This window comes from Quercus lobata, chromosome 8 (assembly GCF_001633185.2).
Source record: "Quercus lobata isolate SW786 chromosome 8, ValleyOak3.0 Primary Assembly, whole genome shotgun sequence".
NCBI classification, from domain to species: domain Eukaryota; kingdom Viridiplantae; phylum Streptophyta; class Magnoliopsida; order Fagales; family Fagaceae; genus Quercus; species Quercus lobata.
Genome location: NC_044911.1, coordinates 22273442 through 22345530, shown reverse-complemented (window position 1 = coordinate 22345530; position 72089 = coordinate 22273442). Strand labels below are relative to the sequence as shown.

General features: G+C 34.8%; 2 protein-coding genes and 1 pseudogene across 2 annotated transcripts; all 3 read left to right on the top strand.

The window, feature by feature from the left end:
* Positions 1 to 12386: 12386 nt before the first annotated feature.
* LOC115958162 (3-hydroxybutyryl-CoA dehydrogenase) lies at positions 12387 to 16204 on the top strand. The gene is made up of 4 exons (XM_031076549.1): positions 12387 to 12604; positions 14465 to 14686; positions 14852 to 14964; positions 15466 to 16204. The coding sequence occupies exons 1-4, from the start codon at positions 12419 to 12421 to the stop codon at positions 15815 to 15817; spliced, it is 873 nt and encodes a 290-aa protein (XP_030932409.1). The 5' UTR covers positions 12387 to 12418; the 3' UTR covers positions 15818 to 16204.
* Positions 16205 to 36365: 20161 nt separating this feature from the next.
* LOC115957315 (protein DETOXIFICATION 19-like) lies at positions 36366 to 41949 on the top strand. The gene is made up of 7 exons (XM_031075537.1): positions 36366 to 36838; positions 39428 to 39972; positions 40418 to 40504; positions 40593 to 40649; positions 40988 to 41226; positions 41322 to 41440; positions 41599 to 41949. The coding sequence occupies exons 1-7, from the start codon at positions 36542 to 36544 to the stop codon at positions 41728 to 41730; spliced, it is 1476 nt and encodes a 491-aa protein (XP_030931397.1). The 5' UTR covers positions 36366 to 36541; the 3' UTR covers positions 41731 to 41949.
* Positions 41950 to 51528: 9579 nt separating this feature from the next.
* On the top strand, positions 51529 to 62209 carry LOC115956612 (annotated as a pseudogene).
* The last annotated feature ends 9880 nt before the right edge of the window (positions 62210 to 72089 follow it).

Below are 72089 nucleotides of genomic sequence, written 5' to 3'. Positions count from 1 at the left end.
CTTTAGTGATTTTACCAAGGTTTCCTCTCATTTCTTTCAACGTGCCATGTGCTTTTCTGCGTCCCTTTAAAAGTCAGAAGGGCAAGCAGGTGATTCTCCCACAATGGCTGAGGCGGTAACCTAGGTTTAGGAGGAAGCCCTGCTGTAGAGAACTAGTATTTAATCTTCATCATTTTCTTTTCTTTCTTTCCCCTTTCTTGTGCCTTTCCTTGCTTCATGATCCCATTAACCTTACAGATGTTGATACGGGCACCAAGGAGCCCAAGCTTGTGACTACTGAAGAAAACAAAGGACCCCTCCCCACTACTCAAGCCGTTGAGGTTCAAATTGAGATCCCCCAAACCACTTCATCGCTCGGTCGCCTTTCACTTCTTGAGGAGGACACAGCAATGGAGGAAACCCTAGAGATGACTATTTCAGATCTTGGCGCAGGGATCCCTGCCTTCCTGACCTGTTTTGATTCCCTAGAGTTCAACAACCTTCTTATAAGTCACTTTCATCGCTTCGGGCCACCTTGTGCCAACTTCCTTCGATTCTTTGTGCTTGCTGAATGTTTGCCTCTCTTAGAAGGGTTGCTTAGAGTTCACAGAGACTTCACCAGTAGGTTTAGAGGAGATGTGTTCTTGGGAAATATTCTAATGAAACTTCTCTGTGTTGTGCTAGTTTCCTTGAAGAGCACCTCTCTTGATTCTTTATTTGAGGAGAGACTTCTGGAATGGAGGTGGGTGGTATAGGACCTCATGAAGGCAAAGCTCAATCTCTCCTTCTTGCTAGAGTACCTCAGGTCTATGGCCCCTGCTCTTTTTCAAAGGAATATTTTCAAGGGCCTTAATGTGGAGATTGTTGTTATTGAAAAGGCTCTAACTCATGCTCATAAGGTGCTACAAGATCTGAAGATTAGAAAGCAGCAGGCCTTCTCCTCTCTAGCTACTTCCTCTACTTTTGCAGTTTCTCAAGAGGGCCTTTTACTGGTTGGTCTTATGCCTTAATTTCTTCTTCTTCTTCTTTTGGAACATGTGAACTTTAATGGCTTCTTACTTCCAGTAACATGTACTTCTTTTCCTTTTCTGTATGCTACCTTTCTTACCTTTGTTTTTTTTGAAACTAAGTCCTGGAACATAGTTCTTAAGGATTTATTTTGTGGCAGGTCATGGGCTAGGTACTTAGTGTTTATGCTCCTACATAGGTCTTGGGCTAGGTACTTTGGATACTTATCCTCATCCAAGTCCTAGGTCATGGACTAGGCGAGCTTTTTTGTGACAAGTCCTGGGCTAGGTACTTAGGAGGCTTGTTGTCCATCCCCAGTCCTAGGCCATGCACTTGGATCGACTCTGGGGCAAGTCTTGGGCCATGTACTAGAAGAAGATTTAAAAAAAAAAAAAAAAAAAATTAAGTATTGGCCCAAGTACTCAGCTAGGGTCTTGGCCGAACTCAGGCCGTATTGAATAGTATATGTAGGATTATTAAGCATAATTGTAGAAATGCATGTGATGGGTGCCTAAAACACGATCATGACTTACTAAAAAAAAAAAATTCAAAAGAAGATTTCTTTGGAATTCATCATAATGACTTAAAGACATTGAAAAGAAGTGGGCCTACCATAGGGCGACCTTTTCACATAGATTATAAAAAGGGGTACTAAATAAGGTACTTGGCAAAACAAGCATAGGACAAAAGATATTGAGTGATAATAACATAAAGGGTGATGGAAACACTTAGCGAGATGAAGGATGACAAAAAATCCCTGGTGTACCCCGAACTTCACTTGTAGTATTGCTTTAACCATTTTCCATTTATGGGATGTGTTATGGAGGTCCCATCCACCTTTGCTAGGTAATAATATCCATTGTCATAGGTGTCTTTAACAACGTAGGGGCATTCTAACTTTGGAGTGAACTTTGAGGGTCCTGGGATATTCTTCCTTACGTGTTATACTACCCTCAATACTAGTTGCCCTTCTACGAAGATCCTTGGGTATACTGCTTGTTCATATGCCTTGGTCATTTTCTGCTGGTACCTCTAGCTTATCCTCCTTGCAACTTCTCGTTTCTTCTCTAGTCCTTCCAAGTCTACCAGACTTTACCTGGCGTGTGTGTCATCTGTATCTCCCTAGATCTCCTCAAGTATGACTCCTGGCATGTGTGTCATCTGTATCTCCCTAGATCTCCTCAAGTATGACTCCTGGCGTGGGAACAATTAACTCTACTAGGCTGATGACCTCCGTCCCATAAATAAGGGAAAACAATGAAAATCCTGTAGCTATCTTTAGGGAGCTTCTGCATGCCCAGAGTGTATCTGTTAGGTGGAAGCTCCATTTTCCCCCATACTCATATTTATTTATTTATTTATTTATTTTCAGGATCTTTAATATCACCCTATTAGTAGCCTCAGCTTGGCTATTTCCCTATGGATAATAAGGCGTGGATCTCCTGTGTTTAGTTTGGTATCCCTCCAATAAGCTCCTCACATCCTTGTTTACGAATGGGGAACCATTGTCATTGATCAGCCTCCTAGAGATCCCAAATTGCGTGATGATTTGCTCACGAATGAAGTTTGAAACTGCTGCTTTGGTGGCCTTCTTTAAAAGGATGGCTTCTACCCATTTTGTAAAGTGTTTAGTGGCTACTAGGATCCATATGTGGCCATTGGAAGGTGGGTTTATGGGCCCTATGAGGTCAAGTCTCCAAGTATGGAAAGGCCACGGGGTAGTCATATCTTGTAACGTGTTTGGGTGAGTGTGTATGGCATCCCCTAGTACTTGACATTCATGACATATTTTAACTAGCTCCTTAGAATTTTTCTTCATCATGGGCTAGTAATATCCCAATTGCAGAAGCTATTTATGAAGCCTCCTCTTTCTTCGGTGACTCCCACATTCTCCCGAGTGAACTTCCTTCACTGTTTCCCTGGCCTCCCTGGGCCCTAGGCATCTCAGGAGATCCTCGTTGTACCCTCTTTTGAACAAGATCCCATTCTGCAAAAAATATCGGGCAACTAGCTTCTTGAGTTGGTAAGCCAGCTTCCTGTCAGTTGGCAGGATCCCTTGAGTCAGGTATCCCACGAATGGGGTTCTCTAATCTTCTGCAACAAATATTTCATAACTTTCTTTTTTGTCCACTGAGAGTTGGCAATTTTGACACTTTTCCTGTACAATGACAGCGTCTTTGCTCATGTTAGGCTAGTAGTACCCCATGCGCTGCATTCTCTTGTATAGACTGACTTTTTCCCGACCCCATAGGCCTGGTTGTGTAATTCCTCTAGTTTCAACTTTCCTTCCTTCTCACTGATGCATCTGGACAAGATCCCTCCAGGCAGCCTTCTGTACTACTCCCCTTCTATCAAAATGTAATCTCTCAACTCTTTAATACTTCCCCTATGCTCTAACTTTCCCATTTCTCTCTTCATCTCACTCCTTCAATCTTCTTTATTTGGTTTCTTTGAGAACATCCTTTTGAGAGTTTCTATCAAGGAAGTCAATACCGTATCGAAGGCTGTACCGGTTTGGCCAGCTGTACGATATATTTTGGGTACTGATCAATACCAGTGTACCGTTTTGGGTTTACCGCTATTTTTTACCATTTTCTACAATATACAAAGTTATAATGATTTTTTTTTTTATAAACATTTAGTTATAATGATTATTTGGTTATTTTTTGAGAAAAAAAAAAAGTAAATAAAGAATACTCTTCAAGAAAAGTGTCTACTCTAAAATCTGAATCAACAAAAATAAAAATATAAAATTCTCAACTCATTAAAATCAAATGTCTACTCACTGTCACGTCATCTAGTTCAAGTCTTAGCATTGACTTTTTAAAATTAAAGGTAATTTAAATAAATAATGAAAGAAGCCAACTCATTTCCCACTAAAATTACGGTTTCTAAGCAATCTGATATATTTTTCCAATCAATCTAATAAACTTCTTTCCAGTCCTTTACTTTTTCTTCCTAACCCACTTCTCAATTTTCGTCTCTTCCTCTCCCCACTTCCCTGTCTGTGTCTTCCCTAGTTCTTCAAAAATCTGTAACAACAAAGTCTCTCTTTTACAGGTTTGGTCTTTCATTCACTCTACCTCTTTCTCTCTCCCAAAAGTGGAATTTCTGGTTTTGTAAGTTTAAAAAACCAAAGTGTTCACCGGTTACCTTTTGCATTTTTCTTTCATTTTTCTCCTTCTTTCTGCTAGGTTTTCTTGGCTTACTTAGATTTGCATTTCATGTTTCGGCTCGGTATCCATTTACCGGCCGAAACAATAGGAATTCGCCGGTATGGTCGGTATTTTTTTGGGTACAAAATAGGGGGTGTACCTATACTGGTGCACTAGCTGGTACGGTATATACCGGCCATACCCACCAGTACGGTACGATATTGACTTCCTTGGTTTCTATGATGGAGCTTTGCTGCTTGCATACCCTTATTAGGGTTCTTTCTTCCTTAAAAGGCACCTAGGATCCCAGGGTGGCCAGTGCGTCAGCGAACCAGTTTTCATTTTTCTGGGTGTACTTCACACTAAAGGTCTGGAATTTCCCTTCTACCTTCTGTGCCCAAGTTTGATAAGATGCCAGGCTTTATTCCCTTAATGCAAAGTCTCCTTTGACTTGAGAAACTACATGGTTAGAATCTCCCAGCACTCTCATATGCTTGATCCCCATACCAAGTGTTATGGCTAGCCCAGTCAAGTACGCCCCATACTCAGCGGCATTATTTGGGCAAGGGAACTCAATTTTGAAGGATAATGGCACGGTGTCCTCATTTTCATAGCTCAGCACAACTCCTATGCCATTTGAGGCTGCCATTGCTGACCCATCAAACCTCATAGTCCACTTCCTTTCTAGGAGCTCTATCACTACCACTTCTCCTAGGATTTCCTCGTTTAACAGGTATTCTTCTTCTCCAAGGAACTAGACTAGCAGATCTACTATAGCCTAGCTCTTGATAGCCTTGGGGGTCCTTAAGCCAATATCATATTGAGATAGCAGCACAAGCCATTGTGCTACCCTTTTGATCAACAAGGGCTGATGGAGGAGTGCCTTTATAGGATAAGACTTTGTTACTATGAGGATTTGATGGGCTAAAAAGTAACGTTTCAACCTTTGAGATGCATAAATAACCACCAAACATGCCCTCTTTATCTTGGGATACCTTGTTTCCATATCTTTTAAGGCCCTGCTCACATAGTAAATAGGCTCTTCATTTCCTTTGTCATCTTTTTAGGCCAGCAATGCCCTTATGGCTTGAGAGTTAGATGCTAAATATAACAGCAGAGGCCGCCCACATATTGGCACTTGTAGGGTAGATGATTCATGATCTGCTGGATCCTTTGGAAGGCTTCCTGTTGTTCAGGCCCTCAGGTGAACTTAGCTCCCTTTTTTAACAGTTTGGTTAGTTCACTTATGACCGAGGCTAGACCTGGTACAAACCTTCTGATGTAGGAGATCCTTCTTAAGAAACTTTTGAGCTCCCTAATTGTTGTGGGCTTCTTCATGGTTGCTATGGCAGTGGCTTTGGCTAGATCTACACTTATGCCTCTGTGATGTACCAGGAATCCGAGGAACTTTCCAGCAGATACCCCAAAGGCACATTTTAGGGGGTTCATGAGCAGCTTGTACATCTTGCATCTTTCAAAAACTTGTTTGAGGACTTGGAAGTGTCCTGCCTTGGTCTTTGATTTCACAACAATATCATCTACATAATGTTCCATCTCTTGATGCATCATATTATGAAAGATGGCTATCACAGTACGCTGGTACGTGGCTACTGCATTTTTAAGGCCAAAAGGCATCATAGTATAATAGAAGTTTCCAATCGGGGCCCTGAATGCTGTTTTCTCGGTATCTTTAGTAGCCATCCAGATTTGATTATATCCACTATACCCATCCATGAATAAGAACATAGAACTTCCTGTAGCTAAGTCTACGAGGAGATTAATGTTAGGTAAAGGAAATTTATCCTTTGGACATGCTTTGTTTAGGTTGCGAAAATCCACGCAACATCAGATTTGGCCATTCTTTTTCTTCACAGGAACTATGTTGGAAAGCCACTTAGGATGTTGGATAGGCTTAATGAACCCTGCCGCCAGCAACTTATTGGGTGATTTGAGCTTCTATCTCGGTATGGAAGACTCTGGTTGGTTAGATTATTGGCTTAGTCCCTGGATCTACATTGAGGGAATGGACCACCAGCTTGGGATCTAGGCAAGACATCTCATCATATGTCCATACAAACACATCTACATATCTTTTCAGTAATCCCACTACTTGCTTATTTTCCCTTACTGATAACTGGTTGCTGATAAAAACAGGTCTTGGAGGTCCTGGGTTAGCCCTCAGGTTTACTTCTTCTAACTCCTCTTTGGGTTGAATCTGTGCTTCCTTCTCCACATTCTCTAGGATCTCCTTTTGAGCCATCATGTAGTCTGGTGATCTGGGACCCTCCTGCAGAATGCATTCAAGTCCTACGTATTTTCATAAGCGATATATCAACCTACCTTCAGGTTCTTGAACTAATACACATTCCAGGATCTTGAGGAACTATCTTCCTTCTTTTGCCTTTTCCTATCTAGGAGGTTCCTTAGGTCATGGGTACCCCCTTCTTCTTCCAAAACAGGTGTGCGGGATACTCATCATCTGGTGCTAACTCATTATAAAACATTGTTTCTACGAAGTTCACTTCTCCTTGATTAAAGAGATTTTAGTTGGCAGGGATCCTTATGGGTCTCCCATTCAGTCTCTCTTTGACACATTGATGGCACGTTGAAGGGATGAGGCAGTGCTTGTGGAACCAAGGTCGCCCCAACAAAATGTGATAAGAAACTTTTGAGTTGATCACATAAAACCGAGTCAGAGCTACTATTAGGCCTACCTTTAAGGCCAATTGCACGTACTCTTCAGTGGATTCTACAGCTCCTCCAAATCCCGTTAACTCCATTGGAGCCCCCAGGATCCTCTTGCCAGGCATGCCAACAGCCTCTAGGGTACTCAAGACGATGAGGTTGAGTGAAGCCCCTGTGTTTATCAGTACTCTCCTGATCTAAACACCATTTATGGTGGCTATCAAATAAAGGGGTCTTCGATGATCCATGTACTCAACCTTCATATCTTCATCTGTGAAAGTTATTGCATTAGTTGTTTCCAGGAAAGCCTGACTCGTATGAGATTTTGCAGTGAAACACTCCACCCCTGAGTCTGCTGCTATGAGGGACTCTGTCGCAATCCTTCTTGCTTCTGGTCCAAATCCTAGTTGGTAGAATAAGGACTTGAACTTGGGATTCTTTTGGAGGGTTCTGATTGTGTTTGGATGGAAGGACCCTTCTGACTTTTCCGTCTCTGCATCAGTCAGGTTCCCATGAATTACTATAGCCACTACCCCCTTTCCCTTGTGATTGGGCAAAGGGTTTATTTGCACCTCTGGTTCCCGTTAGGTATGGTCCAGGGTCCCCTCCTTGAGCTTCTTGTAAAAATTTCTTCAGACGATCCAGGAATCCTTGGTGGAATGCTTGACATAGTTGTGGATCCTGTAAAACAAGGGGTTCTTTCTATCCTCTTCAGTAGGTGGCCTTGACATGGTGATTGGCTTGACAACTCCATCTCCAATCCTCTTATCTAGGACATGGTTCAGCTCCTCCATAGTACATGGGATCACAGATGGTTCCGTAGTCACTTTTCCTTTAGGCTTTTTCCTCTTTTCTCCTACCAAAGCTGCCTTGGCTTAGGAAACTGATACCCTTTTTGTTTTTATGGTTAATGTTGTCCTTATGTTTCTTTGTAGCAAGTCAGTAAATTGGGTTATGCATAAGTTCTTCAGATTAAGTCTGTAAACAAAGAGCATGTTGGATATACAGGTCTCCACGAGCTCTTTTTCTTCATGGTTTCCATAACAGTCTAGGGAGACATTTCGAATCTTTCAAAAAATTGGATATGATCCTCCCCAGGCCTTTGCTTTACCATCTAAAGGTTTTGAAAAGTGACTTTATCCTCACCTGGGTAGTACTTTGCATAGAATCTCTCCATCATCTCATCCCAAGTCTTGATGGACCTAGGCCTCAAGGTGGTGTACCACGTATATGCTTTGTCCACTAGGGACTTAGTGAATATCCTTAAACATAGTTCTTTATCCCTTACATAAGGATCCATGGTATGAATAAATCTACTCATGTGCTTTATAGCACTCCCATTCCTCCCATCAAATGAGTGGAATTTTGGGAGTTTATATCCTTTGGAGTAAGGCTTGCCGAGGAGTTTTACTGGGAATGAGGGATCCCGAGAAAATTACTTGGGGACCCTCGAGAGCTTCTCCCTTTCTTGTTCAAGAAAGGCATTTACATCTACTAAAGTGAGATATTAGGGACTGGTTCCCCCTCCTATTGCTAACCCTCATTCTGGTTGGACCCTTTCCTGGTTGACCAAGGGAAGGGCATTGTCTCTAATCTCCTGGGTTCTTCCTTCTTTAAGGAGAATGATCTACTGCTGGAGGTCCTTCATCATCTCTGCCATTCAGACCATGGGATCTGACTCTCGCATCTCGCACCTTTGCCTTAAGACAACTTCGTGTTCTACTAGGGTTACCTCATTCCTCTACCTAGAAGCCACTTCATTTTCTCCCATAGGCTTTGATGCCGTAGGTGGCAGGTTAGTACCCTTACTGTTCCGTGGCCTTGGAGCCATGCTTTGTGAAGTAACTACTTCTTCCTTCTTCTTTGCCCAGTCTCCAGTGGAGTCACCTTAAAATGTGGGTTCTTATTTTGGACAATACCTAGGCCCAAGTGGAATCAAGGATCTTGGGCCCCCAAAGAGTTTTGTAATTGTTGTTTGATGGACTAGGCTTGGTTCACCGCAACTATATTGGGCTGATTACGAACAAAGTTATGCACAAAACGTGGATCTTACAACACATACATATTCACACATACAAATATATGCGTATTGTAAAGTAAATGGCCGAGGAATAGTAAATAAATAAAGAAAAAGCAAGTAAAGATGTCATGGATCCTCAGAAAATAGAGTGATATTTCATTATATTGAGTTTTAGTACATTGGACCCTTCTTTCCACTAGGATGTGTCACAAGGTTCAAATAAGTTCAAAAGTCACAAACTTAGATAACTCTCTATAGGCTTCCAAGACTTGTGAGATTTAAATCCCTTTGAATCTAAGTGTATTCTCTTGTGCCTGTCTCAGGATCCCTCACAGTATTTTTCCATTTTTTCTATTTTTTTGAGATTTAAAGGAGTTTTCCAGAGGGTCTTTATGTTTTGATTCCTTATTGCTGAATGAATTTTGTTGATGGCTTGATCTCCTTTTATAGTACCTTCCTAGAGTTTTTCGTGTACCATTGATTCCCTTTATTTGCTGCCTTGGGTACCAGAACCAATGTTGTGTCAACAACATTGGCGGCTAGTCCCTTCCTTATTTTCTCACTACATTCTTCTTTTAAGGTTTCTCCCCAAAAAGTCCCCAATTGACCTTCCTCTTTTGGGGGGTCCTATGGGTTGACTTTCAATCTTCTTTTCCCAAAACTTCTAGATGGACCTTTTCAGACCCCACCTTTTGGCTGCTTCACCTTTTGTTATTTTCTCTAAATGGGTAGATTCCTTCCTGTCAAGCTGAAAGATCCTCAGCCACCTTCCCTCATGGTTCACCCTCCAGCGTTCCCCGAGGTACCAGACTTCTTTTTATCAAAAGTTGATTCCTAAGTCATCAGCTTTTTTTTTTTTTTACTTATAGGCGGCTGATGGGACATGCCTATCTTCATTCCTTGTGTCCATGAGCATGTTCCATTAAGCTGTCAAAATCCCAGCTGATCCTTTCCTACATTTCCTAAGGATCTCCCTAGTTCTAGCAGTCCCAAAGTATTCCCTTTTTGGGCTCCCCAGAGAACTCTCCTCACAAAGGCTGGGTTAAGCTTCCTTTTTTCCTTTTTCTAAGGCCCCAAAGCTTGCCCATTCATGAGTTTGGGCTTCCTCTTGCTCATTTTAGTTGGTAGATTGGACCTTGCCTATCTTTGAGGGCCCCTTTAGTTTTAGATTTGAACAAATTGGGCATTTTAGGTACTTGTATATCCTCGTTTGTCCTTTTTGAGGTTTTTCACATACCTTTATTGAGTTGGATGCACTTGTTATGGTTTTGTTGTCTCTACTCTATCCAAAGTTCATTCCACTTAGTCCCTTGTGGATAATTACAAATTTCTAATATGAATGATCCACTTACGCACAGGTCAAGCATGTATTCACTATTCAGGAAAGCAAACAAGTGTATGTAGGGTCGTCCATCCCACTTACTCGTACCCACTCTGCTACAACCTAATCCGATTGCTCCGGCAGTCGAACGCAGGTCTCGAGCTCCAAGACCCGACGCCGGTGGGTTGGTTTCGAGTCCCTTCCTTTAAAACCAGTTAAACCCGACCCTCCCAAAGAGAGAAAGATACCTGCGAATTCTCAAGCTTTTTGACGAGTTTTCTAGCATGATTTGGCCGATTTCGGCAATCAAAACAATTAGATCCGGTATAGATACACCAAATTCGGTGATTCTGGGCACGATTTAGGGGAAAAATCATCGGATTTGACGAAATCTCTGCTAGATCTAGCTAAATCTGATTGGATCTTGGACGAATCAGGCAAGATCTCGCCAATTTTTGGCTTTTTTCAGTGGTTTCCGGTGGGTTTCGGCTTCATCTAAATCCGATGCTCACCCGACTGGAAACTGACCCGTGAAACTCGACCCTTTTACGGGTCGGTTGCGGGTTGGGCACCTGCCTACCTGATCTTCAGCAGGTCGGTTGTGGGTTGGGCACAAACTTGACCCGCTCGACTCGTGGACAGTCCTAGGTGAATGGCTACCTTGGTTGATCTAGGGAGATGACACAGACCGAGGATTTTGTTTTGTTTGAAACTCCCTTACTTTTATTTGTTGTACTATGTTTTTAATAATTTAGAGGACACTAGTCTCAATCTTATTCTTGTTACTTCATAGTTCATGTATCTCCTTAGTCACCAATATTAATGTACATGGAAAATTTTAAAATAAACATAATTAGACTCATACTTTGTAATGATAATTTGTTTTATACTTGTGTGAGCTTAATTATGAATTATATATTTATATGTAATTAACGTAAATATTTCAATATAATAATTACAATCAAATCATAAAATAGGTAATATCTTCTCAAAAAAAAAAAAAAAAAAAAAAAAAAAAAAAAAAAAAAGAGAAAAAATTAGTCGGAGTTACATGAGGAATACACAAGGTGTAATCTAAGGTATTATGAAATACTAAAGATTAAAATAGATAAAATAAAATTTAAAATAAATAGTAAAAATACTTTTAAATACTTCTAAACTCTCAGTTTTTTTTTTTTTTTTTAATTTTATTTTACAATTGGAATAGTATTTATTTATTTATTTTAAATATTGACAACAGAGTTTTAGTTTTAGTTTTTTCTTAAGAATCAAAGAGTTTTAGTTAAAGTATAACATGTTAATAGTTTTAATATGCATAAAATGAGTCATGGGGTGATTTTATGCCTACAACTTGTACAATACTACTTATGTTTAGGCACATTGGGCCATTTTTATTATTTAAAAAAATAATTACAACATATTATTAAAATATTAATAAAAATTATTTTAAATTACTAAAAAGTTCTAGCAACTTAAAATTGTTTTTGAACTACTTTTCAAAGGGTATCAATTAGCTAAATTGGTATAAATCTTATTATTGGAGATATTTTGGTTCAAATCCTGTCATCAACTTAATGTGCATTTGAGAATGACTTTTAAGCCGGAGTATAGCTTATTACGTGCACTATTTGCAAGTCCCATATGAGTTCTCTAAGAAAAAAATTTATTTTAAGCTTCAATTAATTTTTTCTATCATTACTACAAGTCCCATTTAGCTTGTTTATGGTAAAAAAAAAAGTTGCTATTTTTCAAGCACCACTTCTTGATGCAAACAATACAATAAGTTTATTTTATTTAACTTTTAAGTTTTTAATTTTTATCCACACTACTTTTAACAAAAATATAGATACACTGAATAGACACTATTAATAGTATCTAAAAATTACCCAAAAAGATAAGAAACAGAATAAGAAAAAAAAATGTACAAAGCAAACTCCGATCGGTATATGGACATGTTTGGATAAGTAATTCTTAAGTACTCTCACATCATGAAAATAATATTTTCTTCATTCACATTTATAATAGCGTCCATCCTTTAAATTTATGTTGAAATTTATCATAAATATGAGATAAAGAGTGAATATCGTTTGATCTTATCTAAGAAGTTTGCCGTAAGACAATTAATAGACACACTAGTGGGTACTGGGTAGTGGCCTAGTTGGGTAGTTCAAGGTTAGGCCCATACATTTTTGTATATATCCTTTTCCTATATACAATTACAAACCGATATGGACACGTATGCTTTGAGAGATGGCGGAGATGAAGAGCATGGGAGTGGTGGGCAGCGGTCAAATGGGCTCCGGAATAGCCCAGCTCGGCGCCGTTCACGGCCTCGACGTTTGGCTTATTGACTCTGATCCTCTTGCTCTTTCCAGAGCCTCCAAATCCATCTCTTCCTCTATCCAACGCTTAGTCTCTAAAGCCCAACTCTCTCAGGTTCTCTCTCTCTCTCTCTCTTTAAATTCCTAAGTAAGAAGATTTTTTTTTTTTTTTTTTTTAAGGGTTAACATAATTAATGGGCATGAGTTGAGTCCACATGGAAGACCTATTTTAACTAGGCTGCTCATGCGTTTCTGAAATTGGGTCCTGCTGAATGGAGTTCTTAACATGGCCTTCGATCATAATTTTGTAATGGGTTCCTTTATACTGTGAGTGATCCTCGGTGTTTTCAGGATTTTCAAATAAGACTAATATCAATATGGCATTCAATGATTCAAAATTTTGGGGTCATATGCTGATTTTACATTTACTAGAAAGCATAGTAGCATTTACTTGATACTGAAATTTCACCAGGGCTTTTTGGAAATGTTTACTGGCTTAGTGCCAGGGGAACTTAGAATCCTGACCTTAGTTCCTTTATATGGTTGATGAACCTGACCATATATGAGCTTCTTTAAGAGATTCATTAAATAGGACATCCGGTCTAAAAGTACAAGGGAATGTTCCTTGACTTTGAGTCACTTTTGTTCCAAATTAATTTGGGGGCAGTCCTGCACTACTAACTACTAATGGTACATACCGCTTTTGAAAATTGAAAACAGAAAACTAAAAATACTATAGAAAAATAATTTTTAAATGTGTAAATATTACTATGAAAGATTTGTTAAAAAAAAAAAGTTTGTGGGTTCGTAAACAGTACATAGGACCTAATGAACAGTGTATAAACAGTAAAAACTGACTTCTCAAAAAAAGCTAAAAACTGGGATGAACAGTGTATAAACAGTGAAAACTGACTTCTCAAAAAAAAAAAAAAAAAAAAAAAGGCTAAAAACTGGGATTTTAGGCTGTATCCAAATGGGAATTAAGTGTGAGCTTTTTTTTCTCCCATTGTCTTGAACCAGATAATAAATGTAAGCTTACTTGCACATTTAACCATAGAGGATGTGCCAGGCCGTTGTCGAATATAAAAAAAAGGGTTAAGCTTGTGTCCCATGCATTAGTGCCATTGGACACATTGGGGTTCGGACAAATTGGACGTGTCCAAATCTCAACGTTACTGCACTGGACACAAGCCGTGCCCAAAAAAAAAAAAAAGATGTGCAAGGCCTTTGTTGCTTGTTTATATGCCAAATATGATAATATATGGATACATGGGAATTATTCTTTAGAAGTTGCTCATTTTACTTCCCACCCTTCCCTTGGAGCCAAAAATTTATAAGGAAAAGAAAAATTGTTCATTGTATTTTCTGTTGAGGATACCAAATGCAGGTCCCCATCACATGGTTGGATGATGGACGCCTGCTGCCAGCTGGGTCTAATTGATTTATTTGATCTTATTTAATTTAGAGACTTAGTTTTATTTTCTGTTTGAAACTTTTAGAATAGACCATTCTGCTGACAAATTGAGTTTGAGGTTGCATTGTGGCAGTGACTTCCTTGCAAATCCTTGATGTTTTACCAATATGGATGCTGCACCCAACCCTAACTTACTCTCGTTTAGATTGCAAATCCCATTGAGCTTGTTTCTTTTTAGGATTAGAGGGATTAAACCATCTTCTTGGCTCAGCTGTCTTTGCATTTTACAAGATTGTAAGGACAGAATCACGTTTATATGATAAAACAAAAAGGGGGAAGTTCCAATGGTTGGTTGTAGATTCATGCAAGTTTATGCTGTTAAAAAATTACAATTTTGACAAAACTTGTTAAGAACAAAATTTGTGGGGATCGAGGGATATCTAGGTGGTTCCAGCACTTCTTGTGGTGATTCGGCATGGTGGTTTGAACCCAAAAAAAATTGTTACCAAGATTTTTCAATTCTATTCATCAATAAAAAAACATTTTGATTCTACTTAACAGGCAGCAGGTACAAGTGCCTTGAGACGATTGCAGTGTACAACAAACTTGGAAGAGCTTTGTTCAGCTGATGTTATCATTGAAGCTATTGTGGAATCTGAAGATGTGAAAAAGAAGTTATTTCTTGAACTAGATAAGATTGCAAAAAGTTCAGCTATTTTGGCATCTAATACAAGTTCCATCTCCATTACTCGTCTAGCATCTGTGACTAGCAGACCCCACCAGGTTATACTCAGAATATGTTTCCTTGGGCTGAATTATGATTAAATATCTGATAATAATTGACTTGCTTAAGTTCAAGCAGAGTGTTCTCTTTCTTTAACTGTTTATACTTATTTTACTACACAAGAAATCTGATTAGTTCAAACCAACATATTATTGCCTTTGCAGGTGATTGGCATGCATTTCATGAATCCTCCTCCTATTATGAAACTGGTTGAGATTGTGCGGGGTGCAGACACATCAGATGAAACATTTAATGCAGCAAAAGCCTTGGCCGAGAGGTGATTGACCGAAATTTCATGTAATGCAAAAAATATTATTATTTTTGTTCACCTAGCAGATTGTCTTCTCCAGCTGCCCCTAATTCCCATAGGGTCAACTGACCCTGGTCCTGTCTACCTAAGTAATACAGAAAATAAACTTCAATCTCTCTCTCTCTCTCTCTCTCTCTCTCTCTCACACACACACACACCACAAATTCTGGCATGGTTAGCATGTTCATGTGCGTACATCTGCTCACCTGATATGGCTGCTAAAAATTGTCTCTGTGAATTGACAATAAAAATAATTCGATTGTGGCATATGTCCCTTCTTTCCTATGTTTTTATGTAGCTCTACCTACTAGTTATTTATCCTCTTTTTTCCCCTCCTATTCAAAGCATATTTATTTTTCCCCTAGGAAGAGCGGGTTGTTTATAAATGTTAATAGATATTTATTAATGGTGATAGATTATTATAGTCTTGTTCTGTTGATAATTGTCTGGTGATTGTGACTATTGCAGGTTTGGCAAGACAGTTATATGCTCTCAGGATTATTCTGGCTTCATTGTAAACCGGATCTTAATGCCTATGATAAACGAGGCATTTTTCACTCTCTATACTGGTGTAGCAACGAAGGAAGACATTGATACTGGTATGAAGCTAGGAACAAACCATCCAATGGGTCCTCTGCAGCTTGCAGATTTCATCGGTTTGGATGTCTGCTTGTCAATAATGAAAGTTCTTCATGCTGGTCTTGGGGACAGTAAATATGCTCCCTGTCCTCTTCTTGTGCAATATGTTGATGCAGGTCGACTTGGAAGAAAATGTGGTATTGGGTTGTATGACTACCGTAAACGATCACCTCGACTTTGAGCAGTTCTCATTTTGAGAATGATAAAGTTCTCGGTGTCTGTCCATGGCTTACCCTAGTCAAGTTGATTGGGTGACAGATTCCTGCAGATGATTATCAGTATGCCTACTCATTCCTGAACAATTTGGGCTCTAAGTCATGTGGCATATCAAATAATGGACCTCTTAGCCACTGCTTCTCTGTCCATATTACATAATGTATTAGATTCCTTTTGGTTTAGAGAAATGCTACTCCTACAACCATTTAAAAAAAGAAATAGAAAATGGTACTCCTACAATCATTTTAGTTTGTCTCAAAAGACTCCAACGGTGGGATTCATAATGGGTCTCAGAGATAAGACAAATTATTTTGTTTATAATGTATCATATTGGGGGGGCAACTTCTATCTATCTCCTTTCCCATCCCTCACTTTCAATTGAGCACTTGGAAGGGCTGGGTCCTAAGTAGCGGTTCTCTTTTTTACTAAATCTTATTTAGAAAAAAAAAAAAAAAAAAAAAAAATACCCTGCTTTGTTTACCTCTGTTGTTGTCTAAATCCCAGATTGCAAAAGGAATACCAGCTGTGTCCTAGGCTCGCCATAGATACTATAATCAAGAAGAACAAACAACAAAGAAAGTCAATAACTGGTCATAAAACAGATTACGATTACAGATCATCACAAAACTAAACAATTAGCTATCTACAAATCCATGTGATGTTCATGGAAAATTTGAAAGCCATGGACACTTGGCTCTGTTTTGTTGAGAGGACGACAAATTGGGTGGATGGAAAGTGTTGGGAGAATAGAAATGTGAGAACCTCATGAATCATGATAATAGCAAACTTTAGTAAAGCTGTATTTCGTCTTTTGTGAATGGTATGCAGATTCTTTTTCATATTCTGGTATTAAAAAAAAAAGGATTTTATTTTATTTTATTTGTTAAGTTGTAAATTTCTTGTATTTGTGTTAGTTTTATTCCTTATCAATTTCTTTGTAATTCAAGCTTAAATTTTTTGTATTTGTTGGCTTTGTTTGTAATTGGGTTGGACTTGTGTTCAAGATGGTGTTGTTGATGTGCAACTTTGCACCCCACGAGTTGGAGTTTTGGCAACGTTACAAGCATTTGAAAAGTTGCTCGGACACAATTCGCGAGAGTGGGTCACTTGAATTTCACAACTGAGAATTGAACTGGAGAAAAATTTAGATAGATCACTTGTTGTACCTTTCCCCTTCCCACTATAAATACTTTCATTTCCCACAAATTTAACTCTATGCACCCACTTGAGAGTTGAGAGAATTGTATCCATTGTTGAGAGAGCCAAACACTATCAATTCTCTACACTTTCCCTCTCCCTATAGCCAAACCTTGGGAGGAGATTATCCCAATCACAATTATCACCATCTATTAAGTGTTGTGAGGGAATTGGATTGTTGGGAACCACTGGAGCTTGCCAATTTTCAGCCTTGGAGACTTGAATATGCAACCGGACTAGGTTATTGGAGCCAATAGCTAGATTGAAGAATGGAATCGGTGTAATCGGTTGTGAGCAAGAGTTTTGAGGGCTTGAGTATATAGATAGCATTAGGCTTGGAGGGTTTTGTGTGGTTTGCTTCTTGGACTAGTAAATCATTTCAATGGTGGTACCGTAGAGAGATTTTTACATTGTTTTTCCTCTTTGAAAACACGCCCAATGTTTTCATGTGGTTTGCTTCTCTTTACTTCTTTATAGCTTATTTAATTTGCTTATATGCTTACCTATGCAATTGTTGGTATTCATGCTTAGTGATTGCTTAATCACATACACTTGGCTTTAATTGATAGATTAACCTTAATTGACTTAGTCATAATTTTAAATTTGGGGTCTAAACCATTACTTTTTAAAATTAGGCAATATCTCAATATTGATAACGTTGCTTTAGGTATGAGAATAGGGATTTAGTTGTCAACATCACGTTTGTACAATATGATTTACCTAAGGAATTAAGTGCACAATGTAGATTTATCTAGAGGGCAAAACTTAGTGATAAAAGTTTGAATGTATAAAAATGTGTAGAAAATATACAAGTGACAGTTTATTTATATAGATAGGATATGTGTGTTGTACAAGTAATATGAGTGAACTTCAAAAAAACCTAGTACATTAGTGCATTGGGCCTAAGCGTGTTAAGCTTATATTCTAACAATTAGTTTGTTAATATACTATTATAGTTGAATTTGATTGAGAGATTTAAGATATATAATCTTAAAAACGGTATATAAATTGTGTCTATTTCTAAAATCCCTCTTCGTATATTTTAGAATACAAGCCTAACGGAATTTAGGTCTACTGTACTTTACTTGTATTGCACTATTATTGCTTGTACAACAGTCTTATATAAAAGCAATCCCAACAATATTACGTAGTATAATATAATAATGCATAAATCTTTTAACAAAGTTAGCGACCTTGTAGAAGTCACTAACTTGGTTTTTCCTTCGTTATATATTAGAATACAAGCCCAACGAACTTTAGGTTCATTGTACTTACCGCACTCATATTGTCTGTACAGCACTTCTATATAAAAGCAGTCCCTACGATATCACACGGTATAATATAATAGGACAAAACTTAGATACAATATTTAAGTGCTATTTTTTAGGTTTATATCTTAAGATTTTGTCATGTGAATTTTTTCTGAGATAGAAGTGTATTTTTAAGTTAAGTAGCTATATGGCTGAATCTTGAGAAAGGAACATAAAAAATAATATCTAAGGTACTGTACTTAAGTTTTATTCAATATAATAATACATTGTGTTTTTTTTTAGACAATATAATACATTGTGTTTAACAGTATATACCTCAAAATTCATAATCAAAAGTCACAACCAAACGTGACTCTTCCGCAAAGTGAATTGAAAATGGTGTCACCATAATGAATCTGGTAGATTGATATCACATGGTAGTCCAACCACAATACAAAAGCGGGGCTGGCTTGCAATCTATTGAGGTTCTACCTTTTTCCGAAAAACGACAACAGAAAATGAATTTAAAAACAAAAGAATTGCCCCCAACATGATAATTATTTCAATCATGGCATTATTAAAATAACCATCGAATTGATGTAGCTACCAAGTGTTACTTCCACATTGGATGGCTAAATATTATGGTCTCTCGAAGATATGTTTTAGTATTACTAACCCATAAACCAAAAGTTTTAAATGTAAATGTTCTTATACTAAAAACAAAAATGCAAATCATTAATCCCTTGGACCCTTGGTAATGTAGAGATAGAAAATGGAAAAGACATATAACGTGAAGTCTTATTGCTTGACAGCTTGTGTGAGACAGAAGAAATCAAAAGTAGCCCCTCTTTTGATATGTACATAGCTAAACATGACCCACATTTAAAGGAGCAATGTATGTATAAACTTCAATGTTCAACTTGGGTAGCCCCACCACCCGTCCTTCACACCCTAAAAGCTGGCATTATTACGGAAGCACCTTTCTCTATTGATAGAGACTGAAATGGAATCCGATGAATTAATAAAGGTAAGAAAATGTACAACATTATTAGATAAGAAAGAAGATAAAAAGAGAGAGAGCAAAGTTGAACTAAAAAAAAAAAAAATTATAGCGAAGGTGTTTTGGAACAATTTGAAGGTGTGAGGAAAGGCGAAAGCGATGAAGTTCTTGTTCCAGTGCCCATGTTGCTCGTGTTTCTGCTTCATGAAGCCCAAGAGGGGCAAGGCAAAGGTGAAGGAAGTGGCCAAGGAAGCGGCCAAGGAAGCCAAGGAAGATAAGAAAGAGTGACAAATGCATCTCAATTGAGCAATGTTGACTAGTAAATTATCCTTTTTAGTATGCACAAGCAACTAAAATGCGTATCTACTTCCTTCCTCCAAGTTCATATCTTGATATCAATTTGAAAATGTGTGATGCCTCTACTAATAATTATTATTCATGGGAAATAATATAAAAATGTTACATTATCATCATTTTGTTTTAGTTGCTTGCAATGTATGCGAACATCTGCATTTGACATCAGTGCTTATATAGCTGGTATTTAAATATGTCCATTTCTTGCAAATTTGATACTAGTAGATCTGTTAAGACTTATCCTGGTCATCATCAATTGTTAGAAGGTAGGATTTAATTTCACATGGTCCATCCTCTATGGCAACTGCATTTCTATGTGTAGCTTTAAAAGATTGTTGCAGAGGTTTAGTCAAATTCATCAATTCTGGTTGTTGAGTACTGAAGATTTAAACATTACATGAAACTTGTGTGCGCTCACATAAGTGTTGTTGGAAAGTGACAGTGTGTGTGTGTGTGTGTTCATGTCTATGTCAGAGAGAGGGAAAGATCTTGTTGAGGCAATCCCTCCACACCACCCACTCACTCAGGATACAGTAGAATTTAGAAACTGAAGTAACTTTACATAAACTACATGCTCCAATTTCGCTGCACGTATAATTGAAAGCAATTGAAGTTCCATCTGCATTTTCTCTCTAGGGAATCAGGTTTTGATAAGCAAGAAAAGTGGATAGTTGAGCGGTACTATCTATTTCTACCTAGGGGAAACGGAAAATTTCTTGTTTCATTACGGGACGTGTAGGAATTTGGGCACAAACACTTGGATAAGTGACCAATCACTCAATTTCAATTTCAGACCACTGAAACTTCTCCTTGGTTGAAAGCTGAAACATTGTTCCAAAAATTGCTATAAAAAAAAATAAACATTGTTCCAAGAAAGAATTTCTTTCTCATTACTCAAATCATAAGAAATTAGTTTTACGGTTAGAGTTTTAGGAATATTACATTTGGACTACAAGTAGAGTCAATTTGGTTCTTAAACTTTCCATTTGAAGTTTTGAACCGTTGAAAAATCTAAACAACCAATGGATGAACGGTTCTGAGCCTTCTGACCCCTAAATTGGTTTTCTACTAAATTTTAATTGGTTGACCAATTAAACCCAATTTAATGGTTAGCCAATTACATATTGCATGGATAATCACAAAACACAAAAAATCTCTAACTCACACATCCAATATAGTAGCTTATCAGATAATTTTTGTACCAAGTAAATTTATTCCCGATATAACCTAAGTCAAGAAAACCACATTCATCCAAAGCATTGCGAAAACCTTGCATCTGTTGAAACTGCGTCAGACGACCTCCAGCCTTTTCATGAGATTTAAAATCTTATTGAAGTCAACTGCACAAAGCCATGGCAGGGAGAATTTCTTATGAAGATATCTCAATAAGCTCCATGACTTGTGACATTTAAAAGTTTCAGGCACTCCGTAAAAGCTAGTGAAGCACCAAGAACTATCCTTGCCCTTATTCATTATAGCATCAAAGGTGAAGAAGTTTCAACATAAACAGCACAATTGTGTTTCCAAAATAAATCTAACCCTCCACCACAGTTAACTTGGGACACACCAAAATAACCTCCAAAATTCAATTTATCACGGATTCCAATTAGCCTAGTTTCATCCAAACATGTTTTAGCTAAGAACACAATTGCAAGATTTTGTGCCCGTACTAAATCAATGAGCTCATGTGAGGAATTTGGAAAGGGCCTGTGGAGCAAGTAAGTTGCGATGATCATCTCCCAAAGAGAAAGGGTCTTTGGAGCCAGTAATATTAACCAAAGTAGAGTCCAAGTTACTAATCCCACGAGAGACACATTTTCGAAGCATGTGATCTGGGGCGGAGGCATGTAGAAACTTCGGGGGCCATGAACTTTTAAATCTCTTTGTAATATTATATAAAAATAAGTTGTGCTCATCTATATCTATATTTTATATATATCTAAAAATTAAAGTATAGTATTTATTGTTGTTACGTTTTTATTGAGCCACATCAGCAGCCACATCATTTACATATTTTCTACATTTTCTTTTCTCTATTTAAACTTTTCTCCCCCCCCCCCTATTCTCCAATATATATATATATATATATATATATATATATCCCTATTAGTTTACACCTACTATTACACTTCTTCCACTTTTTCCCTTCCTTTTTGTCTCTTTGTCTTCTCACTACTCTTTACTTTACTGTTACACTTTTTTCCTCTTTCTTATATTTTGACTTTTCTTCTCCTATTTTATTTTGTATAAATTTGATATCATTTTTCCAGTTAGTCCATATTTTTCTCTCACAAAACCGTGAGTATATCATTTTTCCGGTTAGTCCATATTTTTCTCTCACAAAACCGTGAGTCTCTCTCTCTCTCTCTCTCTCTCTCTCTCTCTCTCTCTCTCTCTCTCTCTCTCTCTCTCTCTCTCTCTCTCTCTCTCTCTCGGTGGATTTTTGTTCTTTCTTATATCTCCAATTAAAGTTGATGGTTCTTTTTTCTTTCTTTTTTAATATGTGTTTTGGTTTAGAAAGTATTCTCTTTCCCCTTTATAACTTTGGTTGAATTTCAGTTTAGCTTAATACTTAATTTCTTTTGGAAATAGGAATTTGAATACATCTACCAATTGTTTGAGTAATAAATTATTATAAAGTCTTTTTTTTTATTCTTTAATTTCATTTTAATTTTGGCTGACACTGACACAACATTGTAGTTTTGTGATAAGTTTTGATTATTATGATAATTTCCTTATTCCTTAAGAGATAAGAAATTTGAATGATAAATTTTAAACTTATAAAGTTTAGCTGTATACACTATAATAGAAGTTAGAAGGATATGGTTCACCTTTAAAAAATATTAATTAAATACACATAAAATAATAAAATGATATATTTGTAGAGATAAAAAGATTTTAAAAAAAATACTTGTAGAATTTAAAAAAAAAAAAATACTTAAAGTAATTGTTACTTTTTATATATTACATATCATTACATAATATTTATATTCCCACACAACACGTGAGTCTAGTGTACATATAATGATTGGCGCCTCCAAAAATGATTTTACTTGCCCAATTCCTATTAGTTTTTATGCTTTTTTCTTTTGAAATCTCTCACTGGCTTTATGATTCGACTCTATTAATTTCTCAAGTGTGCTTCACAAAAAAAAAAAAAAGACTTAGTAGAGGCTAATAAATTCAAACTACATTTCTTTATTTCTCTCTTCTATTATCATAATTTTTTGGCAACAAAATTGATATTTTTCTCAACATCCCCATTTTCCCCCTCAAAGTTATATATTTTTCTAAAATTTATCACCATCAGCTTTTTTTTTTTTTTTTGGAAGAGAATTTGATTTGTTTCAAGAAAGAAAGATTGGGTTGCAATGGATTTATGGTACATTTTTCTTCGAAGATTTGAAAAAGGAAATTGCTAAGAAGTTCCATGTGGAAATGATAATAAATAAAATTTATTATATGAAGAATCACTGTCGAGCATAAGTTTGATGAGAGATGTTAAATTATGTCTTTTATATTTTGTTACATGTTTATAGTAAATTAGACAATTTTATATACTTATTTGAGTTTATAATATGTTAAATTTGATATATATATATATATATATATATATATATATATATTACTTATGATGTATAATTAACCTATGAATACATAATTTGGCCCCCCAAGTTAAAAATCCTGGCTATGCCCCTGCATGTGAGGAATTTAAAGTTTGCACATGGACTGAGCTTGAGATATCAAAAAGAATATTTGGAGGAGTGTAGGGAATCACAAAGTGATGAACTAACTCATGTGTTGGTAAAGAGTCCGAATAAACATGGATAGCTTTGTTATGATTATCCATAGAAGGAAAAATAAAACCAACCTTACTCTAAGTAGTGGTGGCTCCGGAAATTTTTTTTTTCTTTTTCTAGAAGGGTCAATAAGAAGATGAATCTTGAGTAGGAGATGAATTTTGTGGTCTATATAGTTTTGTCACAAATTTTTCCATAGTACTAAGAAGGTAATAAAAGATAACCTATAAATTCATTTCATATATTGTTTCTTCATATAATTAACATACTAATTATGATTGCTGAGATTAAATTTTGGAAATAATTTATTGTTTCTAAATAAAATACCACTACGCATCATTGGCGTGATGGTCACTTCGTAAGTGCTAGTTCTTGTGGGGTGGGGGGCAAGGGTCGGGATTCAACTCTCTAGGAGGGAATTTTATACACATATACACTTAGATTTGTCTAGAGTGAGATTTCTATCTCAAATTAAAAAAAAAAATACAATAAACATATTAATTATTGTTGTCAAGTGAACTTTAATTATTATTACTTAGAATATTTTTATCAATTAGTTTACATCTTTACTCTATACAATTTTTCTATTTAACAATTCAACTCAACTTTGGCAAACTATTGGAGAAATTATAGAGTCCTTTGATGGACCACGTCATTTGTTCACCATTCCACTAAAAAACTTTCACTTGTTTAAAATTACTGAGTCAGTAATTAATTTATGTTTAAAAAAATTTCTAACTAACAATTTTAAACAGATGGAAGTTTTTTAGTAGAATGGTAGACCACATCACTTGTCCACCATATGGATCTTATAATTTCTCCAACTATTGGTCTTTGTAATTCTATTAAGAAAATTTTTGTTGTGTGTTAGGGTACTTTTTTTTTTACACCCAATTTTATTTGAGTACCCTATTTATTTTCAAATACCACTAATAAGTTATTGGGTTTTCCCAAATATTTTTTGCTCTATTATTATGTTAATCACAAATGTTTCATATCTCATTATCTAAATTGGAACATGATATAAACTATCACAGAATGCCAAAAAACTCAAATCTTATCTAGTTTTATTATCATTATTTAACTAAGCCCAATTCTCATTAGCAATATTAAAAACCCAAGCTAATTACTTAGCACTATTTTGTGAAAAAGCCCAAAGTTATCAATACTTGGCAAAATACTATCTCATAAGTATTTCACTTAAAATCCAATGATAAACAATACTTTAAGTTCTTAGAACCTATTACTACGATATTACAAACCTATGAAATCTATCTTATAAAATTCATGGTAACCATTTATGTTATGTGACACTATTCATTTTTCCAAAACCCATGGCAAACATATATTAAGCCCATGGAGAATTATGAATTTGTGTTACTAATATAAAAACCCATGGAAAGTTATAATTTATCTTATACTCATAATAATTATTTATTTCAACCATAATATAAACCCATGGAATTTATATAAGGACCCATGGTCACTATTTGTATCACAACATTCATAATATTTATTTACAAAACTCATGGTGATTATTCTCCTTACAAACCCATTATGATTATTTATAGAAAAACCCATGAGAATATCACATTGTTCCACTATAATGGTTGTTACCATATTTTATTTGAAACCCATGGATATTGCCTCTATTTAAAACCTATGATAAATATTATTCTCAAAAAATATTGGAGGTCATTATTTAAAAGCCCTAAAGAAAATATAATTTACAAAATAATCTATAGCAAAATTATGAGAAACTATAAAAGTTGTTATTTAAAGCCCATGGAAATTAATACCCAAAACCTATCATAAATATTTATTAAAACTCATGGATTCATTTTATTTCTACTAACAACTAAAGCCCATGTGGAATAAAAATTTATGGCAATATATGCTAACTTTGTCGATTTTGTAGGGCTCACAATGAGAAAGTAAATGGATAGGCCCAAGTGGAGAGAACCATTAAGTCAGAGGCCCACCAAAATACTTAGCCCTCATGGCCAAGCCCAACATGAAATCTCAATCAAAACAGCTCATGTGCGCGAACTGACTCCGTTGGAGAACTCCATTCAATTCTGCCTTCCGCTGGAGGTCACCTCAAGAAGCAACCAAGCTCCCAAACCAAATTAGGAGCTGACCACCTATCCCACTGCCAACTCTGACATGAACAGTACCAGAGGCTAATACCTAAAAAGACTAATGGTCAATAAATACACTTCTTCCCTAAGTTTTGGTCACAACTCAAGGAAACCATAACTAAGACCTCCAAGCTCATGAAATCCTCAACCAAATAGTTTATTTTATTATTAGTCACAACTCAAGGAAGCCATAACTAAGACCTCCAAGCTCATGAAATCCTCAACCAAATAGTTTATTTTATTATTACTAAAAATTTATGTAATTGGTTCATGAACCAAGCCCATGAATCCTAAAGGAGAAAATTAGGGAACATGTGGTTTGGAAGGCATAAAGGAATCTCCAGCAGAACCCTCTGAAGTGGACTTAAACTTTGACATTTGACTTGGGGTGTTGAATCCTACTTCCTAGGGTCCAAATCTCAGTTGCAGCACTAGAATTCCTCCTTAATACTTGCCTCAATCCCATTGGCTGAATACAATCTAAGAATTCTTAGCATTTAATACAAGATTATGCTGATTTTTACCCATGTGTGACATTGCCCAAAGAAGCAAAACAGCCCCAAAAGCAAATCTCACATTTTAGGCCAAATCCTAGGATAATTGAGTTTGTTGTCCTGCCCCTGATCAATCCTACATTTTTGGAATTTTGCTAATCAATCCCTTAAGCTTCACTGTAAAAGGGAGCTACCATCAACTCATGGAGGACAACAAAATCTTATCATAAAATTTCTCACCCATCATGATATTTTTAGCCCATAAGTCAATCCCTTAGTTCAGAAACTAGCCTTTAGTCCATAAATGCCCATATACACTTACTCATAAACATCACATTCCATCTTCTCAGAAAATTTCAGCACCTTAAAATATACACCAACACCCTCTGAAATTTCTGATTTGCTTGCCATTTTGCTTGTGGTTTTACTCTCCCTAAGCTCATAATTCATTCCCCTTAGCCCACACTCACTTAGCCTCAGACATTCCCTTTCTTTTTCTGCATATTCATAGCCCATAAATGCTTCCTAATTAGTCATGAACAACCCTTTACCCATTAAATACTTAGCTTCAGCATTAACTCTATCATACCATCACAAGCTAACATATCCACTCACTCAAAACAGTCTATACTACCCTATTCATGCCCCACATACATATTCCCTAAGAATCTTAGTACAACATTTGTTGCACTGAGCTGGAATCTCTCTCTTCCTTCATTCCATCCTATTTTTTTCTCTTTTACTTGTAATTACAAAGCCTTTAATCCTTATTTATTGTTATTATAATGAAAGCCCTAATGTTTTGGATACTATGGAAGTTTTCTCTTATGTTGACTTAATAATAATAAGGAAAACATATGATTTTTACCATGTAAACACACTTATTAATCTGTCAGCATCTACCACTGGAAGTTTGTCATATTCACTGCTAGACCATTTTTCCTCTTGTGTACTTGTTATAATGGGCCAACTTTTATATTAACCAACAAAGGAGGAAATGCATAATTTTTACTATGCAAATACATTTATTGATTTTTCAAACATTTACCATTGGACGTTTCTCTTACTTACCACTAGACTACTATTTAAACACTTGTTGTGGTGGGCCATCCTTTGTGCTAGCTTATCTTTGCAAAATGTATTTTTGGGGCCTTACTATAATCTTTGTTAGATGCAACTGAGACCTTGAGCAAAGTGGGCCTTTCACACTTCACCGATAGCCTTTCCATGTTCCAAGCCTAAAGTCAAGTCTCAGTCTTGACTCCCCTAACATCATGTGGGCAACAAATAAAAAACACCCCCAACATTGTGTTAATATTTGTTTTTGTCTTCACTCAATCACTCCCCTATCCCCCCCCCCCACCCCGCGTCTTTTTTTTTTTTTTTTTAGAATCATCCATTGTCTAATTGTTTAATTTTTTTTAGTGTTAACATTTACTAACAACTGATTAACTATCTGGCCCATGCCCCAATCCCCACTTAACAAGTAACAAATTAAAAATAGATTCAAATTCAACCATTCCAATCGCAGATTTGTTCAAAAGTATAAATCAATTGTAACTTTATTTAACAATTTAACTTAACTTTGACAACTATATTGTAATTTTATTAAGAAAATTTTTGTTGTGTTAACATTTATTTTGTCTTCACTCAATCACTCTCATGTCCTACGCCCTTTGTCTAATTTTTAAGAAAAAAAAAACAGAATCACTACTTGTCTAATTGTTTAAATATCTTTTAGTGTTAAGATTTATTAATTAGTGATTGACTAACTGGCACATGCATGTCCCAACCCCCACTTACAAATAACAAATTAAAAATACATTCAAATTCAGCTACTCCACTTGCAGATTCAATCAAAAGTTTTAATTAATTGTAACTTTATTTGCAAGAGTAGATTGTTAAGGGGATCATATTCAAGTTTTATTTCAGTTGGACTTGGACTTAAAAAAGATCTTGGTCACAAGGCCATCATATGGGCAGTTCGATGTTCTGCCTTTTGGAGAAAATAAAACACTGTCGGCTTGATCTTATCAACTAGAGTCAAGCAACTTTTGGGAATACTCGTACAAGGCTAGACCAAAAACAACATGAGCTAGCGAAGCTCACCAGTGGTAGCTATGCCTTAAAATTGGACAGAATCATTGATTTGAAAAAGGACATAAACGAGTTGTTGCACCATGAAGACAAGAACACTAAGTTCTTTCACCAAAGAGCAAGCCATAGATGTCGCATGAATCATATTGAGGGAGGGATTGCAAGATGACCACAGTGCATGGAAGACCGATGAGAATAGAATTGCTATTATTGCTGAGGACTTTTATCAAGAGCTTTTTACCACTTCCAACCTAAGACACATGGACAATGTCCTAAGCTCAATTGCCCGAGTTGTTACAGATGGAATGAATGAAACCTTAACACAGCCATACACTAAAGATGAAGTCCGCAAAGCACTGTTTCAGATGCACCCTTCAAAGGCACTAGGGCTGGATGGTATGTAACCTTTCTTTTTTCAAAAATATTGGCATATTGTTGGGCCAGATGTTACTGCTGCTGTTTTATTAGTCCTACACTCAGGGAGGTGCCTTCATAAGATGAACTTTACTAATATTGTGTTGATTCCAAAAAAGAACAATCCTCAGTGCATAATGGACTTTCACCCCATTAGTTTAAGCAACGTAGTCTTCGGGATTTTTTCTAAGGTGCTTGCCAACCGTCTTAAAATAGTCCTCCCAAATGACATCTCTGACCCCTAAAGTGCTTTTGTCCCAGGCAGACTCATCACAGACAACACCACTGTGGCTTTTGAGATATTGCATTGTATGCGGAATACACGGCGTGGCAAGGTTGGTCATATGGCCGTGAAGCTCGACATTAGTAAAGCTTATGACAAAGTGGAATGGGAGTTCCTTAAAAAGATCATGCTTAGATTGGGCTTATCGTAGCAATGGGTAGACTTGGCAATGGAGACGGTATGCGCAACCACTTACTCCATCCTCATCAATGGAGAACCTAAAGGTTTCATCACTCCATCCCGTGGTATCCGTCAAGGTGACCCTCTTTCCCAATATCTCTTTCTTTTGTATGCTAAAGGCCTTTCATCTATGCTACAGAAAGCCACAGAAACTCGACAACTACAAGGTCTTCTATCATGTCGAGGAGGTGATTGTATATCCTGTTGGGTAAAAATGAATTGACCCTTGCAAATTAATTAATTACCCAAGTTAATTAATTAGTCAAATTACATGCAATAGCGTGGTAACACAAACAAATTACCTACTAAAATAAATGTAGCGGAAAATAAATTTGACACAGTGATTTGTTTACGAATGAGGAAAACCTCCGAGACAAAACCCCACCAGGTGAATTTAAGGTCACCACTCTCAAGAATCCACTATTATAAAATCACAAGCAGTTACAAGTATAAGAAATCTTACCAAACCCTTTGGCCTATTCCGAAATACCAACTTACAGTTAAACCCTTACCCCAATACTCAATTGGACTTGTATTGTAGCGGCAATCTCTCCGTTTAATGCACGAATCCCAGTACGTGACTAATCAATGATGCACGGATCCAGTACATAACTAACTGCACCAACTTGAAAAAGATTATTGGCTGCTAAGTTCTTCAATTCATTAAAAATAAAGATCAGAAAGCTCATTGGTCATAAAACCCTTAACATAAAGACACAGTAGCTTCTTCAGAGAGAATGATGAACTAGAGCAATTTCTGCCCCTGATCACACAATGCATGCGCGACGGCCTTTTAAAATAATCCTTATATATGTCTAGAGTTGTGAGAAAAGAAACCATACACAAATACATAAGCATTAAATCTCGATAGAAGTCTTTCTATTGAGACTGCTGTCAAATTTTAATGAACAACTCATCTTCACTTGTTTCTTAATCCGATCTTCATGGCTTTAACACTTGACTTGAACAACATGTTTCTTGAAGTCTTAAACCCATCCTAGATCTACCCAATTACAAGTAAAGTGCATTTTGTCAAAGGATTAGCCAATTATATAAAATATGTTCCTAACATATCCCATCTTTTGTTAGTCGATGACACCTTGCTTTTTTGTGAAGCACGCACTAGGGAATTCCAGAACCTCCTATCCATCTTGTCTCAATATGAAGCGGCTTCTAGCCAAGCTATCAATCAGTAGAAAACAGCCCTGTTCTTTAGCCGAAATACCAGTCCTACAGTGAAGGAAGAAATCTGGTCCTTATTGGGTGCTCAAGTCATGCATGACTATGAAAAATACCTAGGACTACCAATGGTGGGTGGAAAGTCTAAAGTAGGTACATTTAAGGAGATTCAAAAGCGTATTGCCAATAGAGTAATGGGATGGAAGGAGAAGCACATCTCAAAAGTAGGGAGGGAGGTGTTGATTAAAACAGTGGCTCAAGCCATTTTGACTTACTCCATAAGTCTCTTCAAGATCCCTAGGACAGTGTGCGATGGGATAAACTCAATCTTGGCAAAATATTGGTGGGGACAAACCCGAAACGAGAGAAAAATTCATTGGATTAGCTGGGGTAAACTTTGCTCCCCAAAAAATAAAGGAGGGTTGTGATTACAGGATATTCATGTGTTCAACTTAGCTATGTTAGCTAAACAAGCTTGGAGGCTGATCCATGGAATGCATTCTCTGTTCTACTGTGTTTATAAGGCTCGATATTTCCCCACCTGCTCATTTATGGATGCTAAATTAGGTAGCAATCCATCCTTTGTTTGGCGTAGTCTCCTCCAGGCTAGGGAGCTTCTTCAGGAGGGTTCAACATGGAAAATTGGTGATGGCAAAAATGTTGGTATCGACAGCCACAAATGGTTGCCCAACACACCTAGATTTAAACCTAGTGCAGACCAAACCCTGAAAGTCAGTGCTCTCTTTAATCCTACGACTAGGCAATAGGATCGTTCTCTCATCCATGCCTTCTTCCACAGCTCCACTAGAGATGATATTCTACGCATTCAGCTCAGCCACTCTAGCTCTCGGGATAAGCTTTTGTGGATGGAGACCAAGAGTAGGACCTTCTCTATAAAAACGGCCTACTAGGTTGCTCTCCGACTTCATCGACCTGTGACTGAGGAGCACTCTCTCGCTAGGCAAGATAAGCAGTTATGGAACGAAGTCTGAGCTTTGAACACTCCCCTGAAGATCCGTAACTTCATATGGCATGCATGCTCCGACGTTCTCTCTACTAGAGTAAACCTTTTCCGCCGAAAAGTGCATATCAATCCATAGTGTACCCTTTGTGGACAACATGATGAAACCACTGGCCACATTCTTTGGGAATGCCCCTTTGCCCACAATACATGGGCCTTAGTCCGAGGCAAAATCTAGAAGAGTAACTCTGAAGTTTCGTGTTTCTACCTCCTAGCTTGCTAGGTGTTGGATAGACTCCTGAAGATGGAATTGGAGACTTGGGCCATGATTGCCTGGTCCTTATGGAATGCGCGGAACAAATTCCACTTTGAGCAGGTCCAAACTCATCCCATGATGATCTTCCAAAAGGCATCTTCTCTCCTTGAAGAATATCAACGGCTCATGGCTGCACTCCCTCCTTGACGAGCACCTCTGGCATGCTTATACCCATCTTATAGGCTTTATATAATGGGTCTTTATATAATCGCGTGCACACATTAGTAAAATCCTTATATAATATACTTGTTTCTTTGCATCTTTTATTCTTTATACCCCAATAGGTAGCTAGCCACTGCGATGGCTGTCTTTTGTTTACTTTCTATGGGGTTTGTCGTGTACTTTTTTCATTTTAATATACTTCTATTGTCTTCTGTAAAAATAAAAAAAATAAAAAATAAAAAGATTTAGAATTAGGGACTCAAGATATTCAAATTTTTATTTTAGAATGTCAAAAAGAACAAAGAAATTATAAAATTACTTCCATAGAATTCTCATATTTCCCCAATTCGGGGATAATCTATGAGGCCTCCACTGTTGTAGGCTGAAAAACAGCCTTAGCACCAATCGTTTCCTTCAAGGGCTACCCTTTAACTTCATAAATACCAGGGACAAAGACAACGCTCTTCCTAGAGGCAATTTGCAATGTAGAAAATACTTAAAGAGTTCTCAAAGTTTAATAGTAGGTCGTGCAAATAAATGGTAGATGAGCCCAAAGTGGTTTTTGGCCTATTAAATGTATTAAGCCATAGCTTAGGGGTCTATTTAACAACCTCAAAGATACATTGACACCCTTAAGAAGAAAGATCTGGCAACCCATTTTAGTACCTTAAAGATAAACTAAAACCTGTCAAAAGAAACATGTGTGTGCATTGAGGTGTCTCTCAAAAAGCAAGTGAGAGAGAGGCATAAGTGAATTTCCAAAGATTTTATTATTATTATTATTATTATAATAAAGGAGTAATCTATCTCAATTAAGCCTACTACAAATAAATTTTGAATTTTGATAGAATTAAATTTTTTCTGAATATTACACTTTTTATTTTTATTTTTTATAATTCAATTTACAATAATGGGAAACGGTGGATTTAAATGCTGAATATCTCCGTCAAAAAACTAAAAAATATTGGCTGAGTTATAAGGCTCTTAGTGTGAGAATATTATACAGAATAGTTTTATGACTTTTATCTTTTATCATTAAATTAAATTAAAGAATGTATTTTCAGTCATAAAATAATGGTTTATTTCTAAAACAAATACTCCTATTTTTTGGGTAAAATATTTCTAAAATATTTTATCTTAAAAGAAAACACCAAATCCACGTTGCTTTTGTGACGTGGCTTGAATTGGAGTTGGTGAAGGATTTTTCTTTTCAAAATAACATCATTTTTTTTGTAATAATTCGTTAGTTAGTATAGTTTGCAAACTATTTAGAAAACTAACATCTCGAACTTGTAAGAGTCGAATTCATTGTAGTAACTCGAGGCAAGAGTCTAGAGTTCGATGGAACTCAAGTTTTAGAAACTCTAGTTCCTTGCTCTTTTTCCTTGGTTCCTTTTCCTTTGTTCTTCATTCTCCAAAGGCCAGACCTTTTCCCTAGACCAAATCAAGAACAAACCCACAAAGACCAAATCAAGAATAACCTTAAGAACCCAGAAACAAACCCACAAACACCCACCCATGGCAGAAACCACACCCACAAACCCACAAAACTCAAAAATGGTTTTGGTTCAGGTTGAGAGAGATGAGCTAGTCTCTAGGACCACTGCCAATGGTGGCTGTAAGTGCTCAAGAAATAAAGTCCCAAGCCCACTAAGAACAGTGGTACGTTACCCTTTATACCAAGCCCAAACAATAAAATTTCTAAGAGAGTGAGAAAAGTACTTCAAGTGCAAGTCTAAACTAAGTTCTGAGATATAGTCGAAGAGATTAGAGTGATAGAAAAGAGAAATTTAAGTAGTGATTGGAAGTAATGCTCTCCTCGGGTTGGTCCGAAGATTAGTTTCTTATTTATGAGTGTTACAAGTTCTAAACCAAATTATACACTGTTCACTTTCTTCTTTGTCTATTTCTTTGAGAAAATAATATCCATCCTCCTTTCTGAGATGTTCTCTTCTTTTTATACCCTTCCTCCTTGCATCCTAACCCTCCGCCTATATGCCTCAAGGCATTTCTCAGGATACTTGTCCCTTCAAACTCTGCTGAAGATGGTAGAAGGGGCTGCTAGCTGTGAAGTTACTATTCGGTGTCATTTCCACATTAATGCAGCTGATATGGTTGGTATAGGGAATTCAATGTGGAGGTGGGAAGTATCTCTTTCAAGAAGCTCCTTCTCACATCCTTTACCACCACTATGGCTCTCTCCCCCCTCCATGGTCCTTCTTAAGATACTAAATGCCCATACTTCTACTTTCATCCTCGAGTTAACAGAATTCTCGGAGTTTATTCAGCTCTTCGGATTGATTTATGCAAACCATTCCTTGTTCTATTCCCCTTTAGTCCTCAACCCCCCCCCCCCACAGTGGCAATGATGGTCGGAGGAAGAGCAAAGGAGCTCGGCCAAGAAAGTTCAAAGAGCAAAGGAGTGGGTTCGTTGTTTTTGATTGATCTGGGTTTGTTGCTTCTTTCTTCTTTGTTAATTTTCCTTCTTCTTTGTGATCTCTGCCTTCTTCTTAGTGAATTTGTGGAACTCGAGTTTTAGAGACTCAATTTCCACATTGATTTTCATAGAAAGCGAGCCTTTGATACTCGAGTTGCTATAATGAAGTCAAGTCTAGGACACTCGAGATATTAGTTTTCTAAATAGTTTGGAAATGATGCTAACTAACGAAATTGTTTGAAAATGAGTGTTATTTTGAAAAGAAAAAAAATCTAGTTGGTGAACTACCTTGTTCTTTTCCTCATTAAAAAGGTATCATTGCCATAAAGTGAAGTAGGGAGGGAATTAAGTTGTTCTTTTCCTCATTAGTTTGGTCCAACGTTTAAATTGTAATTTTTTTTTTTACCTTTTCGGTCTTCAAACCACAAAATGTAAATCCAGGTATGCATCTACAAAGTAATGAAAGTAGGCAAATTTAGTATTAATTAAAATTTCTCCAACAATGATTAGAAAATACAAGGCATAATAAGTAGTTTAATTATGATGTAAGAGTAGTGTCTGATCATTTCCATATATGTTAAACTCAGACACTCCCCAATATAGCTTCTTGTTGTTCTAGCCATCCTTAATGGCCAGCACCACAAAAAACCTTTGCAGTATATATCGCATCTAGAATAGCCATAGTTTGGCGGGCACTGCTTAGGATAGCAAGCCTTATAGCATTGAACATCATACACATAATAAGCTTCCCCAAGCTCAACAAAAGCAGCAAACATCACAACCACGGCAATGAGGAGCAGGGCTACCACTTTGGTTGAACCCATTTGTGCTCCACTTCTTTGTACTTTGTAGCCTTTAATTATAAATTGTGATGTGTGGGGTTTTGTTTTGTGAGAGTCTTTGCATTTTATAGAAATATATTTTCATTGGAAAACAAATGGGAGTTAAGAGGCCCACCTATTTTTGGGTTAGACCATGGAATCATTTAGTTGATTTATGGTGTAGATGTAAATGAGCGGATTGTCATGGAGTTAGTCAGTTATAAAATCACAAAAATAACATGTGTAAAGAGAACATATGCATACAACAAATTTTGTGACAATTTTGTCATGTAGTAACAAATATGATTATATATAATTGTGTAAATATAATATGTGACACTCGTCTATAATGAGTTTTGTTTTTGCATTTGTGACAAAGGATTCAAAAATCCCTTTGTTTATGCCCCCATCAATCAATATCTTTTACCATTACCATATATAATTGCAAAAGCCAATTCCTTAATCTCCTCCATTACATCTCTCAATTTCTTAAACACAAATTAAACTTATTCTAAAATCAATATATTTAAAATAATATACCAAGCAATTCTACTTCATACTGACACAAAATAGAAGGGGCGGAAACCGATATAAACACAGCATAAAAACTTCCAAGAGAAAGAAGATTTAAAAAAAAAAAAAAAAAAAAAAAAAAACCTTTATTTCCTAAGCACAAAAATGAAGTGTCATAAACAAAACTAAACTCTTGATTTGTGGCCTTCCGAGTTCAAAGTTCAAACCATAGGAAATTCTCCAATAGTCCACAAAGAATTGATGCATATGATTGGTGTTAAATCTCTTTTGTGCAAATGCAAACATTTTACATGCAAATTGCAATGGTAATGTGACTTTTTTTGACAACGATGTTTTCCCTTTCCCTCATTTTAGGTGGATGGTATTAATCAAAGTCATTGTACAATTAAGTGGATGGAAATAATTGAAGTTATCACAGAAAAGACCTTTATTCCCATGTCTTTTAATAACGGTTTTCCTCATAGCCACATGAATTTTTCAACTCCATTGATTTTTTTTTTCTAAGTTATTGTGGAGAAAGGGATTTGAATAATTGAATCCTGAAGATTTTTGTTAGAAATACTAAAAAAAGTCAATTAAGTTACACCTATCTTTGCAGTTAAAGTATTTCTAAATTATTTCTCAATAAAAACAAAAGTTTGATCAATCTCTGTAAGCCTTAATTCGAGATTTTTTCATTGTTTCCTCCCAAATAAAGGATAGGTACATAGTCAACAAAATGAAAATTATTTATTTTTTCATTTAAAAAAAAAAAAAAAATCTCACATTGCATCAACGTTTCATTAAAAAACAAGAAAAAAAACAACTTCCGGATCGAGTGGCGCCACTGGATTTTCCTCTAGATAAGAAAATCAGTACAGCTGTCAGATCATGTATCGAAAATTAATTTATTTGTCTTTCCTAGTTTGTTGTCTCCCTCAATGTTTAATTCATTGTGAAAATCAGTGATTTGTTTATTGGATTGGGCCGCACGACCATGTCAAAATCCTAGTAAGACTGGCATGTATTTAAGAAGATTATATGGAGAAAAGGTTGTAGAAGAAAAACAAAAAATATTCTTAAACCAGATATGTCACCAAACACAAGTTCAGAGAGTGCTACACCCTTGTTTGAGTCTAGTGATCACCATCACAACGAGGAAGAAGAAGAAGAAGAAGAAACAAATAGAGGGTGTTGTAAGAATGTGTTGGATGTGGTAGAGGCCAAGACCCAATTATTGTTTTCCCTACCAATGATTCTCACCAATGTTTTCTGCTACTTAATAACCTTAATATCTGTCATGTTCGCCGGCCACCTTGGTGAGCTCGAGCTTGCCGGTGCAACTCTTGCAAACTCGTGGGCAGTTGTCACAGGCCTCGCTGTCATGGTAACTCTTTCTATTATGTTCCTGTCTTTCATTTCTTTTATTTATCTAGTTTTTCTTCATTTTCTTAAAATCTTAAATTAAGCAGCTTCATATTACAATTTTTTTTGCAGTATATATCAATCTTGTTGCTTGTGTTATATTATATTGTCTCTAGGCTGGGGTACAAATAAGTATCAAACCCCAATAAATACACATAGGATTTGGAATTAATTACATCATAAGTAATTCTTATATTCTTGTGGAGGAATAAGACTCAGTGGGAGAGCAGAAGTGGCAGAAGGAATTGTTTATTGCCTCTTTTTTATTTATTTATTTTTTTTTTTGGGTTTTGTTTTATAAAGTGGTTTCCACGTAATTGCTTTCGAATATGACAATGATGATTGTGAAAGGTCGTATTGACAATCCATGCAACCACTCCACTGCACTCCACATATGACCAAGAATATAAAAAATTCAATAGCAAAAGCATGCATAAAGCCATAAACGTGACCTATTATATGATTAAAAAACTGAAGGTTCACATGACTGCAGCTATGTTTCTTGTTTTTTAAGTCCTGCGATACCGGTTATCAAAAAAAAAAAAAAGTCCTGCGATACCAACCTCGAATAATATATAATAAATTACACATTATCTTAAAAGTTTAAAAATATATATATTTAATTATTTAATTATAATTCTTACAATATACATCTAATGTAGTGTTAAAAGTATTGAGTTCATGACAGAGTCTAGGTTTGTGTGTTGTTTGATAAAAAGAAAGGGAAAGAAAATTTTTAGGTGGGCCAGACATTTTTCATGTTGAGAGAGAAAGACAAAAATAACCTCTTTCTTTTACTCTTACAGTTTCACCTACCCTACCTAATTTCTACTTTTCCAGCACTAATCATCAATCTTTCCATACTCCTCTTCACAAGCATCTTCACACCTAAGGGAGAAAGACAAAAGTGGCCCTCTTTTGCTCTTACAGTTTCACTAACCCTACTAATTCCCACTTTCCCAGCTCTCATCATCAATCTTCTCAAACTCCTCTTCACAAGCATCTTCACACCTCAGCGGTAATAATCAGAACATCTTTTTATTTTTTTTTTCTTTTTCCTTCTTCTTGTCCTTCTATCGGTAATAATCTCAACTTAATTTTCTTTTTTCTTTTTTCTTTTTTCGCTTAGCAATATTAATTTTCTGTCCAGTATTAACTCAAGTTAAAATCTTTGGCTTAGCAATATTAATTTTGTCCATGTTTTTTATGATGTTGCCCACGATTTTAACTAGATCTTTTCTGCCTAGTATAATTTGTTGAACTTATATATTCAAAACTTTGTTGCCCACGTTTTTCTTCCCAGCAAAGTTGACACATAATACAATTTTTATTGCCCATAAAATTTATATTATATATAATAATAAAAATTTATGTGTAACGTAAATTTTTATATTATTTAATGAGTATAAATAAATCTATTTTTTATATATTACGTAACAATAGTATATTAGTCAATTTATATAATTTACATTTCTATTTTCTTACTTTTTTTTCTTCAATCAAATAAAAGAGTTTTTCACATTTTTATTTTTTTTATCTTACTTTCCCACCTCTACAACTAAATACACACAAAAAAAAATTAAATTTTTTTTATCCTTCTACTTCTTCACTCTTCTAACCAAACAGTTACTCAGTCTACCATGAGAATGATTAAGACCAAATGAGAGTAATCGTACATACCATTGAAGTGACACAATTCTTACTTTTAGATTTATTTTAATGAACAATGAAAATATTTCATGATCAAAGCACTGTGGTACAGTTGCATGAGCAGACAAAAAGAAAACACAGAAGGAAACAAAACTATACCTGCTGCCAAAGCTGACCCACTAGGCACTAGCAAATACTAACACAAAAGAGGGATAGACTAACAGCTAAAATCAAACACAGAGTATGGGATGATGATCCAAAGGGTACAAAGAATCCAAGGGCACTCTCAACTCTCAAGTCTTTAACTTCAGCTGACACCTCTGAGAAAGAGACCTCAAACTTACCCACATTAGTTGTCAAACCAAACAGTGCCTTGAACTCTACTAAAAACTGATTATTAGCCTCAATAGAATCTTTGTTAGCAGCTTAAAAAATCAACTGGTCATCAACAAAACATAGGTGAAACAGATTCACTTTTGTTACTTTTAGGATGGTACATGAAACCATTCCATCCTGCTCTTTTTTGCAATATGAAACTTTTGAAAACCGTTATAATCAGTACAAAGAGGTAGGGGGACAAAGGATCCTTTTGCCTCAACCTCTTTTTCACTTCAAAATATCCAAATAAACCACCATTTAAAGCAATAGAGTATTTAGGAGTAAATATACTTGTTAGGATCCCTGCTGGAATGCCCAAGAAGATTTTGATAGAAATTCACTGCCATACTTGTTATTCTTGTTCATGGTTAAGACGTTTTGCTGCTCCATCGGTTTCGACCGAAACTGACGTTGTCCACCCGAAACGAAACCAAACCGAACTGTGGTTTCAACTGAAGGCTAACTATTCAATGATACTCCATAGTTGACTCTTACATTATAATTATTTGTTTTTTCATTCTAGATTGGGTTAAGTGGATCACTTGAGACACTTTGTGGGCAAGGATTTGGAGCAAAAGTATACAGACTGTTGGGGATTTATCTACAAGCTTCTTGTATCATATCCTTCCTCTTCTCTATCATCATAGCCATTATCTGGTTCTATACAGAGCCTATACTAATCTTACTTCATCAAGAAACTGAGATTGCTAAGACGGCCGCTCACTATATAAGGTTTCTCATTCCTGGATTATTTGCATATGGCTTCCTGCAAAACATCTTGAGGTTTCTTCAGACACAATCTATTTTGTGGCCCCTGGCCATATTCACAGGTCTACCATTGGTTATTCATTCTGGCATTGCATATGCTTTAGTACACTGGACATCTCTCAGTTTTGTGGGAGCTCCATTGGCAGCTTCAGTTTCATTATGGCTATCAGTCCTTATGTTGGCCATGTATGTGACTTGTACAAAGAAATTTGAGCATACATGGGGGGGATTTTCATTGGAATCATTCCAATACATTCTTCCAAGCTTGAAACTAGCCCTTCTCTCTGCAGCAATGGTATGGTAAGTGTGCTTTTAATTCTATTGTGTCCGCTATTCTTAATGATTATGCTTTTTCTTTAGTAATTATAATTTTTATAAAAAAAAAATAAAAAATAAAAAATAAAAAAAATTGTGACATAGCTTATTTTGATATGAGAATATATTTTAGAATGACAAAATATGAGGCAGTCTTGTTAAGATAGAAAATACGAACTAAACACTCACCAATGATTGATGAAGTGTTCTGAATTTCAGAAATTTTTCTTTACATTAGTTATATACCATGGCCAAATGAAATTCCAAACTGATCTCAAATTAAACAGGCTAAAAGAACTCGGTCCATACTGAAATTAGCATTATGACCAAAATTACCCCAGTACATAAGTTGAGCCCTAAGACATGGTATCATAAGCACAGTCATGACCTTATAACTTTCAAAAGTCCTCTAATTAGAAAATTTTGTCAGTTTGGAGTACTGGGCTTTCGAGATTTTGGTTCTCTTAGCGGGATTGTTGCAAAACTCAGAAACAACCACTTCATTGATTGCTATGTGGTAAGCTTCACGGTCATTTTCCCTAGCTGTATCAATCATAGACTTGATATTTTTGCTTTAATAATTCTTTTTTGGATTAAAACTTCAGCGTGAATACAGAAGCTATCGCTTTCATGCTCTCATATGGTCTCAGTGCTGCTGCAAGGTTAGTTTGTATAATACCTTCGTTTTAAGTTGTCTCATTCTTTTTAAGCTCTGCATTTCCTTTTCCGTTGATAAAACTTAAAAAAGGAAAATTCCTCCAACCCACTATTTATGCCATGATTGAAATAACCATCAACATGTACTTTTAATCACATGAATTTTTTAATAGTAATGTGACTTGTTAAGAAGACTTAACAAGGCCTGTGATTAAGTATATGTGGATGGTCTCTAAAAGCCAAATAATTTGTTGGAAGAGATTCTTCAAACTAGTTTAGAGGAAAACTTTGTCTTTTCTCTGGTATGTTCCAAATATTGAAAAAATTTAACTTATTGTGACAGCACAAGAGTGTCAAATGAGTTGGGAGCAGGCCATCCCAACTGGGCAAAGAATGCCATAGGTGTGAGTCTAAAGCTCTCCCTCCTTGTTGGGGTCACACTTGTTTTGGCTATTGCATTTGGTCACAATATATGGGCTAGTTTCTTCAGTGATAGCTCTGAAATCATTAAGGAATTTGCTTCAATGACTCCTCTGCTTGCAATTTCAATATTCATTGATTCAGTGCAAGCTGTCATTTCAGGTCTGAATCATACAATTTTCTACAATACGCTCTCTCTACCTCATCATTACAAATTTACATTTTCAGTTTCAAGGCTAATGGTTTTGACACTGCAGGGGTGGCCAGAGGATATGGTTGGCAGCACTTGGCTGTTTATGTTAACTTGGCGACCTTCTATATCATTGGTTTACCAATTGCATGCGGCCTTGGATTTAAGACGAATCTGCAAGCTAAGGTGAGCTTAAATCATGATACTATGAACAAAGTATCTACACATCAGTTAAACATGTCTGCATAGACGTACAAAATTTTATTTTTCTTATTCACAAATTTGAGAAACAATCAACTACAAAATTTTTGTAATGTTTCCTTTGTGTGCATTATGTTATACAGGGTTTGTGGATTGGCTTGATCTGTGGCCTCTCCAGCCAAGCTGTTGCCCTCTTTTTAATTACACTGCGAACCAAATGGGCTAAACTAAGCCTCCCCGAGAAAGATAATAGAGAAAACCCAGTTTTGGTTTAATTGAATGACAAGCTGCGGAAAAGAGATGAACAACATGGCCTGCTTGGGTGAACTAGGCTGGGTTTGGATAGCACTGAAAAGAAAAACCCAACGCGCCTGCTTTTTTTTTATGGGTCTCGTGCACTATTCATGAGACTTGCAAGTACGGATTTTAGCAAATTTTACTTTAAAATTGGGTCTTACAGCACTATTCATATATTTAAAATTTATTTTGCTATAGTGTTTTCAGTTTTTAGTTTTCAGCAATATGCAATATCTAAACAGACCCCTAATAAATGACCAATGACACACATTATGTTGCACATGCATTTTGTAGTGACAAGTTTTAGCATGTGGTCCGGCAAATATTTCACCATATTTGATAGAGATCCCGTAGAATTTAATAGATCTTTGTTGAATTCGGTGATATCCCCTATTAAGCATGGGTGTGGATTCAAATTCAGGTGTAGGAGTTGGCAAATTTTTAAAGTAGGGTGTGGGTGCAGCAAACTGCGGTGATTAAAAAATTATTAAAAATATTTTTATTTATATTTTCTATATATTGCTAAGCTTATCTTTTTATATAATGGTAAACATATACCAATGTAAGAGTAATGGTAAACATATATTAATAAATTTAAAAGCATATTTATATATATTATTATAATGTTTACACAACCCTAATTTTGGCCCAATAACATATTTATAATATAAATTATTTTCCTTAAAAAAAAGTAATGAGGTGATAAAATCAAAGTATTGAAGAATAATAAAAACTGATGGGTAAAGGTGATAAAATCAAAGAATCAAAACCTGTATTTTTACTATTTTCACAAGTTTCAACATTTTCTATCTTTTTGACTTTTCAATTTTTTCTTCTCTCAGAAGGCCACATGAGGCAGAAGAATGGAGGCTGGCAACATGGTGGCGGCCTGTTTCAGTCAGAATTGGGCCATATCGGCCATTTAGGCACCCATTTTCGCCGGAATCGGCCCGGTTCAGTGTGAATCAGCCCCAATTGGTGCAAATCCAAAAAAAAAAAAAAAGTGACACGGACATGCTGTCAACGGCATCGAACATCGCGTCGGGTGCGAGTGCGACAACCCTGGAGCCGCACTCGTACTTTCTAGGATAAGCTTCACGGATCTAGTGACAGGTGCAGAACCATGTACAATTGTGAGGGCCATCGCCCCCCAGAAGTTTTAAAAATATCTCCATTATTGCTAAAAATTAGCCTCATGTCATTAGGTTTCTTAGCATTATAAAGACTATATATAATGATGGCAGTCGTATAGTTTGTGCCATCATTCTTAACAAAGAGTTTTTTTTTTTTTTTTTTTTTTAATTTAATCTAAGCAAAAATGGCTATAAAATCATGATAGGTACAAAATTCTTCTTCAAATTTTCTTTTATATCTATTTAAATTTTGTTTTATGATTTTTCCACTTTAATTTATTTAACAAAATTATAGGGGCTTTATTCACTAATTTTATCTAGTATATTCTGGCCTTAAATTTGTCTTTGGTATAACATTTGGAGAAGTAAAACTATAAATTGATGTACCATTGTGCTAATATAAGAATTGGTATATTTAGACTTATAAATTCTCAATATATTACGAGTTGGATGATATTGGTTTATTAACTTTGTTAGTATTTTGAGTGCTAATTTTAACGGAAGATGCTAAGGGTATGTTTGGTAACTGTTTTTTCTCCTTATTTTCTGTTTCCAAATACAAATTTCTATTTTTGAGACTAAAAAACTTATTTGGTAACCTAAAATGGACAGAAAATAAAAATTGTTCTCAAAACTCAATTTGTAAAGGTAACTTAAAATATGCTAAGGGTATGTTTGGTAACTGTTTTTTCCCCTTATTTTCTGTTTCCAAATACAAATTTCTATTTTTGAGACTAAAAAACTTATTTGGTAACCTAAAATGGACAAAAAACAAAAATTGTTCTCAAAACTCAATTTGTAAAGGAAACTTAAAATATGTAAAAGACTGTTTTAAGTTTTTAATTTTCAAAAGTTAATGAAAATATGTACTTAATTTAATGAATCTGTCTTATTTAATAAATTAGCAATTAGAGTTCAAATCCTAGGAACAATATATTTTAGTATTTTCTATTTTTTTCTTCAAAAACCTTTTTTTTAATTTCAACTAACCAAACATGTTTTTTATTTCAAAAATAAAAAGAAAATTTTTTTTCTTTATATTCCCAAAAATAAGTTTTTGAAAATAGAAAACAAAAACTGTTACCAAACATAACCTAAGTTTTTTTTTTTTTTTTGAATATTTTTTATACATCTCTATAGCAAACTAGATAATGTCCCTCGCGATACATGGATGCTTGGTAATTTCATTTGAAAATGATTTTTATTCTTTTAAGACCCATATATAATATTCATTTTGTCATATTGTATTTATGATATTTCCTATAATATTGCTAAATTATTTGAAGTTTAATATTTTTTAATTCATATTTTATAATTTTTTCTTATCCTAAAAGTGATTTCAGACTATTGAGTAGGTTTTCTTTACTAATCTATATATATGAGATTGGAATTGCATAGTTATTAGAAATTTCTAGGAATCTATACCATAGTATAAATTTAATATTTAAAATAATAAAATAACATCTTGATAAAAGGTAGACTTTATTTCTAAAACCGAACACTTCCTCAACCACTTCATTCTCACCACCAAATCTCAAACACTTTGTTCATAATCTAAAAGAAAAAAAAAAAAAAATTTATTTGTGGACCAACATAAAGAGAATGTAATCAAACAATGAATAATTGGCTAAATATACTTCAATTTATCAATTTTAATTGCCTCTAATAGGACCTTTATATCCTAAAAAAAAAAAAAAAAAAAGGAGAGAGAGAGAATGCTAAAATTCAAGAAAAGTATAAGCTAAAATTGGGAGAATTGATCTTGTATTATTAATTTTACACATGAGTTTTGTTTTTATATAGAGAAGTTTTTTTTTTTTTTTTTTTTTTTGAGAAAGAAGACTGTGAATATCATTGAAATCAGTCATAGTCAGTGAACAATACAGAATGGAGATGTGGAGGAACATCCTCCATCCACACCTTAAAACCTATGACATGTCTTGCATATTTTGCTAGGTTATGAGCAACAACATTGCCAATTCTACGAGTATGGGAAAAAGTAATACAATTGACCTCTGTTAAGATTTTGGTCGAAGCAAGAGTGTGGCCAAAAGAAGATAGGGAGTCATCATTCCTTTTGAGAGCGTTTATCACCACATCTGAGTCACCTTCCAATATGTAATTGGAGAGGCTGAGTTCATGAGCGAAAGAGATGGCCCATGCCGCTGCTATTGCTTCAACCAGGTCGGAGGAGAAAGGCAACTGGATCTGTTCCGATAAGGATGCAAGTACCTGTCCATGGTCATTTCGAATAACAACACCCAAACCAACTTTGTTAATATCTTTGAAAAGTGCCCCATCAAAGTTGATCTTGAGAGAGTTTGTTGGTGGTGGGATCCAAGTAACCCTGTTTGTGCTAGACACCGTGGCTGGAGATTGTTGGGCTCTGTTTGTAGGATGGAAAACAAAGAGGGCTTGCCGAGCATTTGGAATGACCTGGGTTATGGGATAATCATTATGCTACACTCTAATATGGTTTCTACGGGACCAGATAGTCCAAATTGTTACCACCATCAATTCTATATTTTTTTACTCTTCGTTGGCAAAGAGTAACAGCTCCTATGTGTCTCGGAATGAACGGTTCTTGCGAAAAGAGAGTTCTTCTATGGAATCTCAGATCGGTGTAAGGGTCGGGCATTCCCATATTGCATGGGGAACCGTTTCAGACACTTGATGGTAATGATCTTAGCTATCTTCTTGGAGGATTTGTCTCTTCTTCAGGTTCTTCTTCATGGGGATCGCATCTCTACATGATCTCCAAATGAAATTTTTTACTTTATTTGGGATCTGAAGACCCCAAACCAGCTTCCAAACCCCATTGTCTTGCACCAATTGTTCTGAAGCCTGAGTATTCAAGTTCACCTTTGCTAGGAAGTTGTACTTAGACTTTACCGTGTACTCACCCGAAGCAGTGAAGGGCCACACAAGTTTATCTTCAACTGAGGTGATGCATAATGGGATGCTCTTTATCAAACTCACCTCCTCGGGAACAAATAGACCATGTAGCATATTTTCATCCCCGCTTTTAGATTCTGGGTCTATGAGATCAAAAACCTTCAAGTCTTCAAAGCCTTCAACCTGTGGTGATAGGATTCATGGATGGTCAAGGGGTGGCAACCAAGCATCCAGCCACACACTAATGGATTTTCCATAGCCCACTCTCCATTTTGCTCCCTTCAACAGGACATCTCGACCCTTTAGCATACTAATTAACTTACAATCGTATATCAAAACCGTAACAGAAAATTAAATAATTTGAAATTAATCCTAACAAACCGCAACAACTATAATCAACAACTCTAACCAAAAAAAAAAGATTTAGTTGGATAAGTACAATACATAAAAGATACATGAGAAAGAACATAAAAATTATGTGAAGAATTACTTAATTCTAGCTTTGATGGAGGGAACTAACAATATGATTGTAGTTTGTACACCATTTGCACACTATTCTTGAATAATTGCAGCTAAAGCTTAAATAATCTTGATTCACAAAGAAAACTCCAAAATAATCATAATTTTTTACTTTTATGGTCGAGCATCATACCAATACTACACTAAATAGTAGTCAAAAATTACTAAGAAACCAAGAAATTGTGAGGGCTAAAACAAAATAAAAAAGCACCTAACCTATGGCATGAAGATTAAAGGTCTATTTGAATACCGTTCATTTTGCTGAAACTGAAAACTTATTACTAAAAGTACTATAGATAAAGGTAAAAGTTAGCTGAAATAGTATAGTGGAACCCATGAATAGTACTAAAAAGTGCAGTGAAGCTTATGAATAGTAGCAAAAATAAGTTGAATAGTGAAATAATTTTCATTTTTCATTGGTATCCAAACGGAGGCTAAAGGCTATGGGTCGGACCGGTAGGTATATATAAAGTAGCAGAAGTACAAGAAATGAAAATGGTGAGTGGAAACATGAAAAGTTTTGTGCTTTGTGAGAAAGAGGAAAGTCTTGAAACAATGAAGCCAATAACATGAAGAGTCCTTATCTTTTAAATTTTAATTAGCCCTTATCTCTGACATGGCACTTGAGGAATGTCCTAATATAATGAATCTAAGAGAATAAAGAGTTTTTATCTTTAGAATTTTAATTAGTCAATATCTCTGATGTGGCACTTGAGTAAAGAATTTATGTGAAAAAAATTCCTTGTCAAAGAGAGCGCCACATGGCAGAAATTCATGCTTTCTCACATGAGGTCACTACTTTTATATATACTAGTATTTAACCCGTGTGATGCACAGGAAAATTATTGAAAATAAAATCTAATGAATGCTAAGCAATTATGCAAAATACCATTTAAATTAAAAAGACAAATATTAGTGAATGTTGTTATCCTTAGCTGTTTGCGTTACATCTAGAATTTCATATTTAAGTTACTACAATACTACTTATAGCAACTGAAGATCACAATATAAGTATATTACGAGAGGCCAAAACTTATATTATCTTCAAGCTCCCTTTAGCCTTACAAAGTCCCTAACAAAATTTCTTTTGTATTGAATTTGATTTCAGAGGGCTTATTCAAAATTATTTAAATTAAACCTCAAAAATTAGAAAAAAAAAAATATATATATATATATATACATACATACATACATACATACATATATATATATATATATATATAACATTACAACATTGTAGGAGATTAATATACAAATAAACTACCAATTTAATATGATAAATCACTATTAGTAATTTAGAAAGCAAAAATTAACAAAATTAAAGTTGTTACCCATTTAACCTAAAACTTTTCATATTCTAAAGTTGTCAAACACCTATTAACAAATAGCTATTGATATAAAAATATTCAGTAATTTCTTCAATACCGCAAGTTGTTTATGCTGTAAAAAATTTGAGAGAATAACACAGCAAGCATCTTAAACTCTTTCTTGCTTGGATCCTACAAAACAATATATATATATATATATATATATATGTAGAGAGACAACCAATTATGATAGTGTTGGAGGCAAAGTAAAAGATTAGGGGAAAAAAAAAAAAAAAAAACTGAAGAAGCAAGCGGTTTGGCTAGCATACCAGCTAGTTAATTTATATCAAAAGACATAAAAATCTTACAATCAAATAGAATCCATCTTAAAAGTAAATAAATACATGTGGTACAATCAAATAAATAAAACGTATGTCAAGATGATCAAGTTTGGCAATGAAGAAGACGCAACCGCTATTGATGAGGGTAATCTCTATCTTAAACTTATGATAATGATGAAGATGCAACAACTACTAATTATGCAGATCTAATCAACAAAAATGACGATAATTACCATAAAAAAAGTCTTTTATGATATAGCACATCAAGGGGAATAAATAATAAACAAACCTATGAACAAATTTCAGACACATATAAACAAAAGTAGAACACCCACTAAAGTGTTTCATTTCCTTAGACAATGTGGCTCAAGTCACAGCAAGCCCTAAAATGAAAAATTATGAAGATAAAAAAGACATTGTGACACTTCACAATAAAGGTTGGGTAATAATGATAATATTTAAGGCACTGCGAGAAATTGTGCAGCGTTGGGATCCCAAAATAGTCTTTTTAATGGAGACTAAATTGAAGATGAGTGCCATGAAAAGAGAGAAGGAGAAAGCTGGTTTTGTTTTTGGTTTGATTGTTCCAAAAGCTCAAAATTGTGGAGGTTTCACAATGCTTTGGAAGAAAGAGATCAAGTTAGAAATCATGGGATATGCAGGAAACTTCATTGATGCAATAGTGACTGATGAGTCTTCTGATTTCAAGTGAAGAATAACCGGGTTTTATGGGCACCCTGAAACGCATAAAAGAAAAGAGTTTTGGGAATAGTAAAAAGCCTGAATAGAAGATTCCAACTACCATGGATTTGTTTTGGAGATTTTAATGAGATTTTGTCAGTAAATGAAAAATGGGGAGGAGTGCAAAGATCCCAAAGGCAAATGGAAGGGTCCAGGTCAGTAGTAGACACCTGTAATTTCAAGGATTTGGGATATACTGGTCCAAACTTTACATGGTGTAATATGCAGGAAGGGGATGACAGAATTTATCTAAGACTAGATAGGGTTTTGGTAACACAAGACTAGATTGAAAAATACAAGGAGGTTTAAGTCCACCACATTGTGGACTCCAAGTCTGATCACTTTGCTCTACTAGTCTCAGATTCCTTTACTCCTCGACATCCTAGAAAATGACAGTTTCACTTCGAAGCAATGTTGGATAAAAAGAGAGAATGCAGAGACATAATTGAGGCTGCCTAGGAAAATAGTAGAAATCAAAATACCCCTTGTGGTATGGCTGAGAGACTCAATCAGTGTGTAGCTGAGCTAAATAGGTGGAATTTGGCCACCTTTAGGAAGGTACCAAAGCAAATCCCCAAAAAAAAAGGGCCTTAACAACATGGTAGCATAGCAAGAGACACAGATGGTAGTATGGGAAGAGAAATCAATAAGCTAAGAAGGGAGATTAATGACCTTTTGGATAGTGAGGAGATTATGTGGCAACAGCGAGCAAAGGTTCAATGGCTGATGCTTGGAGACAGAAACATGAAGTATTTCCACTCTAAAGCATCCCCCGCGCGCGCACCGGGGGGGGGGGGGGGGGGGGGGTGGGAAGAGGCCCACCTATTTTTGGGTTAGACCATGGAACCATTTAGTTGATTTATGGTGTAGGTGTAAATGAGCGGATTGTCATGGAGTTAGTCAGTTATAAAATCACAAAAATAACATGTGTAAAGAGAATATATGCATACAACAAGTTTTGTGACAATTTTGTCATGTAGTAACAAATATGGTTATATATAATTGTGTAAATATAATATGTGACACTCGTCTATAACGAGTTTTGTTTTTGCATTTGTGATGGAGGATTCAAAATTCCCTTTGTTTATGCCCCATCAATCAATATCTTTTACCATTACTATATATAATTGCAAAAGCCAATTCCTAAATCTCCTCCATTACATCTCTCAATTGCTTAAACACAAATTAAACTTATTCTAAAATCAATATATTTAAAATAATATACTAAGCAATTCTACTTTATACTGATGCAAAATAGAAGGGGGAAAACCAATATAAACACAGTATAAAAACTTCCAAGAGAAAGAAGATTTTTTTTTTTTTTTAAACATTTATTTCCTAAGCACAAAAATGAAGTGTCATAAACAAAACTAAACTCTTGATTTGTGGCCTTTCGAGTTCAAAGTTCAAACTATAGGAAATCCTCCAATGGTCCACAAAGAATTGATGCATATGATTGGTGTTAAATCTCTTTTGTGCAAATGCAAACATTTTACATGCAAACTGCAATAGTAATGTCACTTTTTTTTCTTTTTTTCTTTTTTGAGAATACTAACTATTAACACACACACACAGGGAGAGAGGATAAAGTTTTTTTAAAGAAACTTATAATGATGTATATCTAATGTAACTTTTTTTGACAACGATGTTTTCACTTTCCCTCTTTTTAGGTGGATGGTATTAATCGAAGTCATTGTACAATTAAGTGGATGGAAATAATTGAAATTATCACGAAATAGGACATTTATTCCCATGTCTTTCAATAACGGTTTTCCTCATAGCCACATGCATTTTTCAAATCTATTGATTTTTTTTCTACGATACTGTGGAGAAAGAGATTTGAATAATTGAATCCTGAAGATTTTTGTTAGAAATACTAAAAAATGTCGATTAAGTTACACCTATCTTTGCAGTTATAAAGTATCTTTAAATGAGTTACTCAATATGCCACATACCGCATCATCTTATCACATATTTAAGAATTGGGAATTTATTAAGATGTTATTAGGTGTGGTAGGATGTATTGAATTTTAAGTAAAATGATAATGTGAAATCACTTATTAGATGGTGTAAAACATGAGTTTTACACCCCATCCTTATAAAATTTAATCTCTTTCTAAATTATTTCTCAATTAAAAGAAAGTTTAATCAATCTCTGTAAGCCTTAATTAGAGATTTTTTCATTGTTTCCTCCCAAATAAAGGATAGGTACAGAGCAACATGTTATATAGTCAACAAAATGAAAATTATTTATTTTTTTATAAAAAATTCTCTCACATTGCATCAACGTTTCATTAAAAAAAACAAGAAAAAAACAACTTCCGGATCGAGTGGAGCATTTATTGGATTGGGCCGCACCGGTGAAACTATTAAATGCAATTATACTGTACAATTCACCTAAATCCCTCACAATTTTTTTTTTCTTTTTTTACTTATTTACTTTTACCTTTTTTTACTTTTATTTATTTTTTATATTGAATATTTGCAACTTTAAACCTCAATCGTCCGTATCAAATGTATCTGGTACCGGAAAAGTTTAGAAACATAAAATTTTTCATAATTTTTTATTATAATTATAATGTGACAGAGTGTAATTAATAAAAAAAATTATAAATCTATATGTAAATAATAATTAATTATCCACAATTTGTCAAATTAGATTTGGGACAAAAAAATTGTGAAATAATTTATGCTCCTATAACTACTCATCTGGTACCACGCACAACTAGTCCCAATCCGTCAAAATCCTCGAAGACTAACCGTCATAATCATAATCTGTCAAAATCCCTAATCTCAAGCCGTCAAAATCCGAAGAAAAACAAAAATTCTTCAAACCAAATATGTCACCAAACAATAGTGCTGCACCCTCGTTAGAGGCTAGCGATCAGCACCACAGTGAAGAAGAAGAAACAAATAGAGGGTGTTGTAAGAATGTGTTGGATGTGGTAGAGGCCAAGACCCAATTTTTGTTTTCCCTACCAATAATTCTCACCAATGTCTTCGCCTACTTAATAACCTTAGTATCTGCCATGCTCGCCGGCCACCTTGGTAAGCTCGAGCTTGCCGGTGCAACTCTTGCAAACTCGTGGGCAGGTGTCACGGGCCTCGCTGTCATGGTAACTCTTTCTTTCATGTTCATGTCTTTCGTTTCTTTTATTTATCTAGTTTTCCTACAGTAAAGATTTTATAACCTCAACCCATCACAAACCCACTGCAAAAACCAAAACCCACCGCCACCGCACCACCACCCATAACCTCAACCCAAATCACAAACCCTAAACCCACCAAATCAACCAAAAACACCAGATCAACTAAGACCCAAACAAAACAAAAAATTATCAGCAGCAATCCAAGATCCAAAACCTGATCAAATCTCAGCCGCGATCCTCAATCCACCGCCACCACGATCCACCGGTGAAAAGGAAAGAGAACCCATATATCACCGACCCACAAATCCACGATCACCGTCACTACCAGCCGGAAGAAGAAAAAAAAAAAAAAAAAAAAAACCCACAAAACCCATCACCACCACACCCACAACCAGCCACAAAACCCATCACAACAACACCCACAACCAGCCACAAAACCCATTACCACCCCACCCACAACTAGCACAAAACCCATCACCACCACAAAAGAGAGAAACAAATTGAAAGAAAGAAAGAAAAAAAAAATCAAAGAAAGAGAGAGTGATATTTTCGGCCATTGCTAAAAAAAAAAAAAACTGAAGGTCCACATGACTGGAGCTATGTTTCTTAGTTTTTAAGTCCTGCGATACCAACCTCGAATAATATTTAATAAATTATAGATGGTCTTAAAAGTTTAAACAGTTTAAAAATAGTAAAGTTAATTATTTAACCATAATTCTAACAATATACCTCTAATGTAGTGTTAAAAGTATTGAGTTCTTGAGAGAGTCTAAGTATGTTTGGTTGAAAGTAAAATATGATGGACAGAAAATAATGGAGAAAAAATATAAGAGAAAATGTTGAGGCCAAATGTCCATTCTGTGAGAAGGCAATTGAAAGCACCAGTCATGCATTAATTTATTGCGACAAGCTTTGCGAAGTTTGGTGGAATTGGCAAGCTTGCAGAGTAAACCTGTTGGCAGAGAACATTTGCCTTGTGGACTTAGCACTGAAAATACTGGATGCAGGTACTCCGCATGACCTTGAAACTCTTTTCGCCACTGCTTGGTCCATTTGGTTTAATAGAAATCAGGTGGTTCATGATTCTAATGGCATTCCATCTTCTCAAATATGGAACTTTGCCTTGTGCACTCAGGATGATTATAAAAATGCTTTAGTGTATAATTATGTTAAACAGCAACCCCCAGATGTTGGGTGGGCGGCACCTCCGCCGGAAATCTACAAAATAAATGTAGATGGTGCTACAAAATAAATGTATGAAAGGAATGGAGCCACCAATGTTACAGCAGGTTCTGCTGATAGATTGGGCTAAATGTTAATCCTGTAATTGATAGCATGTTTTTTCCTTTTCTCTGTTCTCTGTTGTATGCCAATTTCAATTTAATGGTATTTGCAGGTTCATTCTCAAAAAAAAAAAAAAAAAAAGAGGGAATAGGTTTGTGTGTTGTTTGGTAAGGAGGGAAGGAAAGAAAACTTTTAGTTGGGCTCAGGCATTTTTCCCCTAGGCCGATACAAAATTTGCCTTTCCGAAATGGAGGGAAAATAGGGGTGAAAATGTCTGTTGAGAGAGAAAGACAAAAATAACCCTTCTTTTTTGCTCTTACAATTTCACCTATCCCACCTAATTTTCACTTTCCCAGCTCTCATTATCAATCTTCTCAGACTCCTCTTTACAAGCATCTTCACACCTCAACGGTAATAATCAGAACATCTATTTTTCTTTTTTTTCTTTTTTCCTTCTATCGGTAATAATCTCAACTTAATTTTCTTTGTTTTTGTTTTTGTTTTTTTTGTTTTGCTTAGCAATATTAATTTTCTGCCCAGTATTAACTCAAGTTAAAATCTTTGGCTTAGCAATATTAATTTTGCCCATGTTTTTTATGATGTTGCCCACGATTTTAACTAGATCTTTTCTGCCTAGTATATATAAATTGTTGAACTTATATATATTCAAAACTTTGTTGCCCACGTTTTTCTTCCCAGCAAAGTTAATACATAATACAATTTTTATTGCCCATAAAATTTATATTATATATAATAATAAAGAAAAATAATAAAAATTTGTGTAATGTAAATTTTTATATTATTTAATGAGGATAAAAAAAATCTATTTCTTACCTATTATGTAACAAGAGCATATTAGTCAATTTATATAAACTACATTTTCTATTCTCTTACTTTTTTCTTCTTCTTTTTTGGTAACAGAGACGATATATTGCTAAAGAAACTAAACAGCTATATCATGTTCCAAGCAAAGCCTGGTCATATACATGCCATGAAAGTCATCTTCCATCACATTAACTAAGTCCACAGGCGGACTTTTGAAGGAAATAAAATCTAAATTCCTATTAGCAACCATCCTAGCAAGCCTATCGGCACACCGGTTAACCTGTTGAAAGTAGTGCTTAAATTGAATCCGTTGAAACCTACAAATTAGCTCTCTGCAGTCATCCAAAATAGGGGAAACTACATTATTCTCATAGTCTGAATTTTGAAAGATATCAACAATAGCTTTAGCATCCAGCTCAACAATAATGGAAGTAATATTTAAATTGCAGCACAGTATAAGCCCATCTCGTAGTCCCCACAACTCAGCCACAAAGCTATTAGACAAACCAATACGTCTAGAAAACCCAGCAACCCAACCACCTTGATTATTCCTCACAATACCCCCACATCCAACTAGGCCCGTGCTGCCCAAGACTGAACCATTTGTGTTCAGTTTGCTCCACCCTTCTGGCGGTTTTTCCCACCTAACTTCCTTCACAATGTATCGGGTTGGACCTCTATTTGAGCACACACAGTACATAAACTCCCTAGTTTGCGCAATGATGTCTGTTGCCGGCCTTGGATTGGGATTCTTCCTATTAAACACAACATTATTCCTGCTTTTCCATATATTCCAAATTGCAAAAGGATAGATCATCTTCCATAGGGGTTGACCAGGAAGTAAACTACGGTTCATCTTCCCATTCCACGTAAGCCACTCTTGCAAATCTGTCATCCAAAAGGCTTGGTTAGTGCTATCAACACCCAGCTACATCCACACGGCCTTAGCCCAACCACAATCTCTAACGGCATGCATAACTGATTCCACCTCCACTCTGCAGATAGGACAAATCTCTTCATCACCTAATCCTCTTCTAACCAGGCATGCCTTTAACTCAAATACTCTCATGGGCACACCTCCAAAGGAAAGTCTTTATTTTTAGGAAGGCTTTAGCTTTCCATATCCAACCTGCAGCAAAAAGAGGACCAGGATCAGAGTTTTCAACAATACTATAGGCACTTTTGAGATCAAATACAACCCTTGGATTCTCCATCCATACTAACCTATCCTTACCTCTACCTGTCATAACTATAGGAGTAGCCTGAATCATCAGCTTGATATCCATTGGGAGCTTAAATGGAATGCAATCCCAATCCCAACCTGAATCCACCATAATATCTTTCACTGCCCATTGAGATGCTTCCTGAGTTAAAGGCCCCTGAATTTGCTGTTGAAGGGGCCCTTTTTTTATCCAATTCCCTGACCAAAAGCTTAAATTACTCTCCCTCCCAACTGTCCACATGCTTCCTTTGTTAAACACCTCCTTCCCTTTTTTTACCGCAGCCCAAATACGAGAGCATGGCAGCCTATCCGCATTGGCTGCATTCATCCTTTGCTGATTGCAGTATTTCTGCCTTACCACTTTGGCCCATAAAGCTTCTTTTTCTGTAGCCAGCCTCCAATTTAGCTTTTCCAACAGTGCAATATTCCGCCCCTTTGCTGTTTGCAGTCCAAGTCCACCTTCCTCTTTAGGTTTGGTCACCTTTTTCCACCCAATCCAATGCATCTTCTTGATTGAATCCGAGGAGCCCCATAGGAAATTCCAATTAACTCGGTCAATGCCTTCAAGTATTTTCCCAGGAAGTTGTGTACATTGCATAACATAGGCAAGTATCGTGGCTGAAGAGGCTTGTATTGACCCTCAGTCTACCATGAGAATGATTAAGACCAACTGAGGGTGATCATACATACCATTGAAGTAACATAACTCTTACTTTTAAATTTATTTTAAGGGAAAATTACACTTTACCACTCTAAACTATGTACTAGATTACACTTTGCACCCTAAACTATTCGACTGCACACTTTGCACCCTAAACTGTTACACTTATCACGCTTTGCAACCCGATGTTATTTTTGCTATTATATTTAATAGAATCTTGCTACATGTGACAAGCACATACTTCTTGCTTAAGTGGAACAAAATTAAAAGACTGAAACAACCTTCCTCAAACTCAATTAAAACAAAACCCAATTTTTTTCTTATTTGATTGGTTTCCCACCGGTTCATCTGCACTCTCCCTCTCTCTAAAAGAACACAAAATCTCAGAGTTTCCCTCGTATCTTCCTTGGACATTGACAAAGTTTAAATCTTCTATTACAGGTGCAAAATCAAAATGCATTCAGAGCACAATTTCTTAAGCTCACACAAAATACTCATAAGCTTCCTGTCTGCCTCTTTTAAATCAATGGTTTATTTTGTGTGATGTTGCTTTGGGTTCGGATTGATATAGATATACATATATATATGGTTTTGTGTTAAATTTCATATGATTGTAGCATCTGTCTAATCGGATTTGTAGAAGGTTTTTGTGTTTGAACCTTGCACTCTCTCACTCTCTCGCTGGTTGTGTTACTGATGAGTATTAGAACTACGGTATGTTTGGATAGAACTTATTTTGCTGAAACTGAAAACTAAAAACACTATAGCAAAATAATTTTTAAATGTGTAAATAGTGTTATGAGATCCATTTTTAATGAAAAAGTGACTGAAAAGTGGAATTTGTGGGTCCGTGAACAGTACATCCGTGTACTGTTCACGGTTGACTTGGTCAAATAGTGCGGCTGGAACCAAAAAAAAAAAGTCAGAAAACGCAAACGTAGCCACTTATAATTCAAATCCAAACTCCCTCCTAGTAGTTAGGGATTTTAATATTTGGTAGCTTTTTGAATTTTTTAATTATGGATGGGTGTTTTTTTTTTTTTAAACACTGTTATAGAATATTATTATGTGTTTGTTATTGACTTAGGTGATGTCTTCAATTGGTCCCCACTCTGTATAGAATAATTTTTATCCCACTTGTAATATTGAAAGCATGTTTTTGACTAGAATATTTTAATGCAGAAAAAAAATACAGTCAAAACATGGAAGAAGGTGATTTAATATTTGAGATTCACCACGGGGGAAGGTTCAAGAATTTGAATGGGTTAATTTATGTTTGTGGTGACATATCAATTCATGGTGAGGGATATGATAGGGATTGTATGTCTTTTATTGAGGTTGAGAGTATTTTGAAGTCATATGGATATAAAAGGGGGGATTTAGTTTATTACAAACAAGTTGGCATGAATTTGGATGAAGGGCTTGTGCAGATAAAAACAGACCCAGATGTGTTGAAGATGGTTGACTGTCATAAAGGTGTAGAAAGTGTGGTATTATACACTATTAGTCAAGAGATTGATAGTGATTGCATACCATTTACTCATAACTTACCTGAGAGTGTTATTATTGGTGGTAGCAAAAGGAAGGGAAAAGAGAAGTGTGTTTCTAATGCTGCTGGTTTTAATAGACCAAAGTTGCGTGGAATCTGGGGAAGAGGATGGCCCCACGTGAGATAGAGGGAGATGTGGAAAAAATTTGGGTTTTGTTTTAATTGAGTTTGAGGAGGGTTGTTTCAGTCTTTTAATTTTGTTCCACCTAAGCAAGAAGTATATGCTTGTCACATACAGCAAGATTCTATTAAATATAACAGCAAAAATAACAGTAAGTGTAATAATTTAGGATGCAAAGTGTGCAGTCGGATAATTTAGGGTGCAAAATATAATCTAGTACATAGTTTATGGTGGTAAATTGTAATTTTTCCTTATTTTAATGAAGAATGAAAATATTTCATGATCAAAGCACTGTGGTACAGTTGCATGAGCAGACAAAACAAGAAAACACAGTAGGAAACAAAACTATACCTGCAGCCAAAGCTGACCCACTACGCACTAGCAAATACTAACACAAAAGAGGGCTAGACTAACAGCTAAAATCAAACACAGAGTATGGGGATGATGATCCAAAGGGTACAAAGAATTCTGCCTTGAATATTGGTATCCTTAATGTTCTTCTTTTGTACAAGACAATCTCGAATAGAACTCTCTGCACCAGCTGATCTTGAGTGCATATGAGCCTGTTTGGAAAACCAATTTAAAACCAGTTTTATTTTTTATTTTTTTAAACAAAAAGTGGTGGGTCTCATTCATGTTGAAGTTGTTTTTAAAATTTTGTTCTCGTCCTTCTCTCATTGATTCTAGTAAATTCTATCAGCCCACGCGTCACACGTGTAAACAATCCCACACCAAACAAGCTTACAAACAACCTTGCTGGAAATTGTGACCTTCGAGCTTATTCGCAGCCCAAACCATTTCAGAGTTCCAGTCCCTAATAGACTCGTTGGTAAGACACGTTTTGTGCTCTCGGAGATAGAGCACTCAAAAAATAATTAAGTGGTCCCTTGCTTCCGGCTTGCTCCAACAGAGACCACAATCCACAGCAAGGTTATCTTTAGTGGGGAGAGCCTGTTTTGAATGGCCGACCAAATAAATTAAGGAGTGCTTGGGGATATTATTTGTAAACCACACAATCCTACACCAGTTATTTTGAGGATTGCTTAATCAAACAGCCTTCTTGTGAAGGATGAGGTTATTTTCAACAGCTTATTTTGCTTAGAATTTAAACTAGGAAAATAAATAAAATAAAAAAAGTGAAATTTTAGAAAGTGTTAGCTCTTAGCTCACTCCAACTTATCCAAGCATGCAATTTGGATGTCAAACAATTTATCTTGAATACATGCACACCAACTTTTCTGACCTGGCTGGTGGCCATACCATTGTCCAATTGATATGAAAGAAAACAATTTAGCTGACGATGTACTGGCACTGGCAGTGTCAGTCTGTCATACATAAATTCTCATTAAATTTTCCAATTGTAATGTTAGTAAAGGATTTGATCTCCATTTCCCACTTTTTATCTCAACAAATGGATGATTTTCTCCAACCCCATGAGCCGTCAAGAGTTATAACCTCCCAAATAGAACTAATGTTGCAAATAGCCTCCATATGGACCACATAATGGCAGCCATGTTCTTGCAAAGACCCAACCAACACTCTTTTTGGGGAGGATTGATGTCAGACCAAGCAATCCTGGCAGTATAGGGTTTGTCAGTAGCTCCATTCCACAAGAATGAATTGATTACCTCTGCTCCATAAAGTTTTTCAAAGAATGAAATGCTTGCCCAATTTGAGTACTGTATAGTACTGATGCCATCAACTAAAGGCCTACAATGTGCCACAGTTGGTTTTCCTTGAAATCAAGGGCACTCTCAAGTCTTTAACTTCAGCTGACACCTCTGACAAAGAGACCTCAAACTTACCCACATTAGTTGCCAAACCAAACAGTGCCTTGAACTCTACTATAAACTGATTATTAGCCTCAATAGAATCTTTGTTAGCAGCTTAAAAAATCAACTGGTCATCAACAAAACATAGGTGAAACAGATTCACTTTTGTTACTTTTAGGATGGTACATGAAACCATTCCATCCTGCTCTTTTTTGCAATATGAAACTTGTGAAAACCGTTATAATCAGTACAAAGAGGTAGGGGGGCAAAGGATCCTTTTGCCTCAACCTCTTTTTCACTTCAAAATATCCAAATAAACCACCATTTAAAGCTATAGAGTATTTAGGAGTAGATATACTTGTTAGGATCCCTGCTGGAATGCCCAAGAAGATTTTGATAGAAATTCACTGCCATACTTGTTATTCTGGTTCATGGTTAATACATATTGCTGCTCCAACGGTTTCGACCGAAACTGACGTTGTCCACCCAAAATGAAACCGAACCGAACTGTGGTTTCAACTGAAGGCTAACTATTCAATGATACTCCATAGTTGACTCTTACATTATAATTATTTGTTTTTTCATTCTAGATTGGGTTAAGTGGATCACTTGAGACACTTTGCGGGCAAGGATTTGGAGCAAAAGTATACAGACTGTTGGGGATTTATCTACAAGCTTCTTGTATCATATCCTTCCTCTTCTCTATCGTCATAGCCATTATCTGGTTCTATACGGAACCTATACTAATCTTACTTCATCAAGAAACTGAGATTGCAAAGACGGCCGCTCACTATATAAGGTTTCTCATTCCTGGATTATTTGCATATGGCTTCCTGCAAAACTCGTGAGGTTTCTTCAGACACAATCTATTTTGTGGCCCCTGGTCATATTCACAGGTCTACCATTGGTTATTCATACTGGCATTGCATATGCTTTAGTACACTGGACATCTCTCAGTTTTGTGGGAGCTCCGTTGGCTGCTTCAGTTTCATTATGGCTATCAGTCCTTATGTTGGCCATGTATGTGACTTGTACAAAGAAAGTTGAGCATACATGGGGGGGATTTTCATTGGAATCATTCCAATACATTCTTCCAAGCTTGAAACTGGCCCTTCTCTCTGCAGCAATGGTATGGTAAGTGTGCTTTTAATTCTATTGTGTCCGCTATTCTTAATGATTATGCTTTATTTTTTTTTAATAATTAAAAAAAAAAAAAAAAAAAACTTTGACATAGCTTATTTTGATATGAGAATATATTTTAGAATGACAAAATATAAGGCAGTCTTATTAAGATAGAAAATATGAACTAAACACTCACCAATGATTGATGAAGTGTTCTGAATTTCAGAAATTTTTCTTTATATTAGTGATATACCATGGCCAAATGAAATTCCAAACTGATCTCAAATTAAACAGGCTAAAAGAACCCGGTCCATACTGAAATTAGCATTATGACCAAAATTACCCCAGTACATAAGTTGAGCCTTAAGACATGGTATCATAAGAACAGTCATGACCTTATAACTTTCACAAGTCCTCTAATTAGAAAATTTTGTCAGTTTGGAGTACTGGGCTTACGAGATTCTGGTTCTCTTAGCGGGATTGTTGCAAAACTCAGAAACAACCACTTCATTGATTGCTATGTGGTAAGCTTCACGGTCATTTTCCCTAGCTGTATCAGTTAGACTTGATATTTTTTCTTTAATAATTCTTTTTTGGATTAAAACTTCAGCGTGAATACAGAAGCTATCTCTTTCATGCTCTCATATGGTCTCAGTGCTGCTGCAAGGTTAGTTTGTATAATACCTTCGTTTTAAGTTGTCTCATTCTTTTTAAGCTCTGCATTTCCTTTTCCGTTGATAAAACTTAAAAGGAAAATTCCTCCAGCCCACTATTTCTGCCATGATTGAAATAACCATCAACATGTACTTTTAATCACATGAATTTTTTAATAGTCATGTGACTTGTTAAGAAGACTTAACAAGGCCTGTGATTAAGTACATGTGGATGGTCTCTAAAAGCCACATAATTTGTTGGAAGAGATTCTTCAAACTAGTTTAGAGGAAAACTTTGTCTTTTATCCGGTATGTTCCAAATATTGAAAAAATTTATCTTATTGTGACAGCACAAGAGTGTCAAATGAGTTGGGAGCAGGCCATCCCAACCGGGCAAAGAATGCCATAGGTGTGAGTCTAAAGCTCTCTCTCCTTGTTGGGGTCACACTTGTTTTGGCTATTGCATTTGGTCACAATATATGGGCTAGTTTCTTCAGTGATAGCTCTGAAATCATTAAGGAATTTGCTTCAATGACTCCTCTGATTGCAATTTCAATATTCATTGATTCAGTGCAAGCTGTCATTTCAGGTCTGAATCATACAATTTTCTACAATACGCTCTCTCTACCTCATCATTAAAAATTTACATTTTCAGTTTCAAGGCTAATGGTTTTGACACTGCAGGGGTGGCCAGAGGATATGGTTGGCAGCACTTGGCTGTTTATGTTAACTTGGCGACCTTCTATATCATTGGTTTACCAATTGCATGCGGCCTTGGATTTAAGACGAATCTGCAAGCTAAGGTGAGCTTATATCATGATACTATGAACAAAGTATCTACACATCAGTTAAACATGTCTGCATAGACGTACAAAATTTTATTTTTCTTATTCACAAATTTGAGAAACAATCAACTACAAAATTTTTGTAATGTTTCCTTTATGTGCATTATGTTATACAGGGTTTGTGGATTGGCTTGATCTGTGGCCTCTCCAGCCAAGCTGTTGCCCTTTTTTTAATTACACTGCGAACCAAATGGGCTAAACTAAGCCTCCCCGAGAAAGATAATAGAGAAAACCCAGTTTTGGTTTAATTGAATGACAAGCTGCGGAAAAGAGATGAACAACATGGCCTACTTGGGTGAACTAGGCTGGGTTTGGATAACACTGAAAAGGAAAACCCAACTTGCCTGCTTTTTTTCTATGGGTTTTATGCACTATTTACGGGACTCGCAAATACGGATTTTAGCAAATTTTACTTTAAAAAAAAAACCTGAATTTTTATTGTTTTCACAAGTTCCAACATTTTCTATCTTTTTGACTTTTCAAGTCCTTATCTCTTATACCGGTACACCTATTCAAAAATCTAGTGCACATGAAGCCGTGGCGTCCTTATCTCTTCTTCCTTCTCTCTCTCTCTCTTCCTTTTTTTTTTTTTTTTCCACAAGGCCACATGAAGCAGAAGAATGGAGGCCGGTGACATGGTGCAGCCCGTTTCACCCAAAATCGGGCTGTATCGGCCACTTCGGTACCCATTTCCATCAGAATCAGCCTGATTCAACGTGAATCGGCCCGAGTTGGTGCGAATCTGAAGAAAAAAAAAAAAAAAGACGTGGCATTTACACGCAATCAGCAGCGTCACGCACCACACACTGCGTCGGGTGCGAGTACGACGTCCCTGGAGCCACACCCATGCTTTCTAGGATAACCTTCACGGATCTAGTGACAGGTGCAGAACTATGTAAAATTGTGGGGGCCTTGGCCCCCCAAAAGTTTTAAAAATATCTCCATTATTGCTAAAAATTAGCCTCATGTCATTATATTTCTTAGCATTATAAAGACTATATATAATGATGGCAGTCGAATAGTTTGTGCCATCATCCCTAACAAAGAGTTTTTTTTTTTTTTTTTTTTTTTAAAAAATTAAATCTAAGCAAAAATGGCTATAAAATCTTGATAGGTACAAAATTCTTCTTCAATTCTTCTTTTATATTTATTTAAATTTTGTTTTTTGATTTTTCCACTTTAATTTATTTAACAAAATGATAGGGGCTTTATTCACTAATTTTATCTAGTATATTCTAGCCTTAAATTTGTCTTTGCTTTAAACATTTGGAGGGGCAAATCTATAGATTGATGTACCATTGTGCTAATATAAGAATTGGTATATTCAGACTTAGAAATTCTCAATATATTAAGAGTTGGATGATATTGGTTGTTTAACTTTGTTAGCATTTTGAGTGCTAACTTTAATGGAAAATGATAAGGTTTTTTTTTTTTTTTTGAATATTTTTTATACATCTCTATAGCTCTATAGCAAACTAGATAATGTCCCACGCGATACGTGAATGTTTAATAATTTCATTTGAAAATAATTTTTATCCTTTTAAGATCCATATATAATATTCATTTTGTTATATTGTATTTATGATATTTCCTATAATATTGCTGAATTCTTTGAAGTTTAATATTTTTTAATTCATATTTTATAATTTTTCCTTATCCTAAAAGTAATTTTCGACTATTGAGTAGGTTTCCTTTACTAATCTATATATATGAGAATGGAATTGCAAAGTTATTAGAAATTTCTAGGAATCTATACTATATTATAAATTTAATATTTAAAATAATAAAATAACATCTTGATAAAAGGTAGATTTTATTTCTAAAACCGAACACTTCCTCAACCACTTCATTCTTATCACCAAATCTCAAACACTTTATTCATAATCTAAACAAAAAATAATAAAAAATAAAAAATTATTTGTATACCAACATAAAGAGAATGTAATCAAACAAAGAAAAATTGGCTAAATATACTTCCATTTATCAATTTTAATTGTCTCTAATAGGGCCTTTATATCCTTAAAAAATAAAAAATAAAAGAGAGAGAGAGAGAGAATGCTAAAATTCAAGAAAAGTATAAGCTAAAATTGAGAGAACTAGTCTTGTATTATTAATTTTACACATGAGCTTTGTCTTTATATAGAGAAGTAGAGCATACTAATTAACTTACAATCGTATATCAAAACCAGGATAGAAAATTAAATAATTTGAAATTAATCCTAACAAACTGCAACAACTATAATCAACAACACTAACAAAAAAAAAGATTTAGTTGGATAAGTACTATATGTAAAAGATACATGAGAAAGAATATAAAAATTATGTGAAGAACTACTTAATTGTAGCTTTGATGGAGGGAACTAACAATATGATTGTAGTTTGTACACCATTTGCACACTATTCTTGAATAATTGCAACTAAAGTTGAAATAATCTTGATTCACAAAGAAAACTCCAAAATAATCATAATTTTTTACTTTTATGGTCGCGGATCATACCAATACTACACTAAATAGTAGTCAAAAATTACAAAGAAACCAAGAAATTGTGTGGGCTAAAACAAAATAAAAAAGCACCTAACCTATGACATGAAGATTAAAGGCTATGGATAGGACTGGTAGGTATATATAAAGTAGCAAAAGTGCAAGAAATGAAAATGGTGAGGGGAAACATGAAAAGTTTTTTGCTTTGTGAGAAAGAGGAAAATCTTGAAACAATGAACCCAAGAACATGAAGAGTCCTTATCTTTTAAATTTTAATTAGCCCTTATCTCTGACGTGGCACTTGAGGAATGTCCTGAAACAATGAATCTAAGAGAATAAAGAGTTTTTATCTTTAGAATTTTAATTAGTCAATATCTCTGATGTGGCACTTGAGTAAAGAATTTATGTGAAAAAAATTCCTTGTCAAAAAGAGCACCACATGGCAGAAACTCATGCTTTCTCACATAAGATCTCTGCATTTATATATACTAGTCGCTAACCCGTGTGATGTATGGGAAAATTACTGAAAATGAAATCTAATGAATGCTAAGCAATTATGCAAAATACCATTTAAATTAAAAGACAAATATTAGTAAATGTTGTTATCCTTAACTGTTTGTGTTACATGTAGAGTTTCATATCTAAGTTACTACAATACTACTTGTAGCAACTGAAGCTCACAATATAAGTATATTACAAGACGCCAAAACTTATATTATCTTCAAGCTCCCTTTAACCTTACAGAGTCCCTAACAAATTTCTTTTGTATTGAATTTCATTTTAGAGGACTTATTCAAAATTATTTGAATTAAACCTCACAATTTAGAAAGAAAAAATAAATAACATTATAACATTGTAGCTGATTAATATACAAATAAACTACCTACTTAATATGATAAATCACTATTAGTAATTTAAAAAGCAAAAATTAACAAAATTAAAATTGTTACCGATTTAACCTAAAACTTTCATATTCTAAAGTTGTCAAACAGCTATTAACAAATAGCTATTGATATAAAATATTCAGTAATTCCTTCAATACTGCAAGTTGTTCATGCTGTAAAAAATTTGAGAGAATAACACAACAAGCATCTTAAACTCTTTCTTGCTTGGATCCTACAAAACAATATATAGGTGTGTGTATGTAGAGAGACAATCAATTATGATAGTGTTGGAGGCAAAGTAAACGATTAGAAAATAAACTGAAGAAGCAAGCGGTTTGGCTAGCATAATAGCTAGTTAATTTATATAAATCTTACAATTAAAAGTAAATAAATACATGTGGTACAATCAGATAAATAAAAGGTTTGTCAAAATGATCAAGTTTGGCAATGAAGAAGACGCAACAGTTATTGATGAGGGTAATCTCTATCTTAAACTTGTGATAATGATAAAGATGCAGCAACTACTAATTATGCAGATCTAATTTTGATTCAACTACAACAAAAATGACGATAATTACTATAAAAAAATTATATAAAAAACAGCCTTTTTATGATATAGCACATCAAGGGGAATAAATAATAAACAAACCTATGAACTAAACAAATTTCAGACGCATATAAACAGAACTAGAACACCCACTAGAGTGTTTCATTTCCTTAGACAATGTGGCTCAAGTCACGGCAAGCCCTGAAATGAAAAATTATGAAGATAAAAGACATTGTGACACTTCACAACAAAGCTTTGGTAATAATGATAATATTTATGGGAAATTATTGTGTACTCTTAGTGTAACATAAATGCTTATTTCCTCCTCTCACATGAATGGTGAGTCCTACTAATTAAATTCATGGTAGGACCCATCATTCATGTGAGAGGGGGGAATATGCATTTATTGTACTTTGAGAGTACCTAATAATTTTCCAATATTTACACCCTCCGTCCCAATTTGTTATTTAATTCAACCATTACTCCAAAATAAAGGAGAAAGAATATGTATACCTTTCCAACTGGACTCCAAAGGAAATTGTAAAATGACAGCTTTATTTTTTTCCTATGTATGCCACATTCCATATGATACATATGTTAGGAAACCCATTCTTTTTAGAGATACTTTAATTAATTTTAGCTCCCTGAGAAGTTTCTCTTTCTCTCATATTGTAAGGTAAGGTAATGCTGTTGCACATGCTTTAGCCTAAAAAGTAAGAATTTCTTTTCCTTTATTAGTTTGTATGGAGACTATTCCATCAAACGTCGATGCTTTTCTTTTTGCTAATTTTCCAACTTCTTAATCAAATTTCAAGCGATGTCTTTTTCCTCCCAAAAAAAAAAAAAAACACACACACACACTAAACACATAAAGAAATAGAAAAAAATTTGTGTCTTGTGACTTCTTTTGTTATTCTTTTAATGATAAAATGATAAACTTACCTTAATAGAGACGTGGAACACCGTGAACTTCTTCTCACACATGCTTATGCAAATTTGCAATAGTACTTAAATTTTAAAATTAGTATACATTTTTTTTTAATTGAAATATAAATATGTGGATGAGTTTAAAATTGATCAATACCAAAATATAATTGATCGAATGCTCTACATCATATCATTGAGAATATATCCTATTTACTTTTTTTCACTTGAGCTGGATTAATACATAATATTGCATACTAAATCAAATTAAACAACTTCAACACCACCAAAATAAATAAGGACAATGAAGTGCTAAAATTTTGTTTTCTATTTCTTTGTTGTATATCTGATGCTTTGCACAAAACCCAATATTTCTCTTTTGCTACAAATGACATAAGTTTCTATTCTACATAAATAGCTATAGCAAAAGTTATTCATACCAGCTAGTTCATGAGAATATCATCAACCCTAAATATTATTAGTATTTAAGAATACCAACAATTCTTCAAATTCAATTTCTATTAAAAATTAGTACAATTTAAATTCCACCAGACTATATATTCAATTTAAATTCCACCAGACTATATATTCATGTTAGAACATATATTGAGTTCGTAAAAACTGAGCAAATCCACCTTAAACAGAGGTCCAAGAAGGCCAACATCAAGAACTTCTAATATGTAACTACCAATTTTTGTGGGATTCACCATGCTAAAGAACTTAATAACATATCACTAGTAAATAATTGTTCCAACCAACCCAAACATATAAAGAGAGCAATAAAAATTCTCACCAATAGTTGTGAGTTGCAATACAAATTCTGGTCACCAACAGCGATGAGTTGCAATACAAATTTCTAGTAATTCACACCATGCTTGAATTATACTAATGCAACAACAATACAAATTTTCAATGTCAACGATACTCTACATGAACTGTTTAACGTCTCTCATTAAACAATAACTACATAAATTGTCCAGCCTCTCTTATTAAACAATATCTACATAAACTGTTCAAACTCTCTCACTTGTAGTTTCTACTTCAGTATACAATTCTTTTCCAATGTCAAAGATTACTCTACATATCATCCACTTTGGAGCCAAATATTCTTTTGGTTACCTAAACTATTCGGCCAACAATGGAATCTCCTTCCAAAGCAATAGGCATGTAATCACTTTATTTATAACCATGTGATGGCCAAGAGTACAATCAAATACAATCAAAACTAATAGAATGAATTTTAAATCGATTCTAATGATGAAGGAGGGATTCACTTAAATGAGGAGACTAAGAAAAAAGGAGAAGTATCATGCTCTGATTATAGTATTGAATTTTAAGCTTTATCATTCAATTTTCTAACTACTAAAACACCTTAGCAAATTGAATTTCTGCAAGCAAGGATTTTACCGTACAATTGAATTTCTACAGGCATGGATACTACTAAAACTCTATCATTCAATTTTCTAACTACTAAAACTCTATCACACGGATACTACTAAAAATCTGTCACACTAATTACACAATATAAACCGATAATGTTATCATCTCAAACAAAAAAAAAAAAAAAAAAAAAAAAACAACAACAACAACAAACAAACAAACAAATCCATATTAAAAATAGAAACAAACAATCATATATCAGTACAAATACCCAACCTAAATACATAAAAACCCATATATGACCCACAACACAAAAGAGGTAGTAACAAAATTATATAAATAAATAAATAAAAAAGCAATAAAAAAGAATAATACTATTAATCTAATCCTTACATTGAACTATTATGCAAGGCAATCACAAGAATAGAGGTAAAGAGCAACTGGGATTTAGAGACACCTGAACTGAATCATCTAGCTTTTCAGTATTAATATAGTGAGAGAAGAGGAAGAGATGAAAGAGTTAGAAAGCCAAAGTCTAGCATTAGAAAGTTAAAGGTTGCCGTTTGAGATTATAACCGTGGAATACAAAGGGTTGCCGTCTAAAATTTTAACCATGTAAGAGATAGGGTTGGGAATTATTTTCTTTTTATTAGTATTTTTATATTTAGGAAAACTATTTTTAAATTATAGGACTAATTCAAGAAAAAAAAAATTGTAATGACATGACTACTAATATGGCTCAACCTGAGCGTAACAACATTTAATGCTACGCTTCAGGTTTTAGTAATATATAGATATAGATTTTTATTAGTATTTTTAAATTTAGGAAAACTATTTTTAAATTGTATTAAAATAGTGTGAAGAGAGAAAGAGATGAAGGAGTTAGAAAGCCATAGTCTAGCATTTGGAAGTTAAAGGGTTGCCATTTGAGATTGTAACCGTAAAACAAAAAGGGTTGCCATTTGAAATTGTAACCGTGGAACACAAAGGGTTACCATCTAAAATTGTAACGGTGTAAGAGATAGGGTTGGGAATTATTTTCCTTTTATTAGTATTTTTAAATTTAGGAAAACTATTTTTAAATTATAGGACAAATTCAAGAAAAAAAAAATGATAATGACAAAGTTGCTAATGTGGCTTAACTTAAGCGTAGCAATATTAAATGTTATGCTTCTGCTTTTAGTAATATATAAATATAGACTAGTAAGTTATCCGTGCGATGCACGAATAATGTTGTAATATTTTATATAAGATTGTTTTGGAAAATGTTATATATGTATTATAACATAATTGTTATAGAACTTTATTAGAAATGAGTTCATCATAGGGTTTGGCTTACCTCCAGTTACTTTTTTAAATAGAATTTCCTTTTATTTTAATGAGAAACTGCTACATCATCAACTAACTAAATAAAAGATGAAAATTAAAACCTACTATCACTTGTCATTGTTATTTAAAACAAAAAGAGATGTTCAGTTTTAAAAAGTATTGAAGGTAAGTTAAACCCTTGATCATAAAAAGAAATAATTAAAAATTGCACACATATATCTATTATAATTATTCAATTGAAATAGTGAGAAATTAAATATATATAATAAAAAATAAAAAACTTTGGAGGAATATTATAGACTAAAAGTTTATATAGAATGTGTCTTTTTCTTTCTTCTTAATTTTAAAATAAAATACATATCACAAACACTCACAATCAATTACATCATTTACAAAACCCACAAATCCACAACGTTAGACCTTAACATCAAAATCGTAATTGTCGTTGTTATTCAATATAAAATGCAAGCCCCCCTTCTTTGGTTGTAGCTAGCTCATATGGGTTAGAATTAAATGAAATAATAATGTTAGAGTTAGGTAAATGTTGTCGAAAGATTGAAGATAAATAATATCATTTTTGGTCTATTTGTATTTGACATGGGATGGGACGACATGAAGGGTTATGCAGGGATGGAGCCAGAACTTTGAGTTAGGGGGGCGGTTTTACTATTGGATGTGTGCAGTGATTTGAACCTCTAATTCTACTACTTAGTTGCTGAGATTTTTTTTTTTTTGGTAGTTAAGAGCAAAATTATTTTTGTTTAGAATTTTTTTAAAGGGCAAGGTTATTTATTTTGGATAAAATTAGTTAATTAAGGTTAATTTTGTTTTTAGTTTTACTGGTAATTTTTGTTGTTGGGCTAATTTTTTTTTTACTTGAATATTTTGTTTTAGATTTTACCTCTATAAATTTTTTTATGGTCACTAAAATGGGGAAAATACTAGAGCTGCAAGTTTTTCTATAAATTACTTATTAATAAGTGGTTACTAGTAAGTAAAAAAATGATGTAAATGGTGTGTCCATATGCGAACCAATAAAAATTTGCTACCAAAAGGGTTTGTAAAAATGTTATAAAAAAGTTTGTGAGTATAACATTACTCTTAAAAGAACCAATGATATTGTTAAGGGGAAATAAAATGTAATTTTATAGAACAAAATTGTTAAAATTAATACACATATATATAATAACATTTTTTTAAAAAAAAAATTAGGGGGGGTTATTGCCCCCTGGTCCAAGGGTAATTCAGTCCCTGGGGTTATGAGTAGGTATATATAAAAGGGTAGAAGTGCAAGAGGTGAAAATGATAAATTAAAATATAAAGAGTTTTGTGTGTATGTGTGAGAAATGTAAAGTTTTGAAATTTTAAGACTTACATTTAGGGGAGTTAGACAAAAGTTGTGATATATGATATATATATATATATATATATATATATATTAGTTAATAAGTGTTAATAAATAAAAAGTCAATAAGAGAATTTGTGGAAAAAAATTCAAAATTTTTATATTATATATTATCTTTGTATAGAATATAAAGAGGTGAACGTACGTGAATGCGTAGAACTCAACTAGTTTAGCAAAATTTGGTTGACCTTTTTAATCTACTAATCGTGACAATTATGGCCACAGTGTTTTTTCTTTTTTCTTTTTTGGTGAAACTAAAATTGCTTTAACACAAAATAAATAAATAAAAGTTATCATAAATATATAGATACAAAATTAAGAGTTATGCCAGTAAAAAATTTGAAAAACAAAATTTTGGCAGGAATGATAAAACACACACCACAGTCCAATCCAAAACAAGAGTATAAGTCAGAACAAAACAAGAGTATAAGTCAGAAATTCTTACATTTTATATAATATATATATATATATATATATATATATTTCCATTCACTGATAGTCTATGTTAATCTACTTTAGTCTTAATAGGCTCACTGCCTGGAAGGCTGGAAAAGAGACAAGTCTAACCTAATACATATTTTTATTTTTTGGGAAATTAAAGAAACCACACATATTTTCAAAGGCCAAAACAAGTCTTCAATTTGTATTTTTGCTTCTCTTTTCCCCACCCCACCACGATTACTATTTTCTCTTCGTAGCCGCCTCTCTCTCTCTCTCTCTGTTTTTTTCTTTGGCATACGAGTCTGCTATTAATTAGATTAAATAGTCCACCAAAAGGACTCCAAGGTTTATCATCATATATAATAACCCTAAAGTCCAAGTCCAAATATAGTTCATTCACTTTACCTGATTTTGGAGCACTAGCATTGAAAAATGCTAAAGTCATATTTAAGGCATTTTTGACATTTTAGAGGACAAAAACACTTGCATCAAACAATGCTAAACCACACTATTGCAAAATTTTTTGCAATAGTGCTACAGTACAATTCTAAACTTAGAATTGTACTGTAGCACAATGGTAAAAGAAAAATATATATTTTATTCCACTCTCTCTCCACCCGTTGGAATAGATGCTTAGCTAAAAAAAAGTGATGATGTGAAAGAAATAATAAAGAAAGATTAAAAAATAATATTTTAATGAAAAAGTAAAATAATAGAGTTTTTTGATGTAGGGTGTATTGTAAAATGGTATGGTATAATTGATAAAGTAACTTTTTGAGATGGTAAAATAGGATAGCATAGCATTC

Coding starts and splice junctions, on each gene's coding strand:
- LOC115958162 (XM_031076549.1), top strand. CDS start 12,419: ATGGCGGAGATGAAGAGCATGGGAGTGGTGGGCAGCGGTCAAATGGGC. Junction 12,605..14,464: donor CTAAAGCCCAACTCTCTCAG/GTTCTCTCTCTC, acceptor TCTACTTAACAG/GCAGCAGGTACAAGTGCCTT. Junction 14,687..14,851: donor TGACTAGCAGACCCCACCAG/GTTATACTCAGA, acceptor TTGCCTTTGCAG/GTGATTGGCATGCATTTCAT.
- LOC115957315 (XM_031075537.1), top strand. CDS start 36,542: ATGTCACCAAACACAAGTTCAGAGAGTGCTACACCCTTGTTTGAGTCT. Junction 40,650..40,987: donor GGTCTCAGTGCTGCTGCAAG/GTTAGTTTGTAT, acceptor TTATTGTGACAG/CACAAGAGTGTCAAATGAGT. Junction 41,227..41,321: donor AGTGCAAGCTGTCATTTCAG/GTCTGAATCATA, acceptor TTGACACTGCAG/GGGTGGCCAGAGGATATGGT.